General features: G+C 45.9%; 2 pseudogenes; both read left to right on the top strand.

Moving 5' to 3' along the window:
- The first annotated feature begins 37,197 nt into the window (after positions 1-37,197).
- On the top strand, positions 37,198-38,360 carry LOC120843906 (annotated as a pseudogene).
- Positions 38,361-41,432: 3,072 nt separating this feature from the next.
- LOC120843907 lies at positions 41,433-59,054 on the top strand (annotated as a pseudogene).
- Positions 59,055-72,089: the final 13,035 nt, after the last annotated feature.

The following is a 72,089-nucleotide window of genomic DNA, read 5'->3' as shown; positions in this document are numbered from 1 at the left end:
AAAGCTCAGAGTGCTGAGCATAGTTGTAAACCCGTGACTGGTGATACGGACAAGGGACAAACACAGAGCGACACGGACGACACTAGTCCGGCTAAGTAATTACCTCCAAGGTTCACAACACCATTTAGACAAAAAATGGCCACGCAAAGGCCCGAAAACAAAGCGTCTCCCAAGAATAACAGAGTTATTTTTACTATTCACTAAACCCCCCTAATTTTCCTCTTACTACAATCCGCTTACCATCAAACCAGAAGTCAGGGCGAAGAGAAACAGAGGAAGAGATAAACTTGAAATAAACTATACCAACGAGAGTGTCTCCCGTAGAGAGGGAGGCATACATAGAATCACGATTCAATATGTTTGGCAAGGCACTTTCGCAACGCGAACGTGTCTGTTTTGATCTCTACCCAAAATATCAGACCACTTTTCTTTATGAATCTATGGACACATTGAGTGATCTGAGAGATTCGTCTTTCCAGGCTGAGGGAAACATCACGCCGTCATATCGTTGGAAGGGAAACGGAAGGAGAAGTCTATGGCAGTGCTGAGGACCAACTAAACTGGTTATTGTCTGCGGTGCCAAAGGGTAGAAGAGGTTTGTTTAATTAAATGTTTGGAATATATGAATATATATATAAATATCTCCAGCAAAACGGGATTTGCGTACGATTTTGGACGACGATAAAATAACTTACACTTGGAAAGGTATACAGTTTATGGACAGCGATAAAGGATTGTGCTCCTCGTATGGAAATCATGCTAGGAAAATGTTATCTTGGCATTGCGTCCACTCTGGGCTCGTCAAAGTAGGTATCCGCCATGCGTAGGCAATTGCACTCGAACATCGTTGCATTCATTATGTCAGTGGTGTACATAGCAATCAAACAAGCGATTATAATGTCAGCTGCCTACAGTTTGAAGGTCAATTACAAAAATCTCCGAAGTGTTTCAAAATTAAATCTTGTGCTTCCTTGCTTCTTTGATTTCTCGCGTACATAAAAAAAAAAAAATTTGCTGCGACATTGTTTCTGGGCACTGCTCATATGACGGCCTTCTGGATGAGTTAGTTTACGCCTTTTTACTTCAAGCAAAAACAGGGATCGAACCAAAAATGTAAGGTTCCTTCATCGGACTGCGTTCTGGAGTTGTCTACACGATTCCTTTGATAGGCTGTGCTGTAACTGCTGTGAGGTCTCGACATGATCATGTGTTATGACCACCTCACGGAACAAAAACGGGAATGTTACAAATCAGACTCTTAGTTTCGAACTGTCTTATCAAGGTAATTTAAATTGCCCTTTTTGGAAATAAACTCTAACTTTCAGCAAGCCTTTCTTTTTTTTTTTTGCTCTGTGTTTTTATTGTTTTGAATTCCAGATTTAAAGGGGCCATGAAATGACTTTTGGGCTGGTATAAATGATTTTCCCATTGGGACTTTACTAATCGCATATCGTTTATGGGCAAGAAACAAAAGGGTGGGGGGTAGGAAGTCAAAAGCCAACTTTCCGGAACGAACATTTAAAGACATAGTGAACTTTGAAAGCACTCCCCATTTTCATTATGATACATCCGCTGTACCTAAAGCATGCCAGCGCTACCCACAGCACATGAACCGAGCCCAGCTCACGCATTAAACACGAAAACTGCGTCACTCAGACGTATGCGCTCGTCAACAATCAAACCGTCAGCAAATATCTGGCGACATCTTGTGGACCCTGAGATGGGGGGCAATAAAAAACGTGCGAAGACAACAAAATCTCAAACGCAGCCCATATGCCAGAGGTGTACATAGCGTTTGTAATTTTGTTGTCTTCGTCCGTTTCTTATTGTTCCCCATCTGAGGGTCCACAAGATGTCGCTTCATCACCAGCTCGCCTGCACTCTATCACTGCTTAAAATATTTGGACTCGCGTTCGTGTTATATGGTGTGCTTAAAAAAGCACGGTGAAAGATTGGAGCCATCGCACCGATGCCCAAGCAAGTCAAGATTACGTGATTTCTCAATTCTCTTTTGAGTTGAGGATTAAAGCTAAGAAGGAAGATGAAAAAGGTGGATGACCAACGAAGCTGTTTAGCACACGACAGAGACGTGACACAGAATTCTGTACAAATGTACGAAAACATTTATTGTCTTGATAGGTGTAGGGTTCGTCAATGACCTTCTGTTTAGAGTGGTGCCACTCTTTGTAGTACCCAATGCCGACAGCACGCGCTCACGGGGAAAATACAAAGAAATAGACGAAAACAAAATGTCGCCAAAGCACAGTCCGCGCCACCGACACGTGCAGGGACATGCTCTTTCACGCGCTTCTGAACAAAAAATAAATGTAAAAGTGGGAACAAAATGGCCAGATGTCTCCACCCTAAGCAAAGCGCACCTGAAGGCACCCCAGATAGGTTGTCATCGTGACGAAAGGTACGCACACACACGTGCCACACGCCGCCTTCAAGGAGAATGCAGGGAATGGTGCTCCCCGCGTCGCAAGCGCGCGCCTTCCCCGTAAAAAAGATTCGAAGTAAATAACCAAAACAAAGCGATAATGAAGGCGCGTGCGAGATGCCATTTGTTTTAGGCTTTTGCTTTTGAACAGTTCCTGCTGCAGACGCCGGCATGTGCGGCGCGTGGGTGCGTTGCGAGCGTAGTTTTTGGTCACGTACACACGAACAATCCACGGAACCCTATACTTCGTTTCAGCTTAAGTTTAGACGCAGGCGATGCTACGAGCGTGAGCACATGGCCACGAACAGTGCCTCCATGGCACGAACGCGCGTGCTTGGCAGGGATGCTGAAAGCCCGGAGCTCGCGCTTATAACATCGGCTGCGTCTGGGCCTCAGCTGAAACGAAGTATAGCCATAAACAGTTTCGCTGTAAAATCATTTCGTGACCCTTTTAAGCGGTCTCGTTCAGTTGACAGAAGTCTTCCGAAGTCGAAGATGTGGATAGTAAACGAACGAGTTGTTTTGTGTCCCAGTCGTAGCAATGCGGGATGCACTTAGCGGGGCAGGCCGCAGGACACGAGCTGCGGATACTAACCGCCGAATTCAGAAAGCTCACTCAAACTACACTCAAACTGAAGGGCCCCTCCACTTCCACGAGGAAGGCGCGAGGGCCGGCGCTGGCCAATCGCGAGGACGGATCCGCCGTCGCGATTGGCCAGCGCCGGCCCTCCCGCCTTCCTCGAGGAAGTGGAGGGGCCCTTCAGTTTGAGTGTAGTTTGAGTGATGTTTCTGAATTCGGCGGTAAGCTATCATGGAAATTGAGCGCGCTGGTTCAGATACGATGATAGACGACAATATCATAGACGACGAAAACTGGACGACACGTTTCTTCAACTGGCAGAGTACATTTATTTTGACATCCATCACCAGACGCGACAGTCACCGCGCAGAATTGGAAGGGTTGAGGATGATAGGGAAGGAAGGGAGGGTTTCAGATGGGTTTCTTGTCTGCGTTAGTTCCTATTTGGTTGCTGTATGTGTAGCTTTGGTTTTTTGTTTTTTTGTTTTCGTTTCCCGTGACATTTTGTGGCATGCATGGGCCGCTATGGGCTCCTCACCACTACGCGGCGCTAAGTCAGCGAAGATGCGCTGCACGCCATTTAGTTCACTCGGAAAATGACTCTGGACATGAACAAGTGGACGACGGATGATGTCTGCGCATGCTTGACCAGAAAACCGATTGGGATCTGCGTGTTCTGCCTTTCAAGGTAAATATTTTCCAGCATATGTGCGTATTGAAAGTATATTCTAAGTAATACTATGAGCATTACGGTGCTGGTCACTGAAATTTACATTTTTGTAAATCGGTGAGAGAAGGAGATGGCGCGTCATAGTGAGGCCATGAAGCGTAAGGCGTTGCTTTAGGACGCCTGGACTCCAGCACCTGCTCGTTGCCCTCCGCGGTGCTTATGGGTGCTCGCGCCAGCTTTTTAGGAACTCACCGGTTCCAGATTTTTGGGCAGAGAACGCGCGTGCACACAACGAGCGCTCTCGCGAAATCTCACTTGAAAGCATGCCATGGTCGCTTGTGAATCCAAGGAGCGCGAACATGTGTTTTCATACCAGAAAGTCTGGAACCATGATTTCTAAAGAGGTGGATTGTTGACGCCAGAAGCTGTGACTCTTTTTGTATTGGTTCTACTACTGAGACATTGAGTCATGGTAAAGAAACCGCAGCACTGGATCACAGCGGCCATCTCGGAAGCTTTTTTCACGTTTATTTTCAAGTTAATTAATATATTCCGCAAGAAGTCAATTTGCAAGCTTGTTTGTAATATTGCTGGGTAAATTATGACGAGACCGGATCCTCATGGCAATATATACGAGCAGGAAATACGAGGTTTTTAAAGAATTGCTTACCACTCGCAAGAGTTTTCTTCGCCCTCATATTCTCAATGCTACGAAATCTGGCGACTCCAAATTTAAAATTACAAATTGTTTTTTTCAACTTGTCTATTTAAATTTTTACTCTTACCATAAAAGAAAACTCAGAATGAAAGGTCTCAGAGAATTTACTAGCCTATGGCTGTGACAATATGAGGCGAAAAACGTTAATCCGTATTTCATAATCATAAAAAAGAATATTTCGCGGCGAGACATTATTGGCGGTTTTATTTTTGTTCACTTTATTTTGCTATCACTATCACATTGCATCGCATATTGCCACAAATATTAGAAACCTGCAGTGCTTGGAAGACGACTGCTCATGGCCATTTTCTCAATTGCTTAAAATAAAATGTTAAATAAAATAATTACGAATCATTAATAACGCAGCCATCTTCAATGCGAAGTTTTTACGCTTAATTTTAACGTAGAAAATCTTATCGGCGAGGATAACTTGGTAACAATTGTCACACGACCTGACAGCGTTAGGGGTCACGCCGAATGTCTGATATCCGGATACGCCGGATATCGAGCCTCCTTGGAGGGAAAGAGCGTATACTACGCAGAAGAATTTTTTGACGGATGTCTAAAACGATTTTGCATTTATTTTTTCTTTATTACAAATTTAGAAAAAAAAAGAGTCAGCAGTAACTCAAGAATTATACTTCATTTTTCGCCAGTAAATTTACACTAAGTTCAATAGTCGCAGCCAATCATTTTAGCAGAAAATTTGGTAATGAATGAATTACATCTTGCTAGTAATAAAGAAATGCGATTGAAATGTCCTCCTTACAATTTGCTGTATACAAGTCTTACTGAGATTACTCCAATATAGATTTATAAAAATAAATTCCTAAGTTAAAAAAATTATAAAATATAAAAATAAAATGGCAAAAAAGCGCTCGTACAGTATCAGCAGGTAACCTTGACCGCATGAAGAACGAACAGTAAATTTATAAAATAGAATTCTTGCGAGTAAGGAGCCATCTTTAAGGTTTTAATTTTCTAGTTAGATAATTTTGCTATGAGCATTGGATTTTGTTGAACCTTCCCACCAATATTATTAACATGCGTGGAAAACGACAGCTTTGTAAATTTTTACAAGCTGCATTAAAAAAAATGTAACAACTCTACATTCGAATTGCCCGATGTTAGAGCGCGGCCTCAAGAAAAGTGTGGTGTGGCTAATTGCGTTCATATGTTGGTTTAGAATTGGTATTATATACATATAAAGAGCATGTTTTGGGCTCTCCGTAGGCCTAAAAAAATATCAATGTAACCCAAGTAGATCGCCAGGAATTAATTGTCAAATTTCGTCAATTTTGACCGAGGGGGCGCTTTTGACATTTTTACAGAAAAAAAGCAAAACGCCTAAAATTATTTTATGGTAGTGGAGCCTTTCAAATGTGTCCACAGAGTGCTTGAAAAAAATATAAAATAATGTGGACTAAAATCCACGGCGGGAGATCAAGCGAAACATCCGACCCACGACGGGTGTGAAAAACAATGTTTTTCGCCGCGGCCACTTTAAAAATTCATAAGTCGAGAAAAAAAAAAACCCGACGAACTTGCGGTTTGTGGCGACTGCGTTTTTAGAAACGGCGCCATAACATATATTTTTTCATAAAAATTAAAAATTCGACCCTTTTTGCCTGCACGATTTGAGTTGAAACCACCCATATGTATAATCCAGTTACATGTGGCCCACATTATTTATGCACGTATGAAGTAAAATATTGAGAGTGATTGAATGTTATCTGTTTTGAATGTTGCAGAACGTAAGTGTGTTGACACCGATCATCCAAGTCAAGGAGGATGAATTTTGTGTCTTCGTTGATGGCCTGGAAGCCGTGACCGGCATCACCACAGAAATTGAAGCTGTTAGTACATTGTTTGCCGTTTACTACATCTTTGATGTGAAGTACCCATCAGACATCTCACACACGGTGAAATTTATCGCTCACTTTTTTTTTGTTCTCTTGGAGGGAACAACATGCCTGTCGCTGTTAAAAGATATGAAACCTTTTTGCCCAGTTAAGTGGTCGTTGTTTCAATAAAATGTTAAATGTTTAATTACTGTGTCCGTTAGCAATATTTTGATCAAAAGATGTCAGTAGTTTTGTATGTTCGCGTTGAATAATAGGTGTAAATAAAATATGTAATTTGAACAAGTGTCTTGTTTTTATATTTATTGGCTTTAGTCAATCAGACGCTTTTGGGAGCACTAAAGACTTTGTAGAGAATAGTAAAAAGAGATAACTCGCCATATCATTCACTTAGATGGTTTTATTAATCACCAAACAAGCCTCTATTAAGATATCAAAATCAGGTCCAGTAAAATTTTTATTTTAGAAGCCGTGAATCGGTTTACTTTATTGTCTAGTTGGTAAACACCCATTATGGTACCATTAAGATTTTATAATAAGGTGGCTAAAAAGCAATAATATATATAAAGCACCGATCAGGAGCTCAAAAGAAGATCCAAATAAGATTCAATAAAGATCCAATAAAATGGTTTTTTTAAAAAGCCATAAATGGTTTTAAAAAGATATTACTGTAAGGTGGCTAGAAAGAACCCTTAATGGCTCCATACAGTCCCGATCAAAGATTCAATAAAAGATCCTAATAACGCTCCATAAAGAACCAAAGAAGTCGTTCTTTGAAAGAGCGCTAAATGGTTTCATAAAGAACCTTACGAAAGGCGGCTAAAAAGAACTAAGGCGTTCTTGAAAGAACCCATAAAACGTTCTAAGAAGGATCCAATTATGGTTCAGACAAGAACCCATATAAATAGTTCTTTTAACGTACCATTATTGGAGCCATAAATAACCATGCATAGGGTTCCGCCAAGGAACCGAAAAAGGATTTATAAAGAACCCAAAAATTGGGTTCATCAGAAGAACCAATACTGTAGGCTCTTTCCGGAACCTTTAAAGGTGTCGTTCATCGGACAAGTGAAAGAACCCAAAATGGTTCTTTCGGGCACCTTTTTTTTTCTTAGAGTGTGAAGCATCCTGGAACACACGTCTTATCTTCTGTTACGGTTGAAAAAAAAAAAACGATACGGTGGTATCCCTGTTGTGAAGGTCCTTCCTGCCGACCCTCCGCCACAGACACATGGATTGCAGTCCTCAAGTTTCGCCTAGCATCACCCAAACAGAGACCTCGTGGATTGTGACCTGATATTGCCGGTACAGGTGCGAGCCCTCCGAGAAACAGCGCGCTTTTAGACGAGTCGCAAGTGTACGAAGTCTGGGTCGGCACGGCGAAGCCACGTCTGGCCTCCTTCCTAGGTTTCTTTAGGGTCACCAGAGCAGCGGGTCACGTTCACGTCGACTGATCACATACCCTTGAGCCGTGCAATATTACGGGCGCGGCCGCAGACGCATTCGTATAAGTGTTGAACTTCACTGCGTGAGTCATCCTACTACTATAAGTCAACCACCGTCAGGCGTGTACTGTAACGGACGGTGACTAAGCTTTGCCGGGTGGGTGTACTGTGTTCGCTAAGGGAAGAGAGACGCTTAGCCGCGGGCATTTGATGCCAGCAAAAAATGTCTTAAGAAATCCCTACCTAAGGACCTGCGGCAGAAGATGCTCTGACTCCACTCCTGGCACGCCACCTGGTTCGAGCCCCCGACTACGAGACACTTCTCAAAAGAGAGAAAAGGGCGCATAGAAAATAGTATGGAAATCGGAAGGAACCTTGGTCAGCATAGTAACAATGTCCCTTAACCCTCGTGCCCTCAAAAAAAAAAAAAAAAGCGTTTGGACTTTTTTTTTGAGGGGGGGGGGGGAGGAGAAGTATTTCTCAAGAAATGTAACGAAATACATTTCATCTTGATTGTATCGCGATACAAAGAAACATTCCAAATGTGTTCCGATACAGGACTACAGATACTAGTGAAAAAAATGTATCGCGATACAGAAATACAGATACAAAATGTATTTCTGAAATACTATCGCGATATATTTGTATCGCGATACTGCCCAACCCTGTTCACAGGCTAGTACAAAAACCAAACAAGCGTACATTTTGCGGCAACTTTTTTTTTGCGTATTTTGACGATTTTTTAAAATGTAATCTCAGCAACGAGGACCTTTAAAGGTAAATAAATTAATCGCCCTCTCCCCTCCTGCTCCTCCCACTCTTCCCACCTCGCCGTTGCACTGGTAATGTACACGGCACGAGCGAGTCCTTTCCGTAATATACAATCTTACATTGACACAGGACGCACTACTGTCAAAATTATCTATGTGGTGAAAAGTACTCATCTGCTGCACCAACCGGTGTGTCACAACATTGTATCCCTCGGTACACTGTCCTAGCAAGATGCAGAAACCGCCAATGATCGTATTCACACTAACAGTGTCGCGGTATATACAGTTTCCCACAGTGGCGCACCCATGGGGGGAGGGGGGGTTGAGTGTCCTAACGACCCCCCCCCCCCTTCCCTCCGCCCCCGTTGCATTGACGATGATGTACACGGCGTGGCAGAGTTAGTACGAAGGAGTCAGTTCCGAATTTTCTTACCGCAATTACTTATGGGGTAAAACGGGCTCAACTCAGGCCCGAGGTGCTAAAATTTTGCGTCCCTCGACACGCCGTTTGAGCAAAATGCAAAAACCGCTGGTGTCGCCGCGGTGTGTACGTTCGTATATTTTATTCCCCTGTTGGAAAAGTTCGATGATGGAAAGATGACGGAAAAGGCTCATACAAGCGTAACCGTAATATGGGACATCCTATACAAGCGAATCGGCAGATCCAGTATATTGGATTACGGCAGAACGATACATGTATCGGAACCATACAAGCGTGTCGTATTATGGGACATCCTATACCAGCGTAGTGGAATATGGCGGAACCATGTGGAACCACACATGCATAACGTAATATGGGACAACCTATACCAGCGAAAAGGCGATACCAGCACGGTGGAGCCATATGGCTCCAACATGCTGGTTTCGCCTTTTCACTGTTGTACAGGGCGATTTAGTTTTAAGCTTTACATATATGTTTAGAAAGGTCGTGAAAGCTAAATTAATGTGGTTTGTGCAGGCGAGTTACACGGCCAGGCGTACGTAGTATAGGGACCTAATCGTAACAATCAGCCAGATAATTAAATACAATTTGTTAATTAACTTTTTAATTAGTGAAAATGAAAATATGGTTTCAATTAGAAACTTGCTGAGTCATTGAAAACCACAAAATCAACTCTTTTTAGAAGGATATAATGCAGGGGTAGCCTTCTACGCGTTCCGTAAAAACGCTTTATTTGGACGAGTTTCTAGGTTTCAGTTTCTTATCAGAGCTCATCTCTGCGCCCAAGGTCCTGTTCCCCCTTAGACACGCAACGCACGTGCGCCTTGCTTCCCTCCATCCTACGAGGGAGGCGAGGGGGCGGCTTCGCACTGCGGCCACCGGGCAGCAGGACCGCAGGTGCAAAGATGCGCTCTGGTAAGAAACCAAAGTCTGGAAACGCGTCCAAATCGACCATTTATTTAGAACGCCATAAAAGTCTGCTCTTGTTTTATATCTTCACAAAGAAAGTTGATTTAGTGTGTTTTGATGATGCTTAGCAAGTTTCTGATTGGAACCATGGGTCTATTTTCACTGATTAAAAATTTCAGGAACATACTATACTTAGAGAGAGGCTGAAGCGGTTTTGTATTTGAGAAAACACTTTTAAATCTTCTTCATATGACCTCCAGAATCTCAAATATAAAAATTATTTGGTAATTTTATGAATCGAGGCTGCATAGAGTCATTTTTAAAGCGCTGTGAAAGCACTTCCCTGGAGAGCGACGTCACAAAAGCGGCTTTCGAAATCTTTGCTCATCCATCTTCAGCACCTATCAAAGCTATGCACGCACGTGCTATTTTTTAAAAGGGCAGAAAAATGTGTCACGACTGGTCCCAATGCGGGAGAATATACCTAGAAAACTTGAGATTGGACGCGTGGCCCTTAAGCGACATGCTTGGCGGCCGAAAGGTCTTCTTACAATGTCACTATTGGTAGGATGTTTTTTTTGTTTTCTCACGTTTAGTTATATCTTTGTGGAAAACGAACGGGATATTCAGATTCGCGAGATAAAACTATGCTAGAATGAACCTCCATCTAGTTTTCTGAAAGAAGACTGGCACATCTCTGTAATAAGCTGACTGATCATTACAAATTAGCCTTTTATACTATGCCGCCCTGGCCATATAACTCACGTGCACAGACCGCGTAAATGTAGCTTTTACGGCTTTTTTAAAAATGTTTGAAAAACATACAAAAATACACTCTCTAGAATGTCCCCCAATACGATACAATTGTATGGTTCCTTTCCCGCTTGCATTGTTCAAAAAAGACTTGTGGACATCCAGCGTTTGTTTGGAATGCTGGATGTCAGCGAGTCTCTACATCAGTGAGTGGTTTCAAACAAGCATGATGTTTGCACACCAGTAAGCTCTTATCCGAGGCTCACCAGGAGCACTAAGAGCAGAGGCGAAATGTCTTGACGTGGTAAATTTGGTTGTAGGTATTTATTTTTAGAAGACCTGCATGCAGCAAAGCTTAACTTTGCTCAAAAGAAGATAATTAAAAATTCAATACTGAACAATGGTGTCCATTGAGCTGTCAGACCAAACTCCCACTCTTGCCACTTAGGAGTTCCTAACTTGTGCGTAGAGGATCAGCACAACCCAGATTTGTGCTCCAAGCGCACCTGCAATATAAAAGTTGAATAAACATGAGATGAAATATGAGACGTTTACAATTCTCTGTAATGTGAAATTAGACCACAGATCTTGAAAAGGAGGATGGGAGGGTATGACCCCCCACCCCCTAACCCTCCTACGCTTCTGCTCCCTCCCATTTAGCGGGAAATTTCCCTGAATTTAGCGGGAAAATTTGCCCACTAAATTTAGCGGGTTAAGTTTTCCACTAAATTTAGCACGGAAATTGATGTCACATGACCTCAACACAAATGCAGTTTTCCCGCTAAAAGTAGCGGGGAAAATGACGTCGCATGACTGTGTCATGTCATCCATAAAAAATTCTGTTTCTCAGCTAGACTTAGCGGAAATATTAACGTCACATGACCGCAACATCAATTCAATTTCCTGCCAAGTTTAGTTGGGCGGTTACGCCGACAGCGACGCCGCGAAACGCGGAAACGGGTGCTAAGAGCTGCGCTAAAAAACTAAATGCATCAGGTGAAATAAAGTGAAAATTAGAGATAAGAAAAAGAAAACAGAATCTAAGATACCGTTCTCAGATCCTTCCTTTTGTCTGTTCTCAAATGTTTTTATTTTAAGAAATGTTTATATCTTTATTCATACCCAGAGAACCACTCCCAGTTTCAGCATGAATGCAATAAATCAATGCAGACTAGATCCTGTAAAATATAATGCACATGAAAATGAATGTTTGCCACATAGTCATGCATGAGTCAGTGGCTCAGATCTCTAAATACATTTGTATTGAGAAACATTCTTGAATAAAACTTCTGGGCTTTGAATTTGTCAGTTTGTACTTCCATAAGGAACACTGTATGGCACTTTTTTTTTTTGTGACACATCAGAAACAGCACAGCAGTGTCATCCTTGCCTACCTAACAAGAATTTGTATTTTTTTTTTAGCATGGCATGTGCTATTCTAATGCTTATACAGCCTCCTTTAACAAAATTTGCTTTGTAGAGCTTTTTATTGGTTCTTATTTAACTCGCACGACAGATTCGGTACCTTGAATTCTCACTCGGCATCAACAGTTTTATATATTAATGTAATAGGGAAAGACAAGATGTATGGTCTTGAGTACGGCTCAACAAGCACAGATGTTGAGAAAAGTACTGAAGAAAACTCAAATATCAAAATAAAAATAAGCTGGAATGTGGATACAATTAAGGACATGGTCATGAATACAGTAGCAGATTCAATATGAAGAATACGTGTTAGACGCACACTCAAAGAAACCTGTTGCATCTATATTCATTCAAATTACTTTGCAGAACTTAGCGCTGCAGTCTCGGGTGAGAGTTCGCTGAATGAGTCACTTGAAATAAGTGCAGACGGAAAAAGCAGTTTGATCTGCGAAAATGAGCATTACATAGGCAAGTGACATGTCATTGTTACTCTTACAGTGCCTAATGTTTCAAACTGCCAGTCGCATCATTCTGCGAGTCCCATCCGTATATTACGGGGTTTGGCTCTCTCGAATGCTTTGCGAGAAAAATGATGAACTGGAAATGTCTAGCGTAGTTCTAGAAAAACTACTTCCAGAATCCTAACTCAGCATCGTAATGAATATAAAAAGTTTCTAGAGATAAGGTTAGTGCAGGAGTTGAATAAACTAAATACTAAGTTTTGCGAAACCATCTTGAGGTAGTAAACGTATAAAGTTCCCCTAGGTAGAGCTAGTCATTACGGATGATTGTGCTCATTGCATACCATAAAAATTTAATTTGCGACCTACAATATTTACAGACTCAACCAACTCTGAATAAGTGGAACATTTGGCACTAAAGATTGGTTTCACCATGACTGTCTGCAAACATCCACATAATAATTTCCATAAACCTATGCATTTCAAGAAAATATTTGGAGCGAGCTGTTTAAACTGCCATAACACTTTTTAACACTAATAGAAAGCCTGTAGTGGGCCACAACTTAAGCAGTTTTTACTTCATTATGAAGGGCAATAACAAGCTTAAAACTAGGCCTGCACTGAATTGCTTTCTTAAGTTGAACGTGCTATGCTCAGTTCAATATATTATCTTTGCAGAGCTGACAATGTGCAAGTTCCCATTTTTTTTATATTTCACATCTCCCGACTGCTGAGTGGGGTAGGTACATAAGATTGATGACACCAACGTAACACAATGATTATTTTAAGAATTTGTTTGGGTATAGCACTAGCGAAGCCATCTGCGGGAAGTTATTTCTGTGACTCCGTCGAACCTACATCCGTGGGCTTTAAGCTCACATGTGAATCATGTCTGCAGACGCCTTTTTGTAATTGGAGCTCCATCCAACCCGAGATTTGAACGTTTTTTTCATTTTAGGCTTAGCAATGCTTTTGCTGTTTCACTTCAAGAATAGGTAAGAATGCCTATTTCGAGTAACATACCTAACACTTGGTGGCATGAGGACTCCCTTGTCGTGATGCTAATCGAAAGTCACAAGCAGGGAGATACTGTGATGCTCTTGTTGCTGGGATTACCTCCCCCATGGTCCTGGCTGGACCACAGAAGAAGATTGAGTCCAAGCTTGTGGCCACTAGGATCCCCAGATCTTGAGGCAACCAAGTAGCTGGAAATAAAAACAAATCATAATCAAGTACTTGGCAGAGCTACATTAGAATGGCTAGCATATTCTTTCGTGATCAGCACATAGATCCTTTTGTTTTTATACTTTGTACTTGTACCTATTAAAAAACTGCTCCTTCACAGCCACAGTCATAGACACACCTCAGGACAAGGCCACACAGGCCTTGAAATGATGGGTACTGAATTAAGGCGAATGATCAAATGCATTCATTTAACCCTCTTTCACCCCAACCTGGGAGATTTCTGTCGAATATTCACATTTAACTCTAAAGACTATAAAAAAAGTGAAAGCCGTTTACCACTCCCTGTAACGCCGAATTGGAGCGCAGCTCTTGAGGAGGAGGAGGGGAGGGTACTGAGGGCCACGTGTTCTCGGGGGGGGGGGGGTCACGTGACCTCGGGGGTCACGTGCCCCCTCAGAGGTCACGTGACCTCGGGAGGGGGTCACGTGACTCCCCAGGTCACGTGACCCCCGGGTCACGTGACCAAAATTTTTCCGCTAGATTTAGCGGGGAAATTTTTTCCGCTAGATTTGGCGGGGAAAGTTTTCCGCTAGATTTAGCGGGGAAATTTTTTCCGCTAGATTTAGCGGGGAAATTTTTTCCGCTAGATTTAGCGGGGAAATTTTCCCGCTAGATTTAGCGGGGAAATTTTTTCCGCCAGATTTAGCGGGGAAAGTTTTCCGCTAGATTTAGCGGGGAAATTTTTTCCGCTACATTTAGCGGGGAAATTTTTTCCGCTAGGATTTAGCGGGGAAAGCTTTCCGCTAGATTTAGCGGGAAAATTTTTTCCGCTAGATTTGACGGGGAAATTTTCCCGCTAGATTTAGCGGGGACATTTTTCCGCTAGATTTAGCGGGGAAATGTTTTCCGCTAGATTTAGCGGGGAAAGTTTTCCGCTAGATTTAGCGGGAAAATTTTTTCCGCTAGATTTGACGGGGAAATTTTTCCGCTAGATTTAGCGGGGAAATTTTTTCCGCTAGATTTAGCGGGGAACTTTTTCCGCTAGATTTAGCGGGGAACTTTTTCCGCTAGATTTAGCGGGGAAATTTTTTCCGCTAGATTTAGCGGGGAAATTTACCCATAATGCGCCGCGCGGTTACGCCGACGGCGACGGCGACGCCGACGGCGACGGCGACGGCGACGCCGACGGCGACGGCGACGGCGACGGCGACGGCGACGGCGACGCCGCTCAAGCCGGGAACGGGCCCCTAAGAGCTGCGCTCTAAAAAAACTAGTACTGCAATGCAGAGCCGTATAGTGGGAGAGTTTAGCCAGTGGGTGGTGGTGACAAAGGTGCCGGAAAGGAGGAAAGGGAGGAGAGCGCCGAAGGAGAAAGAGAGAAGGCAGCAAAAAGGAGACGACCGCTATTTTGACGCAACGCTGTTGGCGCGGAGCACTGTTGAGGCTATGTGTCGTCTGCTACTAACTTAATTCATTTGTGCCTTTATAAAACTTTGCGTTTAAACATGGAGAAACTTCTTTCTTTAGGTTTTTAAGCCACCGAGGAATAACACTATATTAATTTATTGCCAGAGCCTACCAAATAAAAGCAAAGGGCAGGTGTCTGGACAGAAAGAGTTTAGTTGGCGCACCAAGAGGCTAACCAATAAAAATGGGTACCACTCTGCGCAAAATGCCTAAAAAGCGTGCATCTCTACTTGACACTAACAGCGGCACACACTATCTATTTTACTGACTAAAGGGTACTAGATCATTATTTTCAGCTAACTAGTCAAACTAGATATTCTTGCCAACTTGCTTTTTAGGAAAATTTTTAAATTTACAAGAACTATTAAGACAACGGCTGAAAAAAAAAAGCAATGGCAAAACCAACAATCGAATTCGCCTGCTCTCCAGTAGCACGACATCTATAGAAGGCAGACCTGCAGAATGAGCAAGCAGTCTAAAAAAGAGTATGTCCCATGCTTAATTTGTTTCCATGCTGCAAAGCAAGTGCTGGAAAGAGGTTTCACGACATTAACAAAATTTCTTGCAATCAGTTGAGAACAAGTTAGAGCAGTGAACTTGTCCTTGCCCTTGGCATAACGTTTTAGTGTTGCCCATGGAAACTCAAATTTGTAAATAAAAACAAAAAAGACTAACCTTTATAAAAAAATCTAACTTTCGCAAAGAAAAGTTATCTTGAACAAAATATGCGGGATACAGTTGTACAGCATCCATTTGTGTGCTCAACCAATTTTGAGGCAAATCTGCGACAATGAAAAGAAAACGCCCGAGTACATTAGAGAAAGACAGAAAGGATGCATACCTACAACAAAAAAATTTAGAACGACCACGGGCAGGAACCTCTGGTGAGGCTCTCGGAATGACTCCCTGCAATGGGCCTGCGCAGACCAGAGAACAAGATCGGTCAGAGCTTGCAGCCATAAGGTGCTTCATACCATGAAGTTTATGGCGCACCGTGAATTCACGAGGGCGCCCATCAAACCATTCGGCCAATCTTGGCCGCGACACGATCACATGGTCGTGTTGCCGCGGGGTCGATCGGGATCTCGAATTCGGCTCCCGACGCGCCGCTTTCTCTCCTAGCCACTGGAGGGCGCTGCAGGCGCCCCCGTGGCAGGCGAGGAGAAACCTCCTCGCCCATCGAGAGATATATACTCGGTGAGGCATGGGGAGACCACTTTCCAGTTGGCTTGTGGGTCGACGACTTCGAGGGGAGCAGTGCGTCTCGTGGTACGTTGGAATCAACGCGCGCAGAGACAGCGGTTCGTCCATTTGGCCGGGCTGACAGTGCCCATCATTCTGGGACGGGATTTCCTGGCCCACACTGGCATCTTCATTGACGTGGCAAGTGGCGGGTACCGAGAGGGGGCACATGCACCCCTTTCAAGTTTCCGAGAGCGCTCCATGGGGGCCATGGCGGCAGCGCTGGGAAAAGCGACAGAACAGGAAAGAACCGACCGCGACGACGCCATGCCCATGAGTCACCCAACTCCGAGCTCCGCCGAGCACTGCGACGAGATGGGCCACCCGTTGGCCAATGCCGATGGACTGTCCGGACCAGAGCGAGAGAGGTTGGCGGCTTTGCTGCACAACTTTGACGAAATGTTCACCGAACAGCCGGGCTGCACTAAGCAGGTGCAACATCGCATTGAAACTGGGGACGCACGCCCTTGGAAGTCCAATCCGCGTCCTGTGAGCCTGGCGAAGCGAAAAGCGATAGATGCCGCAGTCGATGAGCTCCTGAAGTCGGGAATCATTCGCCGGTCATCTGGACCCTGGGGATTCCCGGTGGTTTTGGTGCCCAAGAAGAACGGAACATCGAGACTCTGCGTCGATTATCGGCGCTTGAACGCGGTGACCGTAAAAGATGCGTATCCATTTCCGAGCATCGAAGAAATCATCTCGAATCTGGGGAAGGCGAAGTATTTCACTACCCTCGACGCAAGCAAAGGCTACCTCCAAGTGGAGATGAGCCCGGGCGACGAAAGCAAAACTGCATTCGTGTGTCACCGAGGCTTGTTCGAGTTCACTCGGATGCCGTTCGGATTAACAGGTGCACCGATGACATTTCAGCGGTTGATCGACGGAGTGCTCGGAGATGCCAAGTGGCAGCACGCGCTCGCGTACCTGGACGACATCATTGTGTACTCGGAAACTTTCGAGGACCACCTTCGTCACCTCGAGGACGTGTTGCGCAAACTACGAATCGCCGGCCTCACACTAAACCCGACTAAAGCTCAAATTGGAGCTTCTGAGATCAGCTTGTTGGGATTCCGGATCGAGAGAGGAAAAGTTTCCCCCGACGCGGACAAGTTGCGGGCGATCTTGGAGTTCCCAGTCCCTACCGATGTCGGGGGAGTGCGCCGCTTTCTCGGCATGATAGGATACTACCGAGCCTACATCCCGAACTGCGCCGCCATGCAGGCACCCCTCACGCAGTTGCTGAGGAAAGCTGCTCCCTGGAGCTGGGAGGCGCCGCAGGAGGAGGCGTTCCTCCAGCTGACCGAGGCCTTGGCGCGTACAGCATCCCTCAAACTGCCAGACCTGAATAGGCCCTTCACGATCCAGACGGACGCCAGCGACCAGGGACTCGGCGCGGTGCTCCTGCAGGAGACAGAGGGAGAGATCCGCCCGGTGGCATTTGCCAGCCGGGCGCTGAACCCGGCGGAGAAGAACTACACGGTGAGTGAGCGCGAATGCCTCGCCATCATTTTTGCTCTTAAGAAGTTCGATCATTATGTCGAGGGGACGGAATTCACGATCGAGACGGACCATATGGCCCTCGCGTGGCTCTCCCGAATCAAGGAACCCGCCGGAAGACTGGCGCGCTGGGCCTTGACACTGCAGAAGTACGAGTACCGAATTCGGTACCGGAAGGGCACCACAAATGTGGTGGCCGACGCGCTCTCCCGCGCACCCGTGGATCCCCCACCGCGCGAGGCAGCAGACTACCGAGGCGGGGCCATCCCCCAGGAGACGGGAAATCCCGCATCTCGCTCCGCTCCCCACTGTGGCGGCGTCGCGCAGCTGGCTGAGGCGATTACCTCACTGGGACCGGCGTTCAACCGTACGGAACTGTACGAAGCACAGCAGAGCGATTCGTTTTGTCGCGCTATCTTCGACCGGCTCAGGCAAGAGATGGATCCTGACCAGACGGGCAAAAAGACGCTCCGGCACTCCGGAACACCGAGAGGGCCAAGTGCCACCGCCCAGGAGTCAGACATTGAAGCAGGTGAGCTGGAGTCTTACCTGATCGATGGGGACGGCGTCCTGCTGCGCTACTTCCCGGAAGAGAGCGATTCAAGTGAGTCGTTCAAGACCGTGATTCCCCGCGATCTCAGAGTGGCAGCGCTGCGTCACTACCACGATGCGGACGGTCATGGCAGTGCACCGAAGTCGTGGCATAAGCTGCGCCGTTTCGCTACCTGGCCGGGCATGAAGGGGCAGCTGTGCCGTTATGTCCGTAGCTGCGCAGTGTGCCAAGAGCGCAAGCCCAGGGGCGGCAGACCACCCGGCCTGCTCGAGCCCATCGTGAGTACGCGGCCATGGGAGATCGCGGCCTGCGACTTGATGGGACCCCTGCCGCGGTCAAGTGGAGGCTATCAACATGTGTTGGTAGTCACTTGCCACTTCACCGGATTCGTCGAGATGTTTCCAATGCGGAAGGTGACAGCCAAGGGAGTCCTGAGCAGGCTGTCCGAGGTCTGGTGTCGCTACGGGTTCCCCGAGAGACTGGTGAGTGACAACGCCTCGATATTTTGCTCGAAAGTCTTCGCGGCAACCTGCCAGGCCCTCGGGATTAAGCATTGTAAGACTTCGTGTTACCATCCACAAGCAAATGTGACCGAGCGGCGGAACCGCGACATCAAGCCGCTGCTCGGGGCGTATGTTCGAAAGCAGCGGGACTGGGATCTGCATTTGGATTCGATTTCGTTTGCATTGCGGTCCAACCTCAACCGCAGCACTGGGTTCACGCCTGCGCTTTTGAACTTCGGCAGAGAACTCTCTACGCCGACCGATGCGGTTCTTCGCCCGCGACAGAGCGCGGCCAGAGCGGTGCCCTCGTACGAGGACTTCGCGACGCGCACAAGAGAGCGACTGTCGCGGGCGCTGGACGCCGCCCGCGGAAACAGGGCTCGCGCGCGGGCGGAGCAGAAGAACACCTATGACAAAGCGCACCGCGATGCGCAGTTCGAGGTGGGCGACACCGTTCTGCGGCGAAGTCACGTGCAGAGCGATGCGAGTAAGTTCTTCTCGGCGGCGTTCGCCCCCAAGTGGGTTGGCCCCTTTGTCATCGATTCCAAGAAGTCTCGACTGACATACACGCTGAGGGACCAGAATTCTGATCTCGTCCGCGGGACAGTTCACATCGGCGAACTGAAACCCTTTTTCCCCAGGGAAGGGGATGAGCCGGTCAAGCGGCCGCAAAGGGGCATTCGCGGGCGCCAACGATCTCAGGAGTTCCTGGGACCACCGCGGCACAGCTACAACACGCGTAGCCGGAGGCAACCCGATGGGATCGGAACTTCGTAGAGTGCGTGGCCCGGGAAAGGGAAGAAGAGGGGGGAGCGATCCGAAATCGGCGTTCCCGGCATTTTTTTATTGTTTTTCTTTGTGGGTGGGGGGAGGGTGCCTCGGAACCCTCAGTGTTTGTTTTTCTTGTTTGTGCTTTGAATGTTTTTTTTTTGTTTTTTGTTTTTTCTTGTGCGTCATCGCCCCTGCGGCTGCTGCTTCGAGACGCAACTTGGTGTGCATCGAATGGTCCTCTCTGGGAGGGATGAAAGGAGGAGTCGCCGTTTGGACAAACACCAGCTTGGGCTGAGCTCCTCGTCTTCTGGCAGCGTATTCCCCGGCAGGAACCACAGCTCGGGGAGCCTTGTGGGACGTCTGCGACGCCACGCAGGACGCCGGGGTGCAGTTCTCAGTGACACTGGACTTCCAGCCCCGCATCGTTCCGGGAGGGCGGTCGCAGCTGGGTCGCAACCACAGTCCCTCTCCGGTGCACCACTCTGTGGAGGGGCCAGTCTCATGGTGGCCAGGCACACTGCTCAAGGACCCCGTTGCCCCGGAGGCCGCCGCCAAGCCGAAGTCGACACAGTCTACTGCGAGGTGTGTGGTGGCCGCGCACCCCAGGTCTCGGGCGAACTGATGGACCTCAGTGAGGACGACCCATGGGACCAGCGGTGTGTGTGTGCGTGTGGGGGGTCTCCAGGCCAAACCAAGCGACGGTGTTCCCAGCAGCCTAGCCGTACGTCTGAATTCCGGCGTACTTCGATTTTTAGGAGAGGGGAGTATGGCGCACCGTGAATTCACGAGGGCGCCCATCAAACCATTCGGCCAATCTTGGCCGCGACACGATCACATGGTCGTGTTGCCGCGGGGTCGATCGGGATCTCGAATTCGGCTCCCGACGCGCCGCTTTCTCTCCTAGCCACTGGAGGGCGCTGCAGGCGCCCCCGTGGCAGGCGAGGAGAAACCTCCTCGCCCATCGAGAGATATATACTCGGTGGGGCAGGGGGCAAGAGGCCTCTAAGAACTCCGGACGCGACCGAGACGCAGGCACTGGCAGGCAAGTGGGTGGCGACCGGATCTAGGATATCGCGGGACGCGAGGCCTAAGGGCCTCCTTTGTGTTTAGATTTAGCCTGAACGTGCATTTTGTAAATAATTGTGTAATGTAGCTTGTATTTGTAGTTTAGATTGAGTGTTTTGTAGTGTTGTGTTTTATTGTACGAATAAACGGGGAGCGGAATCCCGCTCCCGTGAAAGAACCAGGCTGGACTCGGTTTGTTGACGGACCACGTGGGAAATGGCGAATCGGCGGCGGTACGCGATTTCCTACAAGTTCCAGAAGTAGCTGCAATTGGAAGCAAAGTGCATTTCATTTCTCTGCAGAATGGAGAGTTTAATTGCTAGTATGCATTCATAAGGTGATACAGTCACGAATGCAGATTTTTCAATGCAGCACTATATCACCAAATTGTTAACCGTGCCGGGCAACACTAAAAATCGAGAGCATTATTCCAAACTATCTTAGTTTAAAGTTAACCACGGCAGAAGCTGCAAGCCATGTGACCTTTTAGTTGGATGCCATGGTACGTCGAGCTTATAATCATGTGTCACACTGTTTTTGCAGCAATGGCTTGTAGTGTCAAAAGTGGTCCAGCTTAAAGAGGTGCAAAGTATAGACGTTTGTGAGTGGGGCGCTGACCTAGTCTTGAGCTACATTGTGAGGAAGGACGTTTCAACCGGGATGTTTGCTCCATGTATCCACATGACCAGCTTGTGGACAGCGATTGCTCGAGCCGAGTACATGTCCTCGACAGTGCCATTATTTGACAAGCAGTTTTATGAATGTTAAACATGACTGACTTACGGAGAGACTGCATCTCAACGACTAATGACTTGGGATACCTAACTGAATACTGATATATGAACTGAATGCAGAACAAATTACCTGGCAGGCATTAAATTTATCAACAAGGTGGGTCGACTCCGCATCAAGTTGGAGTCGATGCGTCAGGCACGTAGCCAGGATTTTGTTTCAGGGGGGGCCCACTCATAACAAAATGCTGTATGAGGGGGAGGGGGGAGAGGAGGACCCATGCAAAATGGAAGATATCGGGGGGAGGGGGGGGCCGGGCCTCATAAGCCTCCCCCTGGCTACGTGCCTGCGATGCGTAATAGGACAATACAAACAAAGATATGCCTTACAATTCCTTTTGCACCCCCAAAATGATGTGTTTTTGAAGGTAAGATACACAATGTTCTTGATTCAGAAAGTGCCTCAGCTGTACAAATGCATATGCAGTAAGGGCACTCGCCAAGGGCACTCGCCAAGCCTATTCTCCTCAGCTCTGTGCAGGTTAAGCTAAGTTAGAGTATAGAGGTACACGCTCACTGACAGCATTAGAAAGGCAGGGAGAAGTCTCCGTTGTTCCACCACCAGCCCGTCTGCTACCTTCGATGTCGTTTCAGCGCCTCATGAGCCTGGAGCAAGCGCATCTGTCCAAAGTGCGGTGAAAAGCACAAGCACGTGCTGGAGGACGCCCAGCCATTCTCTTTTTGTCATCGGCTATTCTACATATTTTAGTATGACATATTTTTAAGTGAGAAAAAGTATTGCAAATATGCAGTCCAACTTTGACTATAATACAGAAGTCTGATAAAGATAACAGTTGCCATTCACCATTTTCCAAATAAGTGCTCCCACCTATCGGAACATCTACACATGTGGTGCGTGAGTGGGTTCAGGACTGAGACGCTAGAAAACGAAGCACTCACAAGGCTTGTCTGGCCCTTCCAACCATGCGGGTACATTCGTTGCAAGTTCCCGATTTGTAGACAAAATGATTTAGAATGAGCAAATCTTGTCTACGCCCGAGGTAGAACATTGAATTGCGATTCCCCCATATTGTGCGAACCATCCTTCAAACTGCGGTACCACCTGCAAATGAACTATGTTGTGCTGCTGCACGCGTCCATGCTGCCTGCTTCTGAGGAAAACCACTGCTCGTGTTGAAGACGCCATCCCGCAATGTACAGGAAACAATGTTTAACGAACTAAAACAAAATTGATATCATTCAATAGACACAGATAGGCTCACAAAGTGTCGACACCATGATTGTTGCTGTTGGTTTTACTCTTGCATACAAACAAAAGTGACTTCCTCTCTCCTCCGATGTACAGTTAAACCCCTTATCTTGGTGGCCCCTGTTTCTTCTCGCATCGGTCACAGAGGACATAATCGCAGCCACTGAATTCCGCAAAATTAAAGGCCGCGAAAATTAAAGGTTCGCCAACATTAAAGAGTTTACTGTTCTTCCGTGTGTCACATGATGTTAAGATTTCAAGGAGGCTGAAGGTATTGGTTTAAGAAAAAATTGACCTATAAAAAAAATGCCCTTCTCCAGGTTAGGCACGCGAGGTTCTTTTGCACTACCTATAAGGCGGCAAGTTTGTTTCGGCAGAGCTTTTGGTTAAACGGAGTCACAAAAGTAGCTATACTTGGAGTCAACTATTTTGTGCTGCATTATAAAGCTAGAGTAAATTCCACTGTGCTTCTGCACAGCTCTGTTTGTTGCGAGAGCATATGTGGTTTAGTGTTGCATCCCATTTGCATGATCTAGAGAAACTAGCGCTAACAGAGCTGGAGCACTAAAAAAAAAAAAAAAAAAAAAACAGCCGACTGTGGAAACATTGAGAGATGCACACATGGGAACTGTGCATTTCTTAAAAGTGGATTCGAGCAAAGGTAAAGAAAACATGTATACTTACGGCGGCCATACTTGCCTTTCCCAAGCATGACCACTTTTCCCTCGGTAGCACCATCCAGTAAGCACCAGCAACGCGCCCATGAGACGCCGCCGACTCATGGATTGAATGACGACCCGCCTGAGGTCTTGGAAGGAGATCCGGAACACTGCTTTAGGCCAGATGTTGTATCTGGAGGGGGCGGGGACTAAAAGTAAAAATTAACAAATTAATCTGAAGCGCTACATTCCTATAGCATAAACTCTAGGATAGCAGTATTTTTTTTTTTTAGGTCAGTGATGCATTTTAATTAAACACAAATGGTTGGTTTATATGATGAACCAGCAGCCCCTATTTTCTTTAAGTGTAACGGAGTGTCTAACGTTACGTCCGACGGAACCCGAAATAAAAATTAAAGTTACGCCCAACGTAACTGTCAAGCATTCGAGTTGCGTCCGACGTAACCCAAAATAAAAATTAAAGTTACCGTATTTACTCGAAAATAGGTCGAACCCCATTTATTGGATCCACCGAGAATAAAAAAAAAATAATTCAAATATAGGTCAACCTTTTTTTTATTTTTAAGAACAGGGGAAATTTCGGGCAAAAGAAACAAACCTTTATTACATCACTCTTCGCTATATCACGGGGCGATGCCAAAAACTTCATCACCGTCAGAACTTCTGGACATGTCATCGTCGTCCGAAGCTTCTTCAGCTGGGTAGACATCCTCGCAAATTCGCAGCAATACTTCACTGACACCGTTGTAAAATGACGACAAGAAAGGAAAGAAGGTGCGAAGTGACGGAAGACAAACTACAAAGACGCAAGCAAAGCCGCCGTGTCGCCATGAGCAACACGCGAGCCGAGCCGCCTCAAGCAATTAACAAAAGCAACTTTTTTTTTTTTTTTTTTGTGCGCGTTTGCAAGGATGGAGGGTAAAGTGCATGGCGCATCGCGTTCCTCTCCTTCCCCGTTGCCGAGCAAGGGGAACGAGGCGCGATGTCGAAATCCGACGCCCGAGGAGCGGCACCGGCCACCGCGGGCGGTGAGCCATTTCGGTTACCAAAAGCTTTTTGAAACAAGAAGCGGCGCGGCTCTACGGCAACGCCGGCTCGGTGACTCGATAGCTTCATGCCTCCGGTACGGTCGCAAAATTTGGTCGCGAATGTAGGTGTCGAAATTCTTTGGTCACAATTTCCGAAAAAAAAAATAGAAAAAAAAATGTCGACGTATATTCGAATAAACACGGTAGTCAGCCGCGCGACGATACACACCTTATGAAAGCGATGGGTGCGAGCGACCAAGGCGATGAGCGACGTTTTCTAGAAGCCCAAGAACCGAGCGGCGCAAGCAGCGAGACTGAGAAATCTTCGTCGCTCGGCGCCGGCACTCGTAGCTTCTTGCCGTCGCTCGTCTCGTTGATCGCTATATTGTTTACATGCCGTTCAGAAAGGCGCTCTAAGTGCTTAACATTGCATTGGGACCAGCCTTGCATCCAACCGTAACCAGTCTTGACTTTCTTTAAAGCCGCACAGGTAGAAGTTAACATCGTACATACATCGTTTTCAAGCATGGCTCCTCGTTCATTGCTCGATTTACATTTTCGGTAAATGACAAACCGCAATGAAGCACAATTATTCTAGTTCAAAATTGTCACGAACACGTGGCACGCATGCTTACACTGTAGCGCACCAAACGTAATTTAAAAGTAGAACGAAAACGGGACGAGATTCGCTTACCGCTTCACGGAGACAGACGCCTTCGGATCCCAGGCCTAAAGAACTCGGAAGTCGCCGGCGGTCCGGAGACCGGACGAGGCAAGCCGACCGCGCTGACCCAGGCCGACCACACCTGGTTGAACTATGAGAGGCGCCGTCGAGTTTAGAACCAGAGATGCAGCAGAAACGGACTGCAAAACATCTGTCCCGTAACCGTAAACGAACCAACGAACCACACCGCTCTATCTTCCTATCTTCGCCATTGTTCGCCATCTCCGCGACGACCGGAAGTGGAAGCCGCGAAGTTAGAAAAGCCGCGGCAGCGGAAGCCACTGGGCGGAAGCTTTACGTTTCGGTTTCGGTTTTCTCCAACGCCGGCTACGGTCGCTACGGTTGCGGGCTAGTGAGTTTGTGGCTGGTTGCGTGGACGCCAGGGGCCACGAAAAGACGCCGAGTTTGCCGAATACGAGCAACGGGCCGTTTGCCGCTGTCGACCGGCGATGCGGTATCCGCGGCTTGGTGTTACGATCGGTTTGTTGCCGTGCACGTTAACTCAAAGCTCGAAGTTACGCAGTTCCGTTCCGGCACCAGCCGCACCACGTTTTCCGGTGCATCGCACGTGGAGGCCTTTCGACGCATTCAGTGAAAGTAAAGATCGTGTCCGCTGTCTTCGGTGCTGTGGAAGAAGTTGCGAGACGGAAGAAGCATCAAAACCAAGGCGTTTAGGACTCCAGGCCGGGCCGCCGGTTCACTTTGAACGAGAGGCGACGTGTGTGCGCACGCTTTGAGGAAGCCTCCGCGTTTCGCCGCGCCAGACCTCGCCGATCGCGACCGGACCAACCGGACCCCGAGTCCGAAAGGCTCTTGCGCAGCCAGGAACGGCACCGAAGTAGGAGCTGCTTGTTCTGCGCTAACATGCAGTGCTCTACAGTGCTCGGAGCTCTCGGTGTCATTCGTGCTTGCACTGAAGCCATTGGGCGGGTTCAGTAGCGGCCCCGGAGTCAAGGAGTCACTGACTCCTTCCACTGGACGGCCAAAAGTCACTTCCGGTGCACGTAACTCCGGGGCTTCGGAGTCAAGCTCCGAAGCACCGAGTCCGGAGACGGTGCACGTAGAGTCAAAGGAGCTAAAATGACGTAATTTCCTGAGTGGTGACGATTTCCGGCGCTAAAAAAGGAAAAAACAAACAATATGGCGGGATAAGCTGCTTCGGTTCTTTCGCTGGTGCCCGGTTTGCTCGCTTTTGTTAATGAAAAGTGCTCAAGGTAAGACGAATAACGCGTTCGAATGTCTTTTTCAGGTGAGGCTCTTTCGGAAAATGCATTGGGCCGTATTTTGTTTGGTTTGAATATGCTAATAAACAACGCAAACGTTTATTTGACGCCGTGTCTTCATCGCCGTTGCACGGAAACTCGGTAATATTGACGATAGTCCTGTCCGCGCTCAACAGAGCAAAACAGGGTATGAACGCGACTTTGGAAGCCGGTTGGACACTCGCGCAGAGCATGATACCGTTTAATGTTTTGTTTGCGTAGCTAAATCGGGGTGCACGCTGGCTGAGGCTCGCTTCGGCCGACAAAACCTCGATCGCCGAGCGCGGCCGAACTTCCCGTGTGTATACGAATACATTTTATAGGAAGTTCGTTACGAAGGGCAGAACAAACTTATGGCCGTATAAAGGTATCGCAACCGGCGGGGTAGATTCGCTGAGCTCCGTATTTTGCGTGTGCTGACCAGACGACGATTTTCGTCGGCTTTTACAACAGTAGCTGCCTTTGCACCGCCAAGCGAAGGGCTCGATCGCGTTGCATCGCTTCGAACAGCAGCGCTGTTGTGTACGATCACCCGCTTTTTTTTCAACGACTTTGTAAAGACTTCTTCAACCGGCGTCAAATAAAAGCGATCGTGCTCGCCATCGTCTGCTTCCAGTTTATTCGGAGACCGTCTGGCACTGGGGAGGAAGCGGAAGTTGTGTAGAAGCAGGTTTGGAGCTGCGGGGTTTTTTTGCCGTTCAGTAGGCGCTCCGATGACTCCGACTCGAGGCACTTCGTTCGGAGGCAAGGGAGGCGCTACTGAACGCGCCCATTGTGACCCCTTCGGACGCGCAAGTCGTACTTCGCAAAGGTTTGGACGGGGCCGCCCTCACCGAGCAGCTCCGCTATACTCCGCTTACTTATGATCGCAACAAAAGCTTGCGTTTGTTCTCGGGAAAAAAAATTGCGGGACCGCTCTCCGCGCCGCCGACGAGGTTGGCCGCCGCCATGTTCTCACATACCTCGGCAAACCTCACTCATGAGGGCCCTCACTCACCCTCACTCACCCTCATCTTCACAGGTGAGGTGAGGGTGAGTGAGTTTCTAAACCAGGAAAATTCATGAGTGTGAGGGTGAGTGAGGGCTGTGAGGGCGGTGAGGGCCATGAGGGCTGTGAGGGCGGTGAGGGCCGTGAGGGCGGTGAGGGCCGTGAGGGCCGTGAGGGCGGTGAGGGTCATGAGTGCGTGAGGGGCGTGAGGGCGGTGAGTGGCGTGAGGGCCATGAGTGCGTGAGTGGTGTGAGGGCGGTGAGTGCGTGAGGGGTGTGAGGGCCATGCGTGCGTGAGGGCAGTGAGTGGCATGAGAGGCGTGAGGGCCGTGAGGGCCGTGAGGGCGGTGAGTGCATGAGGTGTGTGAGGGCGGTGAGTGCGTGAGGCCCCCTTCAGATCGAGCATCTTTCTCAGCAATTTTGGTGTTAATGGCGGGTTGTTCTCTAGCTTTCCCTAGATCGACACGAATTGCTGAGATCGGGTCCGGCTAGAAATAAGCAAGCAAATCGGAGCAATTCGAATATGTTTGAAGCGGCTGCATCCAATCAGGGACGCAAAATTTTCACGTGATACCTCGTGCCGGTGGTGATGACACCGAATGACTTGGTTCTGGTTTGAAATCGATCGTTTTTTGGAAATAAACTGTTTCAGAAAGGTGCATTAGTATTCTTAACGAGGTTTAAATGCATAAAAACACGTTTATAACGCGTAATTCTGTCTAAATAGTGCAAGAAACATAAAATTGTATGATGACGATGGCAAATTGCAGCAATTGGTTGCTGCGTGTGATCGCGGGCGGCCCGTGTTGCTGGTGTTGCGACGTAATGTTTCTGGGCGAAATTGCCCCATCTGAAGCTGGCCTGAGTGGCGTGAGGGCCATGAGTGCGTGAGGGGCGTGAGGGGTGTGAGGGCCGCACGGGCGGTGAGGGGCGTGAGGGCGATGAGTGGCGTGAGGGCGGTGAGTGGCGTGAGGGCGGTGAGTGGCGTGAGGGCGGTGAGTGGCGTGAGGGCGGTGAGTGCGTGAGGGCCGTGAGGGCGGTGAGGGCGGTGAGGGCGGTGAGTGGCGTGAGGGCTGTGAGTGCGTGAGGGCCGTGAGGGCGGTGAGGGCGGTGAGGGCCGTGAGGGCGGTGAGGGCGATGAGGGCCTTGAGGGCGGTGAGGGCCGTGAGGGCGGTGAGGGCGGTGAGGGTCGTGAGGGCCGTGAGGGCCGTGAGGGCGGTGAGGGCGGTGAGGGCCGTGAGGGCGGTGAGTGGCGTGAGGGCGGTGAGTGGCGTGAGGGCCATGAGTGAGTGAGGGGCATGAGGGCCGTGAGGGGCGTGAGGGCAGTGAGGGTGGTGAGTGCGTGAGGGCCGTGAGGTTCAGTGAGGGTGAGTGAAGGGCTGAAGGTGAGTGTGACTGTGAGGGTGAGGGTGAGTGAGGGGCTGAAGGTGAGTGTAGCTGTGAGGGTGAGGGTGAATGGGGGGCTTAGGTGAGTGTGGCTGTGAGGGTGAGGGTGAGTGAGGGCGACCTAAAATGCCGACCTCTGTGTTCTCAGCTGTTCACTCGCTCCAGCAGCGAGCGCCTTGCGATTATCCTCCCCGTTCCAAAATGCGATGCGCTTTGCGCATTATGCCGTTTACATGACCGTATATTCAATGCGGCAACTGGATTCAATGCGACTAAGTCACGTTCATGTAAACGCGGCTTATGTTCTTTTTCGACATACGTATGTACGATACCGGTGGTGAACGATGGACGTTTTAGTTGGAAGATGGCGGTCGTCTTTCTGCATGTATGATTTAGTTATAACGGTGGTCCTGTGGCATAAGCGTTTTTGGTGGAAAGATGGTGCTCGCCTACGCCATCGGACGCAAAATCATACCAGCCACACGGAATCATATCGGCAAGCAAACTGGCTGCCAGTATAGACAGACCCGGAGCCATAGCGGTGCCGGTATCTCCAGTTATGCAGAACGCCAAACCAAACTAGCTGCATACTTAATACCAAGAAATTATTGTGGTGTCATACCAGAACTGTACAAGCGGCAGGTTTGTTACTTGTACGTTTTTCCAATAGGGTCCCCTCGAATTTCTCTGTCTACTGTACTAGATATAATATCATTATTAATTTTATGTTTGGACTTGTTTTGTATTTGAAGAAATAAACACCCCCAAAAGACGAAGCGGTTCCAGTAGTTAACCTTTGGGTCGTTTTTGAATTGTTTTCTGCCCCCAACTGTTAGAGAAAAAGCCTCTACACTTTAGGTTATTTTAACGCCTTGTCATTTTTGTGTTGCGCGGGTAGTCTGGAATGTTGAATAAGAAAAGCTGAGATATGCGTTACACACGAAATTTCAGATTGGTTTCCAAAAAGGTTTTCAGAAAGATTCCATATGAATTGACTGCATGGACTGCGTGCGCCTTCGCATTTCGAACCATTTAGGACCGAGGTATACATTTACTATGTATTTTAGCGAGAAATATTCTTGAAGGTGGTAAGTTCAGTTCAGCACGCTGATAAGAGTGTTTTTTTCCCTTGGATTTTGAGATTAAATAAAAAAGTGAAAGCCGTTTACATCTCCCTGTATTGCCGAATTGGAGCGCAGCTCTTGAGGAGGAGGGAAGGGTATTGAGGGGAGGGTAGACCCCTCCTCCTCCTCCCTCCGGGGGGGTCACATGACCTCGGGGGGAGGAGGTCACGTGACCTCGGGGGGGGGGGGGGGTGTCACGTGACTTCGGGGGGGCGGGGTCACGTGGCGGTCACCTTGGGGGTCACGTGACCTTGCGGTGACTTTGGGGGTCACGTGGCGGTCACGTGACCTTGAGGTGACCTTGGGAGGGATCACGTGACCTTGAGGTAACCTTGGGAGGGGTCACGTGAGCTCGGGGCGTCTCGTGCCCTTGGGGTGACCTGGGGGGGTCCCGTGACCTTGGGGGGTCGCGTGACCTTGGGGTGACCTTGGTTACGCCGACGGCGACGCCGCTCAAGCCGGAAACGGGCGCTTAAGAGCTGCGCTCTAAAATAAAATAACGGACAGTATGACACAACCTTAGTTGATACGTCGTGCTGTGCGATATTTCATTCCTTCTTTTGTCTCAGAGACTCAGACAATGCCGCTTCGAATAATGAACTCGTCACGGTCGGCTCCACGGAAAGGTGAGGCGGCAAGAAACTTTTAGTTTCTGCAGCGACTCACCCAAATGACTTAGGGTCTACGTTAGAAAGTCGGTGTGACTAGATTTTTTTTTTGAATCCTGAATATTTTGTTTTATACATACATAACATCCGAAATTGTATGCTGCATCTAACAAATCAAATGACCTGAAAGTTGATATCAGCAATGTTAAGTTGGGGATTCATTTATTCTAACTTTAGCGAATTGTAGAAATGACCTCGCTTTCTAAATGTCTTTCTTGCTTACCTTTTCTCTCTTTTTTTTGTAAAGGTTTGGCAGGGATTGGACTGTCCGCAAAGTCAGTTTGTTTTGTTCATTTTGGAGAGGGGGCGCGTGTGGCCTTCGCCGACTTACGCGCGTCTCGTACGTGGGGGTCATGCTCCGTCCTCTAAAACCAAACAGGATCCCAGATTCCCACGCTATTTTCTTTCTGGTAGACGGTCGGTCATAATAGCATACGAGCAGAACACCAACACGCTCTCTTAAACGGACAACCAAAGTAAAACACAAACGACCCCACGCTCTCCTCGAGGGAATCAGAAGAAAGCGCCGTCAAGATGCACGGCGCTTCCACAAACCCCGACCGCGCATACAATGAACGCAGAGCCGATATGTTGGGCACGGTTTACGACTCGAGACCACATCCGGCAGCTTCCCATGGGACGAATGCGTCCCGTGCTCCGCAATTAGGCTCGAGACGCCCCGGAGGGCGACATTTTCCTTGACACTTCCCGCCTGGGCCGATCCTTCCGACGATACAGCGGCGCTTCAACACAAGCCGACAAAAAAAAAAAGAATAATATGTTTTAACTGTCAGTTTGCCACTAATGGCAAATATATGGTTGTGCTACTCGAAAAAAAGAAGTGGCAGGGTATACTGACGTTTCGGGCGGACGCGCTTCTTCATTTTTTTTTTTTTTTTTTTGCAATTCTAATTCGTTCTAATAAGCTTGTAGACCGACCCCCAATCGACCATTGGACAGGGGCCCTCCTGTAGGCTGACTCTGTTGGGTGTTTTAAAATGATTGGTTGGCCGCCCCCAGAGAGGGAGGAGGCGTGAAGCTATCCTTCCGTGTTCTTTTTACGTTTCTCTCTCTCTTTCTCTCTCCCTTGTTGTGCATTTTCCTCCTCCTTCTCTTTTCTATCTCGTTCTTTTTCTTTTTATTTATTTCCTCTTTTCCGTCAGGCCGTCTTTTCGTGCACTTCACAGAAGCGATAAACTTCGGTGCGCTACCTCCCGGCAGCGACATCCGGGCTTCGAGCTGTAGAAGATAAGGCTAGGTGAGCTTGTTTTTTTTTGTATATTTTTTTTTTATTCACATGACCGTCGCAGAACTTTACTTTCCTTCAGATGTGATAAGGTTGTTCAATGATAAAACAAACAAACCACTTTCTGTTTTTCACTTAAAGGAGCCATGAAACGCTTTTTCAACTTTTTCCTGTTTAGCTTTCCTCCTCAAGTCATAAATCGCGCATTGTACCAAACAGTTCAAGAAGTCGGAAAGGGGGGAGTCCCCTCTTGCTCAGAATCTCGCTTGTGTAGCCGGACACAGCCATTGTCCCCCTAGAAGATTAGCCCGTCGCACAAAATTCCGACTAGTTGATTTCCCCACCCCGTTCACCCCTAAGCTGACAGTGCTGTGGAAGCTACGTGCTCGTTGGGCCAGCCACACATTTTCCACGTGATCACGCTCTCTCGCGGATACCGACCCGCAGAGAATGAGGTCAGGTGATGAAAGGGAGGTGGCTGATTAGTCCGGCAAGTGCGTAGCTTCCACCGCAATGTCAGCTTAGGGGTAAAGGGATTAAGTGAGGTCCGGTATCGTGTGACGTGCGCTTGGGCCTGGTGACGCGCTGCGGGGGCCAGGTTATGGTGGCTAGTAGCCCGGTGACACGCTGCGGGGTCCGCGGATGTATCACAGTGAAAAGGCGGAGAGTTTACGAAGGGAAGGAGGTACGAAATAGTCCGCTATGTTTTGCAAATTTTCGTAGCGAAAGTCAGGCTTCTGACTTTCTACCTTTGTTCTTTTGGCCCACTGAACGATGTGCTATTAGTAAAATCTCAATATAAATTGATTTACTCCAGCCCAAAATTCGTTTCCTGTGTCCTTTAAATGTCAGGTCGGCGGGAAATAAAAGTGATGATTGGTTGGCCGCCCCCAGAGAGGGAGGAGGCGTGAAGCTATCCCTCCGTGTTCTTTTTACGTTTCTCTCTCTTTTCCTCTCTCCCTTGTTGTGCATTTTCCTCCTCTTTCTCTTTTCTATCTCGTTCTTTTTCTTTCTATTTATTTCCTCCTTTCCGTCAGGCCGTCTTTTCGTGCACTTCACGGAAGCGATAAACTTCGGTGCGCTACCTCCCGGCAGCGACATCCTTCTTGATGATTTTGGATTTTCTTTTGATGTAATCATGCTAAGCGAGACATGGTACAATCAAAAATCTGGTATTTTGCGCTTCGAGAATTATCACATATTTTATTTGAAACGTACTTCTCGGCGCGGTGGTGGAATAGCTATGTACATTAAAAAAAATATTCAGTGGAAACTCATAACAGATTATTCTATAATGACTGATAATTATGAAGCTCTATGTGTGAAGTTCGGTAACATCGTGTTTGCCTTAATGTATAGACCACCAAGTGGTGATTTATTAGCTTTTTTTAGTTTTATTGAAACTATATTTCAATTTGTTGGTGAGAACGATTATAAAATAATTTTAGGCGGTGATTTCAATATTGATATGAATTCTGTTTCTGCTCGTCAAGTTTAATTTTCTACTTTGTTTCAGTCGTTTGGTCCCTTTAATGTAATCACTTGTCCTATTCGTGTTACTTCATTCAGTGAAACGTTACTGGACTTATTTATCACAAACAGAACTGGCACTCTGCTCTCTGCTGGTGTAGTGTGTTCTGATATCAGTGACCATCTTTCAATTTATCTTATTGCTGATTTAGATAATTTAAGGAAAGCCCCTAGTTATGATACCACATACTATACTCAAGTTGTTAACGTTCAAACGCTAGAAACGTTCAGGCAGTCCGTGGCGTCTAAAAACTGCAATGTGGTGCTCTCAAGGAACTCGGCTGATGAAGCGTACGATTTCATAGATCAATTTGATGCTATATATAAAGAATGTTTTAAGCATAAAAAAGTAACTAATCTAAAAAGTACAAAAACCCATGGGTCACCAAAGTAATATTAAGAATGATAACTAAAAGAAACAAGCTCTATGCACGTTTTTTTAGCACTAGAGACCTAGATGTGCTTCAAAAGTTTAAGAAGTGTCGAAACGAGATAACCAGCATGCTAAGAAAAGCAAAATATTCATATTATTACAAAATGTTTCACAGTGAAAATAGAAGTGACGTAATTTGGAAAAAGTTAATATTTTATTAGACCGGAATGTTCACGATAACGTTATAAGGAAACTTATAATAGAAGGTAATAAGTTGAGTGGAGTTGAACTAGCAAATAAATTTAATGATTATTTCACAAATTTGTTCTCCCCTGCGCAAACAAGCGGCTCCCCGTGTTCAACTCCAAGTAATTTCACAAAACTGTTTTCTGTTTCCTACCGACGAGATCGAGGTAAGCTCGGCATTTCTGAACCTCAAAAACAGTAAATGTACCGATTTTAATGGAATGCAAGTGCAGCCAATAAAATACGTGCTTGACATCATCTCGCCTTGCCTTACACATATCTTTAATTTGTCGCTCTTGACTGGTATTTTTCCTAAAGCTATGCAGATAGCTAAGGTGTCTGTCTTATACGAGTCCGGAGACAAAAATAATATGTCCAACTACAGACCGATCTCAATGTTGCCTGTTTTTTCCAAGGGTTTAGAGAAAGTTATTCATGTTAGGCTTAATAATTTTTGTGAAAAAATATGCTACTTATAGATTCTCAGTATGGTTTTCGGAAAGGTCGCTCTACTGAACTGGCTCTTTTACAGAAGAAATTATCTTACACAATTTTGAAAACAAGTGTCTAACTTTAGGATTATTTATTGATTTTTCTAAAGCCTTTGACCGGCTGAGTCATTAAGTTCTGTTAGAAAAACTATATTCTTATGGAATTCGAGGGCATTCCCTGGCTCTTATGGAAAGTTACTTGAGTTTCCGGCATCAAACTGTTGAAATAAACGGATATTCCTCAATGCTGGAAGCAGTTCGGACAGGAGTACCTCAAGGTAGTGTCTTGGGGCCATTGCTGTTTAACCTTTTTATAAATGATATAGTTACTATCACAAAAACGTCCTCATTTGTCATTTATGCAGATGATACCAGTATATTTTTTTCAGGAAAAGACATTGATAGTTCAATTACCGATGCCAATATATGCCTTGAAAAACTTAGTCGGTGGACTGTCTCTAATTCCCTGAAAATTAATGCAGGTAAAACAAATGCAATTATCTTCAAACCGAAAGGCACAGTGTGTAAGGCCACCACAAAATTAATCATGAACTGCTCGGTAATTAAGTTTGTAACTGTTAAAACATTAGGCGTGATTTTTCACGAACATATGTTATGGGACACGCATATTCAAAATTTTACTCTCAAACTTTCAAGCATCATAGATATTTTATGTAAGAATCGCTATATATTGCCATCTCGTGTAATGATTTTAATTTACAATGCATTATTTAATCCTCGTATATCGTACTGTCATCTAGTTTGGGGAACTACGACAAGTACTAACGTTAATAAATTGTTCTTGCTGCAGAAAAAAGCAATTAGCATCGTAACTAATGAGTCTTATTGCGCACATACTGAACGTCTTTTTTCTAAACATAAAGTAATGAAAATCAAAGAATGTTTTAAATATAACATAGCAACTATGTACATGGCATCACTTAAATTTCCTAATCATCCATTACGGCAAATTTCCAGATTGACTAACAAAAATATTGTATACGATATGCGTACCGCCGGAACCTTGAGAGTACCACGTCCAAGAACTAATTATGGTCTTCAGATGATTCAGCACACTTCCAACAGTATTGAACTTTTTCAAACAAAGAGGTGTCTGCATTGAAAATGTAAACAAGAATAGATTGCGTGAAATATTATTCTCCTACTAACATTTTCTTCGGTGTAATGCATAAATGTTCTTTTTTTTCAAATTATGTAATTGTATCCCGCTGACCGATCTGCCTGTAGGGGGCAGTGGCTTCGTCAAGCTGCATTTCTGCAGCTTTTTCTCCTGCCCCCATCGCCCATTTTGTGTTATGGAAGTAAATAAATGAATTAAATTGAATTGAAATTGAGCTACCAAGCAAACTGCCGGTTTTCATCTTAAAGCATCTACTCTACTAGTACTGCTAATTGCGCACCCATGCCACGATGTAAGTCTAACAAATAATTTCTAAGACTGATCGGTGCACGAATTCAAGAGTCCGCGATGAGCTATATAACCAAATAAGCCTCATTGAAGCGCCAAGCAAATGCTGTGCTTATGCTACTACTTCCCTAAAAAAATTCGCGATTTCGAGCCAACGGATGCATCACCATCGGAATGTATGACTCCCAGCATCGAGAAGTCGATCATTCAACAGACGCCATCATCCTCACCGGTTTCCTCTGTGCGATCTGTCTCTGCCCAGCATCTTCCAGTTTCTGCTGCGACTCACCCAAATGACTAGGGGATCTACGTTGGAAAGTCGGTAAGTGTGACCAGATTTTTTTTTCCTTCGAATCTTTTTCATTCTGTTTTTTTCATACGTAAGGTCGAAAATTGTATGCTGCATTTAACTAATAAAATGAACTTAAAGTTGCAATCAACAATGCTGAGTTTGGGATTGATTTATTCTAACATTTAGCGAATTTTAGAAATGACCTTGCTTTTTGGATGTCTTTCTTGCTTGCTTTTTCTTTCTTGTTCAAGTTATGTAAGAGTTTCTATGTTTCACGTTTTTAAGAAAACGTGACTGCACGAGTAAAAGAAAAGTCGCAATGTGTTCAATCGCAACGAGCATCCTTTTTTTTTTCTTCAACATCCGGGGATTTAATCATTCCTTCGCGAGTTGACTAACAAAAAGACCAAAGCCGTAATCGTTTTATGACTCTTCCTTGAGACTATTTAAGCGAATAGGGTTTGCATATTTTACTTAATTGGATTGCCGGAACCTATTATTTCTTAGATCTACGTGTATTTACTCAGACTAGTGCTGAGATTCACTATATTACGTTTGTTAAAATTGGCACATTAAATGAAACGACCAGCCGTAGTAATCACGTTACACAAAGAGAAAATGAAAATTAATGGTTTCTTTTGGATCGACGTTCAATTATATTTAATGTCAAGTGATCAAATAATTTAATGAGTACATTTAGAGTGGAAGTGGTTGTAGTCGTAAATATTGTTTCCGTAGTTTTCGTAACTCGCACGTAATAATGGATTTAGGCTAGGTTCCATGCCACGAGTTCGGCCACGTTTTTTCCTCCCGTTGTCCCGTGACTGGTCCCTGTGCGTTGCCGCTGTTGTTCGGATGGCTTGCACGCAGGTCGGGCCTTATTTGCACGACAAGTAACCTCGTTCCACTGGTGCAACGTTCAACAACAAAGTTTTACAGACGGGACATCCTTCATGGTGACACTCGCCTGACATGTGCGCAAGCAGGGGTTCTTGTTCGTTCGCTTGGTGGGATGACCCGTGCAAACCTAGCCGTTTTCCTCTACCTGCAACGGTGATGGTTAACCAGAATAGCTGATTAAGGCCCGAAGGTATCGTTACAAGGTTAAACCCTACTTATAAATGTCATTTCTATTTTGTGCAGGTTACGGACGTCAAGAAAAAAGAGTTGCTGACAAGTGCCTGGACGCCGAGCCCCACCTTCCCCTTCAAGCCAACGGAAAAAAGGAACCTCAAGTTTCAGTATAAGTGGTTGCACCGATGGAACTGGCTTGTCTATTCCAACGCGGAGAACGGCGCCTTTTGTAAGTACTGCGTCCTTTTTGCTTCATCTGGGGTGGGCGAGAGAGGATTGCCCGCTGGCAAGCTTGTGCTGTCGAAATTCGACAAATGGAAAAATGCATCTGAGGATTTTAAGGACCATGAAACAACAACATTTCATAAGAACTGCGTCCTTGGTGCCGCCCAGTTTCTGGAAATATCAGAGGGGAGAAAGAATCCAATTGACCAGGACATTGACTCCAGGTTAAAGGATCAAATAGCTAAAAACAGGAAATGTCTGACTCCTGTCATCACTACGGTAGTCTGGTGCGGAAGACAAGGAATTGCTCTGCGTGGCCATAGAGACGCCGGGAAAATGGATCTATCCAATGAGCCGGGAGAAAACTAAGGGAATTTCAAGGCGCTTCTAAGGTTGCTTGCGTCTAACGGCGATGAGCCTGTCAAAAAGCATTTAGAGGGATGCAGTGCGAATGCGACCTACACCAAGTGGAGGACCCAAAATGAGATTATATCGGCATGCAATAGCATTGTTTTGCAAAAGCTTGTCTCGAAGGCGAATGCTGCAAAGTGCTTTGCAGTCATGGCTGATGAAACAACGGACAACGCGGGTGTAGAACAGCTCTCGCTGTGTGCGCGCTATGTGGACATGGAGCGGATAGTCATGAAAGAAGAGTTCCTGCAGTTTGTTCCTGTGACTGACATGACAGGGAAAGGTCTGGCCAGCACGATAGTGAAACGTTTGAGCGACATTCGTGTTGCAACGGAGTACTTGAGAGCTCAAGCGTATGGCGGTGTGGCCTCAATGAGTGGGGCTTACAATGGTGTTCAGGCACTCATCCGGCAACAGTTTCCTAATGCTATTTACGTTCACTGTGGATCACACAGCCTTAACTTGAGCCTGTTGAGTGCATGTTCGGTAACGCAGAGTAGAAACTGCATGGGAACAACAGCTATGGTCTGCGAGTTCTTTCACACTCCGAAACGCCAAGCTGCTCTCGGCGACCAGATTGAGAAGCTGGTGCTCAAGCCTCGCGTAACGCGCTTAAAGTCGCTTTGTCCAACCCGATGGGTTCAGAGACATGACGCTCTCAATGTTTTTGTAGAACTCCTGGAACCTGTTTTGGTAACTCTTCAGGATATCGCCACTAACTGGAACGACAGGGAATCATCGTCAAATGCTCAACTCTTACTGAGCGCACTCCAGACGAGCGAATTTTCGGTCTCTCTTTTTGTGGCAGAGAAGGTTTTCAGTTTCATCCTACCACTGAGCAAGTACTTGCAAACGGTAAACCTTGATCTTTCCTCCGCTGTTGAGTTGGCTGAGGATATCTTGGGAAATGTGCGAAGTATACGGTGCAGAGCTCAATAAGAATTTCAAAAGCTCTTTGATCACATTTCTTCAAACTGTGCAAATCTTGGCTTAAGCATAGAAGTGCCGAGGGTCGTTGGTCGACAAACGACGCGCTCAAATGTGGAGTCTGCAAATCCAGAAGAGTACTTCTGCCGTTGCATATTTATTCCATTCCTGGAAGCTTTCGCAGAGCAAAAGGACGAACGATTTGTGAAGCACAAGAGCATTCTTGCTCAATTTCAAGTGCTTCTTCCTTCGTTGTCAATCCCACTACCGAATTCTAATGACGAAGGCGCGGTACGCCTCTTGTGTGAGCGCTACCATACCGATGTGGCGGACGGACTCTTCTCGGTTGTCGGAGAGCTACACCTCTGGTATAAGAGGCTCCAAAGGCTAGGCAAATATCCCACGGGTCCACTAGAGGCACTTGAAACATGCCCGTCTCTCATGTTTCCCGTAATCCAAAAGCTGCTTCAAATTATGGCTACTCTTCCAGTAACGACATCGATAAGTGAGATGTCTTTTTCAACCCTGAGACGCTTGAAAACCTACCTCCGCAATACGACTGGGGCGCTAAGATTAAACGGGCTAGCATTGCTAAATGTTCACCTCGAAGTTTCCGTATCTGCGGATGAGATTCTAGACAAATTGGCAACAAAGCCACGGCGGTTGGACTTCAAGCTGTAGTAGTGTCTGAAGTCCAACGGCTTCTTCTGAATTCGTAATTTTGTTCTTTTTTCGAAAACGATGAACTGTCTTTGATTGCCTTATGGAGTCACGGTGATAGTTTCAGGGTTCAGAGGAAAAGGAATTTAGGTAGCAAGGGATAGATGGTGCAAGCTAATGCCCGTAAAAAACGATGCACCCACTATCTCTCTTGAGAATGGCAGGGAATGCCCATGCTAAAGGCAAGAGGGGCTTCCCTTGTCATTCTCCAGCGTGTGAGGGTAGCATACTTTAGCTGTTCGAATTTATAGCACCTGCTAGCCCAAGTTACCGCTCTATTGATATTGTTCAACGTATTCGTACATCGACACAATGAAAATAGGAGTGTGTAAGACAAAAATATATAGACAGGAAAGTTGCACATGTTATTAAAATAGTTCGAAAAGGGGGACACAAGACGAAGAAAAACACTTAACAAGTGCTAACTTGTAACTAAGTATTCTATTTAAATTCAAGCACATATCTTATCATAAAAAGTGTCACAATGCCAAAGTGCAAAGTCATAGTGGCAGGAAAGTTGTCTCCATAAATAAACACTATATCATGCAGAAATCAAACGGCATACATTTTCGAAGCGGTAATCTCTACAAATTTCTAGAAATATTTAGATTCATGTTGGCGTCTGTCCTGCGCCTTTCTTCGTCTTGTGTCTCGTCGTTGTGAACTTTTACAATAGCATGTTCAACAACCATATAGCTCAGCAATCCACTCTTTCACGAAAATGTGTAAAGTGCGTGGGGTATGCAGAGATGGGTAGACGGCTGAGCGAGCAGTTTGATACTTTATTGTAAAGTGCCTCACCTTGCAGTTTTCAATGACATGACTGATTCAGTGAACGCGCTGGTGTGGAAAGACAGCAAAGAAAAAGAAAAACCTGAGGCTCGAGCAAACTTACTTTGATAAGCCCGAATGAAAACCCTGTCGACGTTGTTTGCCTGGAGACATAACTAAAAGTATGATAATTATTCTTTTTTTTCTCCCTGGTTGATTCGTAGAGGAAGATGCGCGTACTCGGTTGTGGAGTTACCTTTGTCACACGGATTTCAATGTTAGGGAGAAGTAAGGTCAAAACGTCTGACGCTCATTCGTTAAATGAAAAGAGAGGCAGGCATTAAGAAAGAGAGAGAAAGAAAGAAAGGGGGAACGAAAGATACATATCAGTTATATAAAAAAAACTAGTGAAGGGCGCGAACCGTCGCTCGATTCAAAGTGCTGTGTATAGTAATCCACATCTATCCACCAAAAGGACACCACTACCGGCAATTAGGGCAATTTTTCTGAGCTGGTTTTGCCCGAAACAAAATCAGTCGGTGATATGCAGGACAGGTTAAAAAAAAAAGCATGACGAGGCTATAGGCCGGGGTGCTCCTCGCCCTAGCTGTCAGTATTGGTTTATACAATATTAACACAAACAGCATAGAGGAATTCGGGTGGTACTGGAAATAAAATAAATAGTACGAATAATACCGTTTTACATGAAGCTTCCTTATTTTGTTTTGAGCAAGCTGGTCCTGGACTTACTGGGATTTAGCTTCGGTTATACCTATGATTTTACTAGTTTTATCTCGATTTGTCAGTTAGTTATATTAAATCTCATTTCTCGTTCGCTGAGACGACGACTTTGCATTCAAGAGCATTCTACCACAATTGCGCCCAACATGGCTTTTCCACCCTTCTATTGGCGATTGCGCTCCCTTGACTGATAAATCGTGTCTTTTCCCCTTCGTTTCGGCTTACTTTGTGCTGCGCCCATGACGTTCTTTTTATGAGTTATCGTCTTTTGGGGGGCTTGGTTTTTCGTTGCTTTGTTGGGTGTCCGGCGTGGTGTTATTTTGTTTATGCTTGCAGACATGGAGTCCACGACATGGTTGGAAACCGCAGCGGAAACATCAACGGTTGATAAGGACGTTGTAGTCACTCTGCTGAACCTGATGCACATGGTCATCGCCAGAGTCTTGATGGCAGCAGCCCGATATTCGGTCACGCATGACCGTTTCAGCATCCACCGGCTGACAACCATCGTCTGGCTGACTTTCTGGGTGCAGATCCGCTATTCAAGATAATATGCGTATCAACCGCATCTATGAGACTCCAGAAAAGCCAGACCGTACGGTGCCAGCGTTTTCCGAGCAAAACTACAAAACGTCTGCCACAACAAGCTACGGGAAAAAGGACGGCGATCGGACCCAGTAACCTCATGCCGCAAGAATTCCCCTGACTTTTCGTCACGTCAAGTCACCTTGTATACCAGCATCTTGAAGCAATCCACATCTCCACTACTGAGCTGGGGAGCGCCCGGCGGCGCCACATCTGTGCCAATTGCCAGGTGCACACCCGAGACGCGCAATCGTTTAAAGACTGTACCGACGACCGTCTCTGGTCTTACTAGTGCTAGCTAAAGGCTATGCCCAGCATTGGGTTACTTGTACTATCGGGGAAAAATGAAATGCGAACAGAGGAGCGCGTGGCTCGCGGTACAGGCTGCGCCGCCTGGAAGTGAGCCTAGGGGCGAGGGTGCGTGGCCTACTTCGATGTGTTCACGCCCCTCCCTCTGCGCTCCCCAAGCTTCAGCAGTGCGCCACTAAGTGCGCTGAAAGCTATCACCGCTATCTTTGCTGGCTCAGCGTGTGCGGTGCAAAGAAGCTCGCCGCACTCGCCGAGCAGGCAAAGATAGCGGTGACAGCTTTCAGCGCACTGAGAGGCGCACTACCGAAGCTGGGGGAGCGCCAATCGAGGGGCGTGAACACATCGAAGTAGGCCCCGCACCCTCGCCCCTAGGTTCACTTCCACGCGGCGCAGCCTGTACCGGGAGCCACGCGCTCCTCTGTTCGCATTTCATTTTTCCCCGATAGTACGTTGACGTTTTAATAAATACAGTTATTCATTCATTGAAACAGAGACTTTGTAGTGCTTTCAGGTGGCGCATGCTGCAAGGAAAGCCTACGACAGGATGTCAGAGTTCTCTTCAGCACAGTGGTTTTTGAAACTTTGAAAATAAATTGTTTAAACACATAAAATGACCTTTAAAACGCCTAACCCTTTAAGTGCCGCACCTGATTATACGCGGGTTCGATGGTGAAGAAATTCAAATTTTACTGCACTCTGTGAATATAAAACGTCTGTTTTTGATAAATAAATGTACATACCAAGAAATGCGATCGTGTCGATGGGATTGAAATGAATTCGCGCAGTAGAAATAAAATCTCGAAATAACGCGTACAAAAAAAAAAACAATTTACCCCCTTCCCTTCGTCTTTATATTTCCCCCCTCCAGGCCCCCTCTCCTCCGATCGGTTGTCAAAATTTCACAACCCCCCCCCCCCCCCCCCCTCCGGACAAAAATTCTGGGTGCGCTAATGGACCGATCTCCTTGGCAATCGAGGTCCAGGCGTTGCTGCGCATCGTGTTCTTCTAGCAGTTGCCGCTGTGTTTGTTGTACAGCCACGGGTACCTTACGACTCGCTAGATGAGGTCAAAAACCTTCGCTGACGTGTTGAAACAGGTGTTGACGAGCTCCGTCAGTTGCTGGCTTGTCAGCTCCCTTGGACTTCTCTTGTTCCGTTTGTGCTGCTTTTGAGGACTCCGCTTCTTCGGGGACCTGGTGGCTTGATCCCTCGAGTCATCATATTCCGTTATTTGCGACATCCCACCATAGGTAGCAATTGCGTCCATCCTTCTAAAGAAATCGGGAGCAACTGCGCGTCCTTCGTTCTGCTTTCTTTGGTTCGCGTTCGCCTCACGCGGAAAGCCTTCGCCTCCTCACCTTCGTGTCATTCCCTTTTCCGTTTTCGGGACTTGAAAAACGGCGGAGGCCTTGAGCGATTGACCGACAGCCAACAGAGCGTCTGAGTGGCTCTCCGGACCCACGTGATGAGCAGAACAAAGCCGCCGTGGAGGAAGTGAGGGGGAGATTTGACGGGGGAAAATTTCCCCCCGGCAGGTTTGACGGGGGAAATTTCCCGCTGACGGCCGGAAGCGGAGCGCTGCACGATTTGCCGGAGTCGTGAGTTTTGTAGCATCCTGTTTGGACAGGCCTTAATCGTTTCACGGCGTAAATAGTGCCTATTGCCAGAACAACGCGGAAAATATATTCCGAGCTTAGCGGTTCAAACCGGCTCGAACCGGTTCGAACCGTTAGTATTTACTTCCCAGAACTGAACCGGAACTGAACTGAAAGTCCTGAACCCGAACCCAAACCCGAACCCGAACCCGAACCCGAACCGATAACAATTTCGGTTCAACACTCTGCTGTTCAGTCCTTTCCCCAGAGCGCAATTGCTCTCGGAGAGGAGACAACCGACAGTCACATTTGCCACTGTAGGACAGGAGGGGTCCATATCACAAGAGCGAATGACATTTTAGCGAACGGCGACATTTGAGCGAATGGTCGTTTTAGCGAATAACGGGGGCGCGCGTTAACCCATCCGTCGCGCTACGCTTTACGCCGCTTCGCGGCGACAGTCTACGGCAACTCATTACAAAAATATGAACCCACTTGGCCCACCCGAAAACGCCGCTTCGCGGCGTCCGACTATTCGCTAAAGTGTCGTTCGATGAAACGTGGGCGTTCGCTAAAACGTCATTCGATCAAGTGAGTGCCTCCCAGGACAGGAGCTTACGGTTCAGACCAGTGTTCCAATATGACTCTTCGCACGTCGATCGATTGCATCTAATTCCTCAAGGGGTCTTAAACTCTTTAACGTAAAGCAGAATGTCAACCTACGACAGCCCGCCCCCTCCGATCGCGGCCCGACCAGCGGCCATCAATGCCCGACAGTTTACGTCCTCTCATCTTGTTGTTACACCCCTCATACGCGAACACACGGTCACATCGGCGATAATTCCAGTCTTCTGTTCACAACGAACAACACTGCCATCACGATGTTGCGGCAATGTTGCTGACACGCAGAAATACAAAACCACGTTGACACTCGGCATCGGAGAACAAAACCGAACTCAGCACGGAAGGCACCCAGGCAGCCGGCAGCAAAACCAGCCTGTCTTGGACGCAGTTCCTGCGATTTCCATTACGTCGAAAACGTCGACACAGTTGCGTGTGGTTCCGCGTGGGTCCCGCAACCCGGAGACAGATATCTTACGCGGTGTACGTAGCACTGGTGGCACTTCTCCGGCACTTCGCTGTTTCTAGCGGCTTCGTTTGCTCGTTTGATAAAATTAGTGGTAAAACATCAATGCAACCAAAATGTTCTGCACGTTTCGACTAGAAAACGAAATTACAGGCGGCCTTCGCTGCCCCTGACGCTCAATCAACCCAACAACATTTATTAAACAACGTGCGCGACGTGCTCGAAAAACGAAAGCGAAAGAAGATGAGTCGGGAGTGCGAAAGCTTTCTCCCGTCCGCCTGGAGAAGGAGAAACCACGTCTCGTTTCTCCCTTCTTCTCGTGTCCGCTTGGGGCCGCGTCAGTAAAAGGGAGGAAGACGCGCCGCTGCTACCTTTTTCCTCCATTTTTTCTTAGAGTGAAGCGTTGCACAAAATGCCCAAAAAACAAATATATATATATATATGACTGTTCCACTTACGTGCACAGCTCCCAAACTGTGGTAAGGGACACTATCCATATGATTCGACGAAGGCTGGGCTAAAACGTTTATTTTTGCGTAAAAACCTCTCTCTCTCTCTCTCTCTCTATGTATGTATATATATATATATATATATATATATATCAGGGGTGGAACTCATGGAATTTACTTGGGAGCAGCCACGGGAGCAGCTGAAACAGCTGTTTTGGAGCAGGTTGGGAGCAGCTAAAACTACGTTCTGGAGCAGGCTAGGAGCAGCTCAAATCAGTTTTCATTGCACTTCAGCTTGTGTCTTAGGCAAGCACGGGGAGCAATTTCAATTGTGCTCAGCAGCACAGATGAATATGAGTGGTTAGGAACCTAGGTAGATCGGATAAAAGTGTAAGAGATGCAAAAACTCGAAACTTTGTAAGCCTTAATGAGAACCAAGAAGCAAGTACCATATATTTCTGACGATAGTGTCGTTGATGTTTTCTGAGTGACTTTCAGCTGCTCAAAATGAAAACCAGCACTGCTTATCGCACAACCCACACGTGTTCAACATAGTAATTACATGTGCGAACCAGGTGACGTGCGTAAGCAACGGACGTGCAGTTGCGCGGAGGAACAGGGCAACAAATTTCGAGTTTATCCTATATTGCAACTCAATATCGAAGTAGCAGACTACGATTACGGAGTTATCTTATTCGAAGCGATAAGCAGGATCAAGGTTAAATAAAGTACGTCGATGAGATCTACCGCTTGCGTTGGAGCGGCTGGCCGGCAAGGTTTCGGATCGGACCGCGTTTCAGTTCTATCAAATCCCGATTTATCTTTGCGCAAATGCGGTTCCAACTTCTAACGATGAAGTACTAAAAGGAATCTTTTGCTCATTCGTTTTCAACTGGCTGACGTCTAGATCCCGGGCTGCAGAGCCTCAGGCAATCTGACGCTTAACGACTCGACCTCACCTCGGGTGACTTGCTTATTAACCGCTTATGGCTGAAGAATAAAAATCCAGTCGCAGGTGGTATAGTGCTTGGAATCCGACCCCCGAGTTTTTTCGCGCGCTTCCGACTCGGGGTACACAGGGAGGATAAACAGAACAAATGACTGCAAGACCGACTAAGCTAAACACGCTCATTGTTGCCAATCGAGTCGATAGAAACCGAAACCAAGACACAATAGTATTTTTTGGCGCACGTTTTGCGATTTGGCGCATAATGGCGCGAGGTATTGGCTGTGGCGCAGTTTCCGCAACATGGCGCAGGATGGTGCAGACAAATGCGTCTGGCGCAAAATGGCGCAAATGGCGCAGCCGTTCCACCCCGGTATATATATAAATCTCTCTCTCTCTCTCTCTCTATATATATATATATATATATATATATAGGGAGAGAGAGAGAGCGAGAGAGATTTACGCAAAAAATAAACGTTTTGTTTTACGCTCAGCCTTCGTCGAAACGTATGCCACAGTTTGGGGGCTTGCAGGCAATCAGAATCACACGTTATAAGTGATTTTCGAAAAATTTAAATTCAAGAGATGGCGCCTGCAAAGCACACGAATGCGTGGAGATGATAGCGACGGTTCCCAGAAATGAGCTTCATTGGTTTTATTAAAAATTTCCGCAAAACGTTAATGACTTTCAATTTGGAAGCTAGATGTAAAGCACTAACAAATTGTTTGGGCCGCTGGGGCTACACTTGGGAGCAGGCAGAGCGCTTGGTGATGCGTAGGTTTGTTTGCAGTGTAAGAGAACAACAGTGTAAGTTTCTTCTATCCTTTAAAGGACAATCAGTCCACAATAACTTTAAAACGCCGCTTTATATATACAGAACTATAAAATATGTGAACCAAATATCTCAAATTTCGAGGTGAATATTTTTTTGTTTGTTAACAATGTTTAAGATAGTATGTGGACATATTATCGCCATCCAAATTTCAATTCGACCTTAACAAAAGTATATTTACCTTTGATCTCACAGTGTACACGATGAAGAGCCCATCAATATATCGCGCAAATTTCAAATAGAGTTAATTATTTCTAATAGAAATATTTATGGCAACATATACATCACGCACCCTATTATATATCATTAATTAACGTGCCATCATTAAGACACGCAAGCATTGGCCCGTGTGAGGAGAGACAGGTGCGTGCCATCAGCAATACCTGCTTCTAGATTGATTTTCCTTCTACTCCTGCGCAGGTCGACATCGCTCGCGACAAGGCTAACAGTCATCGGCACTAGGCGAACGGCATTTCACAATTAATGGGACGCATTTTCGCAGCTGCCCGTCCAAGCTGCTTTACTGTACCCCGTTTCCCCCTCAGACAACAGTGCGTATGTTACGACACTGTCGGGCCAGTCAGACTTCTATCTTCGGACACGTGATCACGCCCCTTTCCATAGGTCAGGTGCTGCAAGGAAGGCGGTTGATTGGTCTGCCTAATGCGTAGTTCTCACAGCAGTCAGCTAAGCGGTAGACCAATCCGAAGGTATCGCGTGAGGCAAACATATCTCGGAAAGAACTTGACCTTTTTTCTGGTGAGGGCTCCTCAACTGAAAGACGCGGCTGGTCCCAGCAATGTCGGCGTTGACGCTCGGGTTTCTCCTGATTGCTGTCGCTGAAGTCTGCTCCGCTTTTAGGTCCCCAAATATGAGCATGTGTGGGAAACCAATGAGTAAGTTCCAATGTTTTTAATTAGTGTGAAAAGGTATAAGAACGCGACGGCTGCCGCTTTGCACTGCGCCGTTTTTCTTGTTTTTTGTTTTTTGTTTTTCTTTCTGCATTTGGGTGAGTAGTTTGTATTACAAAATGCATTATATTCTCATTTATTAAATTCGCACGTTTCGCACTTCGCCGTACAGTGGTCACCGATGGTATAAGAAACACGATAACTTTGTCTTAACTCGAGCGACCGCCATCCTGGCGGCAGCCGAAAAACGGCATTCTGACGTTGTGTTCAAAGGGAACAGCTCAATCCAGGGAGGCCGTTTATTTACCTGGATACTGAAATGAAATTTGAAATATGCCTATCTCTCTCAGAAATAAATTTAACACGGTTAACTATATGTGCTAATGACAATCGCACGTTTGTAGTTTGAACCGATGGCCACATGTTTTACTCCAAAGTGTTGATCCCAGCGAGCGCTCCAAGAGCAGCCATCGGAGAGCGCGATGCGTCTCGGGAGATCTTGCGTCTCCAGCGCGCTCGTGACGTCTAGTTCCACTTCACGCGCAAGGCTACAGGAAGGCTTGCGTGGTTCTCAACTTGTTGAAACGTAACTTAGAGATACAGAGGAACTATCGTATAATCTGGACTATATATGGGAAAGATGTAGTGGAACCGGTGAGAGTAGGGAAAGGGGGGGGGGGGGATGAGCCCTTAAGGGTAGGCGTTGGGAAAACAAGCATTACTCTGTTTTATATGCTTATGAACAGAAGCGAATGGTAAAGAAGAAAAAAAGAGGATATTATAATGCAGACTATAGAGATAAAATTGAGTTAGGGAAAGAGCTTGAAATAATTATAGCGCGACACATGAATGCTCACACAGCAGACCTAGACCTAGATGGATATACGGACTTGACAAGAAGCATGCTATTGTTCATGTGCGAAAGAAGTGGTCTAATCTTATGCTATACTAGCGAGGAGCGCGAGGGCATTAATAGATGGGAATAAGGAGGATCGCACTCTTTCATCGCACTCTTCCATAGATTTCACCCTAATATCAAACAGGATTTATAGCAAACAAGCTGGTGATGAAAGTACACGAAAAAGACCAAAGGAACTGGGGTAGTGACCATTAACGTATTTAGTTAAACTTCTCAATACAGTCGAATTTAAAAAAAAAATGGGGCATAAGCAGTATTATGGTTTTTGCGCAGAAAAACAGTTGTAATTAGTGACCGTGCCAATAAAAAGAGGTAATTTCGGTAGACAAGACAACATAATCGAATCATACGAATCTAACCAGATTATTTAAGCGGAAGCTAGCTAAAGTACAAAAAAAAAAAAAGTAAAGCGAGGACAGAACCCCAAGAGCTGGTGGGATGGCGAAGTAAAGGCAACAATAGAGTGACATTAAGAGGCTTCTAGAGAAAATGGAAATTCTATGCTTAGGGGTGAGGCAAAGGGTGAAGTGAAAATAACATGGGACGGAATTCTAAGGCATGGAAAGGAGGCGTGTTGTTTTACCAAGAAAATATAAAAAGAAAGGGGGCGCAATGGTGCTCTGAATTGAGCAAATAGGGAGGATAAGAAGCGAAAGAGTCTTTGGAGGCACCAAAACTCACTAAGCAACAAAACAAATATGAAGCAGCTTTACGTGGCCACACCAAAAGGTAAACAATTTAAAGGAGATGAGGTGATGCAACACATAGCAACGGTAATGGCGGAAAAATTTGACAATCAGAGCTTTATATGGGACTTTGGGAGTAAAGAAAGAAGACCGTCTAATTAGTGAACTGGAAGCTACAGTACAAGAAGAATAGAAAGGGCGGAGCAGAGAGTTGAGAAGGGTATATCAACAGGTCCTGGTGGAATTCCGAATTCAGACGCCAATCGCGAAGTTGACAGTGCGGCATGAGCGTTTCGGATGCTGAGTCATGGCACATAAAATTAACCAGCTCGTAACAATGCTACGGTAATATCACGATTTGCATACAAATGTGTGACTGATCAAATATTATGATTATGTGTCGTCACGGGGTATTCGAAATGACTCTGCTGCATTGCCAACATGCCTAAGGCTCGGCGAATAGCACCGCATGTTGTGTTTGAAGCAAAAAAAGACGCAAATTCTAGCCTCACTGAACGGGAAGGCCACTTGGCACCGTCAATACTATAGCGACGCGTACCAACAGCTCCGCGAGAGCTACTTCTGATAACCGTTGAGTGGCGCGACGAGCGCAAAAAGTTGTCGCTTCGTTACTTCGTCGTTCGAGTTTCTTTCGTTCGGGATCATCGCATTTCGCACTTCACTGTAGGAACTATTGGATATTCTCACCATTGACGAAAATGTCTACTTTATTATTGGCCATTGACGACTGGAACTCACTGCCTGACGTAATTGTTTCCTTATCTGATACTAAGAAATATTCTGCAGCCATTAGCTTATTTTTTCTAACCCATAACTTGATTACATCGTGTGTTTGTAGATAAATAGTTTTGTTACTTGTTTTTTTTTTAAGTGTTCACTCCCTTGTATAATGCCTCCTGGGCCTTCAAGGAATAATAAATGATGATGATGATTAGTTCTATCATTATCATTAGCTTATGCATTGCGCTAATGTGCTGAAGTTTGCATTCGCTTCGGCTTGTGCCTGGTGAGTTGTCTTTGCCAACACGTCAGCGTTACTAAAATACTCTAGTTTGAAATTTAGTTCAGAAAGATTCCATATGAATTGACTGCATGGACTGCGTGCGCCTTCGCATTTCGAACCATTTAGGACCGAGGTATACATTTACTATGTATTTTAGCGAGAAATATTCTTGAAGGTGGTAAGTTCAGTTCAGCACGCTGATAAGAGTGTTTTTTTCCCTTGGATTTTGAGATTAAATAAAAAAGTGAAAGCCGTTTACATCTCCCTGTATTGCCGAATTGGAGCACAGCTCTTGAGGAGGAGGGAAGGGTATTGAGGGGAGGGTAGACCCCTCCTCCTCCTCCCTCCGGGGGGGTCACATGACCTCGGGGGGAGGAGGTCACGTGACCTCGGGGGGGGGGGTGTCACGTGACTTCGGGGGGGCGGGGTCACGTGGCGGTCACCTTGGGGGTCACGTGACCTTGCGGTGACTTTGGGGGTCACGTGGCGGTCACGTGACCTTGAGGTGACCTTGGGAGGGATCACGTGACCTTGAGGTAACCTTGGGAGGGGTCACGTGAGCTCGGGGCGTCTCGTGCCCTTGGGGTGACCTGGGGGGGTCCCGTGACCTTGGGGGGTCGCGTGACCTTGGGGTGACCTTGGTTACGCCGACGGCGACGCCGCTCAAGCCGGAAACGGGCGCTTAAGAGCTGCGCTCTAAAATAAAATAACGGACAGTATGACACAACCTTAGTTGATACGTCGTGCTGTGCGATATTTCATTCCTTCTTTTGTCTCAGAGACTCAGACAATGCCGCTTCGAATAATGAACTCGTCACGGTCGGCTCCACGGAAAGGTGAGGCGGCAAGAAACTTTTAGTTTCTGCAGCGACTCACCCAAATGACTTAGGGTCTACGTTAGAAAGTCGGTGTGACTAGATTTTTTTTTTGAATCCTGAATATTTTGTTTTATACATACATAACATCCGAAATTGTATGCTGCATCTAACAAATCAAATGACCTGAAAGTTGATATCAGCAATGTTAAGTTGGGGATTCATTTATTCTAACTTTAGCGAATTGTAGAAATGACCTCGCTTTCTAAATGTCTTTATTGCTTACCTTTTCTCTCTTTTTTTTGTAAAGGTTTGGCAGGGATTGGACTGTCCGCAAAGTCAGTTTGTTTTGTTCATTTTGGAGAGGGGGCGCGTGTGGCCTTCGCCGACTTACGCGCGTCTCGTACGTGGGGGTCATGCTCCGTCCTCTAAAACCAAACAGGATCCCAGATTCCCACGCTATTTTCTTTCTGGTAGACGGTCGGTCATAATAGCATACGAGCAGAACACCAACACGCTCTCTTAAACGGACAACCAAAGTAAAACACAAACGACCCCACGCTCTCCTCGAGGGAATCAGAAGAAAGCGCCGTCAAGATGCACGGCGCTTCCACAAACCCCGACCGCGCATACAATGAACGCAGAGCCGATATGTTGGGCACGGTTTACGACTCGAGACCACATCCGGCAGCTTCCCATGGGACGAATGCGTCCCGTGCTCCGCAATTAGGCTCGAGACGCCCCGGAGGGCGACATTTTCCTTGACACTTCCCGCCTGGGCCGATCCTTCCGACGATACAGCGGCGCTTCAACACAAGCCGACAAAAAAAAAAGAATAATATGTTTTAACTGTCAGTTTGCCACTAATGGCAAATATATGGTTGTGCTACTCGAAAAAAAGAAGTGGCAGGGTATACTGACGTTTCGGGCGGACGCGCTTCTTCATTTTTTTTTTTTTTTTTGCAATTCTAATTCGTTCTAATAAGCTTGTAGACCGACCCCCAATCGACCATTGGACAGGGGCCCTCCTGTAGGCTGACTCTGTTGGGTGTTTTAAAATGATTGGTTGGCCGCCCCCAGAGAGGGAGGAGGCGTGAAGCTATCCTTCCGTGTTCTTTTTACGTTTCTCTCTCTCTTTCTCTCTCCCTTGTTGTGCATTTTCCTCCTCCTTCTCTTTTCTATCTCGTTCTTTTTCTTTTTATTTATTTCCTCTTTTCCGTCAGGCCGTCTTTTCGTGCACTTCACAGAAGCGATAAACTTCGGTGCGCTACCTCCCGGCAGCGACATCCGGGCTTCGAGCTGTAGAAGATAAGGCTAGGTGAGCTTGTTTTTTTTTGTATATTTTTTTTTTATTCACATGACCGTCGCAGAACTTTACTTTCCTTCAGATGTGATAAGGTTGTTCAATGATAAAACAAACAAACCACTTTCTGTTTTTCACTTAAAGGAGCCATGAAACGCTTTTTCAACTTTTTCCTGTTTAGCTTTCCTCCTCAAGTCATAAATCGCGCATTGTACCAAACAGTTCAAGAAGTCGGAAAGGGGGGAGTCCCCTCTTGCTCAGAATCTCGCTTGTGTAGCCGGACACAGCCATTGTCCCCCTAGAAGATTAGCCCGTCGCACAAAATTCCGACTAGTTGATTTCCCCACCCCGTTCACCCCTAAGCTGACAGTGCTGTGGAAGCTACGTGCTCGTTGGGCCAGCCACACATTTTCCACGTGATCACGCTCTCTCGCGGATACCGACCCGCAGAGAATGAGGTCAGGTGATGAAAGGGAGGTGGCTGATTAGTCCGGCAAGTGCGTAGCTTCCACCGCAATGTCAGCTTAGGGGTAAAGGGATTAAGTGAGGTCCGGTATCGTGTGACGTGCGCTTGGGCCTGGTGACGCGCTGCGGGGGCCAGGTTATGGTGGCTAGTAGCCCGGTGACACGCTGCGGGGTCCGCGGATGTATCACAGTGAAAAGGCGGAGAGTTTACGAAGGGAAGGAGGTACGAAATAGTCCGCTATGTTTTGCAAATTTTCGTAGCGAAAGTCAGGCTTCTGACTTTCTACCTTTGTTCTTTTGGCCCACTGAACGATGTGCTATTAGTAAAATCTCAATATAAATTGATTTACTCCAGCCCAAAATTCGTTTCCTGTGTCCTTTAAATGTCAGGTCGGCGGGAAATAAAAGTGATGATTGGTTGGCCGCCCCCAGAGAGGGAGGAGGCGTGAAGCTATCCCTCCGTGTTCTTTTTACGTTTCTCTCTCTTTTCCTCTCTCCCTTGTTGTGCATTTTCCTCCTCTTTCTCTTTTCTATCTCGTTCTTTTTCTTTCTATTTATTTCCTCCTTTCCGTCAGGCCGTCTTTTCGTGCACTTCACGGAAGCGATAAACTTCGGTGCGCTACCTCCCGGCAGCGACATCCTTCTTGATGATTTTGGATTTTCTTTTGATGTAATCATGCTAAGCGAGACATGGTACAATCAAAAATCTGGTATTTTGCGCTTCGAGAATTATCACATATTTTATTTGAAACGTACTTCTCGGCGCGGTGGTGGAATAGCTATGTACATTAAAAAAAATATTCAGTGGAAACTCATAACAGATTATTCTATAATGACTGATAATTATGAAGCTCTATGTGTGAAGTTCGGTAACATCGTGTTTGCCTTAATGTATAGACCACCAAGTGGTGATTTATTAGCTTTTTTTAGTTTTATTGAAACTATATTTCAATTTGTTGGTGAGAACGATTATAAAATAATTTTAGGCGGTGATTTCAATATTGATATGAATTCTGTTTCTGCTCGTCAAGTTTAATTTTCTACTTTGTTTCAGTCGTTTGGTCCCTTTAATGTAATCACTTGTCCTATTCGTGTTACTTCATTCAGTGAAACGTTACTGGACTTATTTATCACAAACAGAACTGGCACTCTGCTCTCTGCTGGTGTAGTGTGTTCTGATATCAGTGACCATCTTTCAATTTATCTTATTGCTGATTTAGATAATTTAAGGAAAGCCCCTAGTTATGATACCACATACTATACTCAAGTTGTTAACGTTCAAACGCTAGAAACGTTCAGGCAGTCCGTGGCGTCTAAAAACTGCAATGTGGTGCTCTCAAGGAACTCGGCTGATGAAGCGTACGATTTCATAGATCAATTTGATGCTATATATAAAGAATGTTTTAAGCATAAAAAAGTAACTAATCTAAAAAGTACAAAAACCCATGGGTCACCAAAGTAATATTAAGAATGATAACTAAAAGAAACAAGCTCTATGCACGTTTTTTTAGCACTAGAGACCTAGATGTGCTTCAAAAGTTTAAGAAGTGTCGAAACGAGATAACCAGCATGCTAAGAAAAGCAAAATATTCATATTATTACAAAATGTTTCACAGTGAAAATAGAAGTGACGTAATTTGGAAAAAGTTAATATTTTATTAGACCGGAATGTTCACGATAACGTTATAAGGAAACTTATAATAGAAGGTAATAAGTTGAGTGGAGTTGAACTAGCAAATAAATTTAATGATTATTTCACAAATTTGTTCTCCCCTGCGCAAACAAGCGGCTCCCCGTGTTCAACTCCAAGTAATTTCACAAAACTGTTTTCTGTTTCCTACCGACGAGATCGAGGTAAGCTCGGCATTTCTGAACCTCAAAAACAGTAAATGTACCGATTTTAATGGAATGCAAGTGCAGCCAATAAAATACGTGCTTGACATCATCTCGCCTTGCCTTACACATATCTTTAATTTGTCGCTCTTGACTGGTATTTTTCCTAAAGCTATGCAGATAGCTAAGGTGTCTGTCTTATACGAGTCCGGAGACAAAAATAATATGTCCAACTACAGACCGATCTCAATGTTGCCTGTTTTTTCCAAGGGTTTAGAGAAAGTTATTCATGTTAGGCTTAATAATTTTTGTGAAAAAATATGCTACTTATAGATTCTGAGTATGGTTTTCGGAAAGGTCGCTCTACTGAACTGGCTCTTTTACAGAAGAAATTATCTTACACAATTTTGAAAACAAGTGTCTAACTTTAGGATTATTTATTGATTTTTCTAAAGCCTTTGACCGGCTGAGTCATTAAGTTCTGTTAGAAAAACTATATTCTTATGGAATTCGAGGGCATTCCCTGGCTCTTATGGAAAGTTACTTGAGTTTCCGGCATCAAACTGTTGAAATAAACGGATATTCCTCAATGCTGGAAGCAGTTCGGACAGGAGTACCTCAAGGTAGTGTCTTGGGGCCATTGCTGTTTAACCTTTTTATAAATGATATAGTTACTATCACAAAAACGTCCTCATTTGTCATTTATGCAGATGATACCAGTATATTTTTTTCAGGAAAAGACATTGATAGTTCAATTACCGATGCCAATATATGCCTTGAAAAACTTAGTCGGTGGACTGTCTCTAATTCCCTGAAAATTAATGCAGGTAAAACAAATGCAATTATCTTCAAACCGAAAGGCACAGTGTGTAAGGCCACCACAAAATTAATCATGAACTGCTCGGTAATTAAGTTTGTAACTGTTAAAACATTAGGCGTGATTTTTCACGAACATATGTTATGGGACACGCATATTCAAAATTTTACTCTCAAACTTTCAAGCATCATAGATATTTTATGTAAGAATCGCTATATATTGCCATCTCGTGTAATGATTTTAATTTACAATGCATTATTTAATCCTCGTATATCGTACTGTCATCTAGTTTGGGGAACTACGACAAGTACTAACGTTAATAAATTGTTCTTGCTGCAGAAAAAAGCAATTAGCATCGTAACTAATGAGTCTTATTGCGCACATACTGAACGTCTTTTTTCTAAACATAAAGTAATGAAAATCAAAGAATGTTTTAAATATAACATAGCAACTATGTACATGGCATCACTTAAATTTCCTAATCATCCATTACGGCAAATTTCCAGATTGACTAACAAAAATATTGTATACGATATGCGTACCGCCGGAACCTTGAGAGTACCACGTCCAAGAACTAATTATGGTCTTCAGATGATTCAGCACACTTCCAACAGTATTGAACTTTTTCAAACAAAGAGGTGTCTGCATTGAAAATGTAAACAAGAATAGATTGCGTGAAATATTATTCTCCTACTAACATTTTCTTCGGTGTAATGCATAAATGTTCTTTTTTTTCAAATTATGTAATTGTATCCCGCTGACCGATCTGCCTGTAGGGGGCAGTGGCTTCGTCAAGCTGCATTTCTGCAGCTTTTTCTCCTGCCCCCATCGCCCATTTTGTGTTATGGAAGTAAATAAATGAATTAAATTGAATTGAAATTGAGCTACCAAGCAAACTGCCGGTTTTCATCTTAAAGCATCTACTCTACTAGTACTGCTAATTGCGCACCCATGCCACGATGTAAGTCTAACAAATAATTTCTAAGACTGATCGGTGCACGAATTCAAGAGTCCGCGATGAGCTATATAACCAAATAAGCCTCATTGAAGCGCCAAGCAAATGCTGTGCTTATGCTACTACTTCCCTAAAAAAATTCGCGATTTCGAGCCAACGGATGCATCACCATCGGAATGTATGACTCCCAGCATCGAGAAGTCGATCATTCAACAGACGCCATCATCCTCACCGGTTTCCTCTGTGCGATCTGTCTCTGCCCAGCATCTTCCAGTTTCTGCTGCGACTCACCCAAATGACTAGGGGATCTACGTTGGAAAGTCGGTAAGTGTGACCAGATTTTTTTTTCCTTCGAATCTTTTTCATTCTGTTTTTTTCATACGTAAGGTCGAAAATTGTATGCTGCATTTAACTAATAAAATGAACTTAAAGTTGCAATCAACAATGCTGAGTTTGGGATTGATTTATTCTAACATTTAGCGAATTTTAGAAATGACCTTGCTTTTTGGATGTCTTTCTTGCTTGCTTTTTCTTTCTTGTTCAAGTTATGTAAGAGTTTCTATGTTTCACGTTTTTAAGAAAACGTGACTGCACGAGTAAAAGAAAAGTCGCAATGTGTTCAATCGCAACGAGCATCCTTTTTTTTTTCTTCAACATCCGGGGATTTAATCATTCCTTCGCGAGTTGACTAACAAAAAGACCAAAGCCGTAATCGTTTTATGACTCTTCCTTGAGACTATTTAAGCGAATAGGGTTTGCATATTTTACTTAATTGGATTGCCGGAACCTATTATTTCTTAGATCTACGTGTATTTACTCAGACTAGTGCTGAGATTCACTATATTACGTTTGTTAAAATTGGCACATTAAATGAAACGACCAGCCGTAGTAATCACGTTACACAAAGAGAAAATGAAAATTAATGGTTTCTTTTGGATCGACGTTCAATTATATTTAATGTCAAGTGATCAAATAATTTAATGAGTACATTTAGAGTGGAAGTGGTTGTAGTCGTAAATATTGTTTCCGTAGTTTTCGTAACTCGCACGTAATAATGGATTTAGGCTAGGTTCCATGCCACGAGTTCGGCCACGTTTTTTCCTCCCGTTGTCCCGTGACTGGTCCCTGTGCGTTGCCGCTGTTGTTCGGATGGCTTGCACGCAGGTCGGGCCTTATTTGCACGACAAGTAACCTCGTTCCACTGGTGCAACGTTCAACAACAAAGTTTTACAGACGGGACATCCTTCATGGTGACACTCGCCTGACATGTGCGCAAGCAGGGGTTCTTGTTCGTTCGCTTGGTGGGATGACCCGTGCAAACCTAGCCGTTTTCCTCTACCTGCAACGGTGATGGTTAACCAGAATAGCTGATTAAGGCCCGAAGGTATCGTTACAAGGTTAAACCCTACTTATAAATGTCATTTCTATTTTGTGCAGGTTACGGACGTCAAGAAAAAAGAGTTGCTGACAAGTGCCTGGACGCCGAGCCCCACCTTCCCCTTCAAGCCAACGGAAAAAAGGAACCTCAAGTTTCAGTATAAGTGGTTGCACCGATGGAACTGGCTTGTCTATTCCAACGCGGAGAACGGCGCCTTTTGTAAGTACTGCGTCCTTTTTGCTTCATCTGGGGTGGGCGAGAGAGGATTGCCCGCTGGCAAGCTTGTGCTGTCGAAATTCGACAAATGGAAAAATGCATCTGAGGATTTTAAGGACCATGAAACAACAACATTTCATAAGAACTGCGTCCTTGGTGCCGCCCAGTTTCTGGAAATATCAGAGGGGAGAAAGAATCCAATTGACCAGGACATTGACTCCAGGTTAAAGGATCAAATAGCTAAAAACAGGAAATGTCTGACTCCTGTCATCACTACGGTAGTCTGGTGCGGAAGACAAGGAATTGCTCTGCGTGGCCATAGAGACGCCGGGAAAATGGATCTATCCAATGAGCCGGGAGAAAACTAAGGGAATTTCAAGGCGCTTCTAAGGTTGCTTGCGTCTAACGGCGATGAGCCTGTCAAAAAGCATTTAGAGGGATGCAGTGCGAATGCGACCTACACCAAGTGGAGGACCCAAAATGAGATTATATCGGCATGCAATAGCATTGTTTTGCAAAAGCTTGTCTCGAAGGCGAATGCTGCAAAGTGCTTTGCAGTCATGGCTGATGAAACAACGGACAACGCGGGTGTAGAACAGCTCTCGCTGTGTGCGCGCTATGTGGACATGGAGCGGATAGTCATGAAAGAAGAGTTCCTGCAGTTTGTTCCTGTGACTGACATGACAGGGAAAGGTCTGGCCAGCACGATAGTGAAACGTTTGAGCGACATTGGTGTTGCAACGGAGTACTTGAGAGCTCAAGCGTATGGCGGTGTGGCCTCAATGAGTGGGGCTTACAATGGTGTTCAGGCACTCATCCGGCAACAGTTTCCTAATGCTATTTACGTTCACTGTGGATCACACAGCCTTAACTTGAGCCTGTTGAGTGCATGTTCGGTAACGCAGAGTAGAAACTGCATGGGAACAACAGCTATGGTCTGCGAGTTCTTTCACACTCCGAAACGCCAAGCTGCTCTCGGCGACCAGATTGAGAAGCTGGTGCTCAAGCCTCGCGTAACGCGCTTAAAGTCGCTTTGTCCAACCCGATGGGTTCAGAGACATGACGCTCTCAATGTTTTTGTAGAACTCCTGGAACCTGTTTTGGTAACTCTTCAGGATATCGCCACTAACTGGAACGACAGGGAATCATCGTCAAATGCTCAACTCTTACTGAGCGCACTCCAGACGAGCGAATTTTCGGTCTCTCTTTTTGTGGCAGAGAAGGTTTTCAGTTTCATCCTACCACTGAGCAAGTACTTGCAAACGGTAAACCTTGATCTTTCCTCCGCTGTTGAGTTGGCTGAGGATATCTTGGGAAATGTGCGAAGTATACGGTGCAGAGCTCAATAAGAATTTCAAAAGCTCTTTGATCACATTTCTTCAAACTGTGCAAATCTTGGCTTAAGCATAGAAGTGCCGAGGGTCGTTGGTCGACAAACGACGCGCTCAAATGTGGAGTCTGCAAATCCAGAAGAGTACTTCTGCCGTTGCATATTTATTCCATTCCTGGAAGCTTTCGCAGAGCAAAAGGACGAACGATTTGTGAAGCACAAGAGCATTCTTGCTCAATTTCAAGTGCTTCTTCCTTCGTTGTCAATCCCACTACCGAATTCTAATGACGAAGGCGCGGTACGCCTCTTGTGTGAGCGCTACCATACCGATGTGGCGGACGGACTCTTCTCGGTTGTCGGAGAGCTACACCTCTGGTATAAGAGGCTCCAAAGGCTAGGCAAATATCCCACGGGTCCACTAGAGGCACTTGAAACATGCCCGTCTCTCATGTTTCCCGTAATCCAAAAGCTGCTTCAAATTATGGCTACTCTTCCAGTAACGACATCGATAAGTGAGATGTCTTTTTCAACCCTGAGACGCTTGAAAACCTACCTCCGCAATACGACTGGGGCGCTAAGATTAAACGGGCTAGCATTGCTAAATGTTCACCTCGAAGTTTCCGTATCTGCGGATGAGATTCTAGACAAATTGGCAACAAAGCCACGGCGGTTGGACTTCAAGCTGTAGTAGTGTCTGAAGTCCAACGGCTTCTTCTGAATTCGTAATTTTGTTCTTTTTTCGAAAACGATGAACTGTCTTTGATTGCCTTATGGAGTCACGGTGATAGTTTCAGGGTTCAGAGGAAAAGGAATTTAGGTAGCAAGGGATAGATGGTGCAAGCTAATGCCCGTAAAAAACGATGCACCCACTATCTCTCTTGAGAATGGCAGGGAATGCCCATGCTAAAGGCAAGAGGGGCTTCCCTTGTCATTCTCCAGCGTGTGAGGGTAGCATACTTTAGCTGTTCGAATTTATAGCACCTGCTAGCCCAAGTTACCGCTCTATTGATATTGTTCAACGTATTCGTACATCGACACAATGAAAATAGGAGTGTGTAAGACAAAAATATATAGACAGGAAAGTTGCACATGTTATTAAAATAGTTCGAAAAGGGGGACACAAGACGAAGAAAAACACTTAACAAGTGCTAACTTGTAACTAAGTATTCTATTTAAATTCAAGCACATATCTTATCATAAAAAGTGTCACAATGCCAAAGTGCAAAGTCATAGTGGCAGGAAAGTTGTCTCCATAAATAAACACTATATCATGCAGAAATCAAACGGCATACATTTTCGAAGCGGTAATCTCTACAAATTTCTAGAAATATTTAGATTCATGTTGGCGTCTGTCCTGCGCCTTTCTTCGTCTTGTGTCTCGTCGTTGTGAACTTTTACAATAGCATGTTCAACAACCATATAGCTCAGCAATCCACTCTTTCACGAAAATGTGTAAAGTGCGTGGGGTATGCAGAGATGGGTAGACGGCTGAGCGAGCAGTTTGATACTTTATTGTAAAGTGCCTCACCTTGCAGTTTTCAATGACATGACTGATTCAGTGAACGCGCTGGTGTGGAAAGACAGCAAAGAAAAAGAAAAACCTGAGGCTCGAGCAAACTTACTTTGATAAGCCCGAATGAAAACCCTGTCGACGTTGTTTGCCTGGAGACATAACTAAAAGTATGATAATTATTTTTTTTTTTCTCCCTGGTTGATTCGTAGAGGAAGATGCGCGTACTCGGTTGTGGAGTTACCTTTGTCACACGGATTTCAATGTTAGGGAGAAGTAAGGTCAAAACGTCTGACGCTCATTCGTTAAATGAAAAGAGAGGCAGGCATTAAGAAAGAGAGAGAAAGAAAGAAAGGGGGAACGAAAGATACATATCAGTTATATAAAAAAAACTAGTGAAGGGCGCGAACCGTCGCTCGATTCAAAGTGCTGTGTATAGTAATCCACATCTATCCACCAAAAGGACACCACTACCGGCAATTAGGGCAATTTTTCTGAGCTGGTTTTGCCCGAAACAAAATCAGTCGGTGATATGCAGGACAGGTTAAAAAAAAAAGCATGACGAGGCTATAGGCCGGGGTGCTCCTCGCCCTAGCTGTCAGTATTGGTTTATACAATATTAACACAAACAGCATAGAGGAATTCGGGTGGTACTGGAAATAAAATAAATAGTACGAATAATACCGTTTTACATGAAGCTTCCTTATTTTGTTTTGAGCAAGCTGGTCCTGGACTTACTGGGATTTAGCTTCGGTTATACCTATGATTTTACTAGTTTTATCTCGATTTGTCAGTTAGTTATATTAAATCTCATTTCTCGTTCGCTGAGACGACGACTTTGCATTCAAGAGCATTCTACCACAATTGCGCCCAACATGGCTTTTCCACCCTTCTATTGGCGATTGCGCTCCCTTGACTGATAAATCGTGTCTTTTCCCCTTCGTTTCGGCTTACTTTGTGCTGCGCCCATGACGTTCTTTTTATGAGTTATCGTCTTTTGGGGGGCTTGGTTTTTCGTTGCTTTGTTGGGTGTCCGGCGTGGTGTTATTTTGTTTATGCTTGCAGACATGGAGTCCACGACATGGTTGGAAACCGCAGCGGAAACATCAACGGTTGATAAGGACGTTGTAGTCACTCTGCTGAACCTGATGCACATGGTCATCGCCAGAGTCTTGATGGCAGCAGCCCGATATTCGGTCACGCATGACCGTTTCAGCATCCACCGGCTGACAACCATCGTCTGGCTGACTTTCTGGGTGCAGATCCGCTATTCAAGATAATATGCGTATCAACCGCATCTATGAGACTCCAGAAAAGCCAGACCGTACGGTGCCAGCGTTTTCCGAGCAAAACTACAAAACGTCTGCCACAACAAGCTACGGGAAAAAGGACGGCGATCGGACCCAGTAACCTCATGCCGCAAGAATTCCCCTGACTTTTCGTCACGTCAAGTCACCTTGTATACCAGCATCTTGAAGCAATCCACATCTCCACTACTGAGCTGGGGAGCGCCCGGCGGCGCCACATCTGTGCCAATTGCCAGGTGCACACCCGAGACGCGCAATCGTTTAAAGACTGTACCGACGACCGTCTCTGGTCTTACTAGTGCTAGCTAAAGGCTATGCCCAGCATTGGGTTACTTGTACTATCGGGGAAAAATGAAATGCGAACAGAGGAGCGCGTGGCTCGCGGTACAGGCTGCGCCGCCTGGAAGTGAGCCTAGGGGCGAGGGTGCGTGGCCTACTTCGATGTGTTCACGCCCCTCCCTCTGCGCTCCCCAAGCTTCAGCAGTGCGCCACTAAGTGCGCTGAAAGCTATCACCGCTATCTTTGCTGGCTCAGCGTGTGCGGTGCAAAGAAGCTCGCCGCACTCGCCGAGCAGGCAAAGATAGCGGTGACAGCTTTCAGCGCACTGAGAGGCGCACTACCGAAGCTGGGGGAGCGCCAATCGAGGGGCGTGAACACATCGAAGTAGGCCCCGCACCCTCGCCCCTAGGTTCACTTCCACGCGGCGCAGCCTGTACCGGGAGCCACGCGCTCCTCTGTTCGCATTTCATTTTTCCCCGATAGTACGTTGACGTTTTAATAAATACAGTTATTCATTCATTGAAACAGAGACTTTGTAGTGCTTTCAGGTGGCGCATGCTGCAAGGAAAGCCTACGACAGGATGTCAGAGTTCTCTTCAGCACAGTGGTTTTTGAAACTTTGAAAATAAATTGTTTAAACACATAAAATGACCTTTAAAACGCCTAACCCTTTAAGTGCCGCACCTGATTATACGCGGGTTCGATGGTGAAGAAATTCAAATTTTACTGCACTCTGTGAATATAAAACGTCTGTTTTTGATAAATAAATGTACATACCAAGAAATGCGATCGTGTCGATGGGATTGAAATGAATTCGCGCAGTAGAAATAAAATCTCGAAATAACGCGTACAAAAAAAAAAACAATTTACCCCCTTCCCTTCGTCTTTATATTTCCCCCCTCCAGGCCCCCTCTCCTCCGATCGGTTGTCAAAATTTCACAACCCCCCCCCCCCCCCCCCCCCTCCGGACAAAAATTCTGGGTGCGCTAATGGACCGATCTCCTTGGCAATCGAGGTCCAGGCGTTGCTGCGCATCGTGTTCTTCTAGCAGTTGCCGCTGTGTTTGTTGTACAGCCACGGGTACCTTACGACTCGCTAGATGAGGTCAAAAACCTTCGCTGACGTGTTGAAACAGGTGTTGACGAGCTCCGTCAGTTGCTGGCTTGTCAGCTCCCTTGGACTTCTCTTGTTCCGTTTGTGCTGCTTTTGAGGACTCCGCTTCTTCGGGGACCTGGTGGCTTGATCCCTCGAGTCATCATATTCCGTTATTTGCGACATCCCACCATAGGTAGCAATTGCGTCCATCCTTCTAAAGAAATCGGGAGCAACTGCGCGTCCTTCGTTCTGCTTTCTTTGGTTCGCGTTCGCCTCACGCGGAAAGCCTTCGCCTCCTCACCTTCGTGTCATTCCCTTTTCCGTTTTCGGGACTTGAAAAACGGCGGAGGCCTTGAGCGATTGACCGACAGCCAACAGAGCGTCTGAGTGGCTCTCCGGACCCACGTGATGAGCAGAACAAAGCCGCCGTGGAGGAAGTGAGGGGGAGATTTGACGGGGGAAAATTTCCCCCCGGCAGGTTTGACGGGGGAAATTTCCCGCTGACGGCCGGAAGCGGAGCGCTGCACGATTTGCCGGAGTCGTGAGTTTTGTAGCATCCTGTTTGGACAGGCCTTAATCGTTTCACGGCGTAAATAGTGCCTATTGCCAGAACAACGCGGAAAATATATTCCGAGCTTAGCGGTTCAAACCGGCTCGAACCGGTTCGAACCGTTAGTATTTACTTCCCAGAACTGAACCGGAACTGAACTGAAAGTCCTGAACCCGAACCCAAACCCGAACCCGAACCCGAACCCGAACCGATAACAATTTCGGTTCAACACTCTGCTGTTCAGTCCTTTCCCCAGAGCGCAATTGCTCTCGGAGAGGAGACAACCGACAGTCACATTTGCCACTGTAGGACAGGAGGGGTCCATATCACAAGAGCGAATGACATTTTAGCGAACGGCGACATTTGAGCGAATGGTCGTTTTAGCGAATAACGGGGGCGCGCGTTAACCCATCCGTCGCGCTACGCTTTACGCCGCTTCGCGGCGACAGTCTACGGCAACTCATTACAAAAATATGAACCCACTTGGCCCACCCGAAAACGCCGCTTCGCGGCGTCCGACTATTCGCTAAAGTGTCGTTCGATGAAACGTGGGCGTTCGCTAAAACGTCATTCGATCAAGTGAGTGCCTCCCAGGACAGGAGCTTACGGTTCAGACCAGTGTTCCAATATGACTCTTCGCACGTCGATCGATTGCATCTAATTCCTCAAGGGGTCTTAAACTCTTTAACGTAAAGCAGAATGTCAACCTACGACAGCCCGCCCCCTCCGATCGCGGCCCGACCAGCGGCCATCAATGCCCGACAGTTTACGTCCTCTCATCTTGTTGTTACACCCCTCATACGCGAACACACGGTCACATCGGCGATAATTCCAGTCTTCTGTTCACAACGAACAACACTGCCATCACGATGTTGCGGCAATGTTGCTGACACGCAGAAATACAAAACCACGTTGACACTCGGCATCGGAGAACAAAACCGAACTCAGCACGGAAGGCACCCAGGCAGCCGGCAGCAAAACCAGCCTGTCTTGGACGCAGTTCCTGCGATTTCCATTACGTCGAAAACGTCGACACAGTTGCGTGTGGTTCCGCGTGGGTCCCGCAACCCGGAGACAGATATCTTACGCGGTGTACGTAGCACTGGTGGCACTTCTCCGGCACTTCGCTGTTTCTAGCGGCTTCGTTTGCTCGTTTGATAAAATTAGTGGTAAAACATCAATGCAACCAAAATGTTCTGCACGTTTCGACTAGAAAACGAAATTACAGGCGGCCTTCGCTGCCCCTGACGCTCAATCAACCCAACAACATTTATTAAACAACGTGCGCGACGTGCTCGAAAAACGAAAGCGAAAGAAGATGAGTCGGGAGTGCGAAAGCTTTCTCCCGTCCGCCTGGAGAAGGAGAAACCACGTCTCGTTTCTCCCTTCTTCTCGTGTCCGCTTGGGGCCGCGTCAGTAAAAGGGAGGAAGACGCGCCGCTGCTACCTTTTTCCTCCATTTTTTCTTAGAGTGAAGCGTTGCACAAAATGCCCAAAAAACAAATATATATATATATATGACTGTTCCACTTACGTGCACAGCTCCCAAACTGTGGTAAGGGACACTATCCATATGATTCGACGAAGGCTGGGCTAAAACGTTTATTTTTGCGTAAAAACCTCTCTCTCTCTCTCTCTCTCTATGTATGTATATATATATATATATATATATATATATCAGGGGTGGAACTCATGGAATTTACTTGGGAGCAGCCACGGGAGCAGCTGAAACAGCTGTTTTGGAGCAGGTTGGGAGCAGCTAAAACTACGTTCTGGAGCAGGCTAGGAGCAGCTCAAATCAGTTTTCATTGCACTTCAGCTTGTGTCTTAGGCAAGCACGGGGAGCAATTTCAATTGTGCTCAGCAGCACAGATGAATATGAGTGGTTAGGAACCTAGGTAGATCGGATAAAAGTGTAAGAGATGCAAAAACTCGAAACTTTGTAAGCCTTAATGAGAACCAAGAAGCAAGTACCATATATTTCTGACGATAGTGTCGTTGATGTTTTCTGAGTGACTTTCAGCTGCTCAAAATGAAAACCAGCACTGCTTATCGCACAACCCACACGTGTTCAACATAGTAATTACATGTGCGAACCAGGTGACGTGCGTAAGCAACGGACGTGCAGTTGCGCGGAGGAACAGGGCAACAAATTTCGAGTTTATCCTATATTGCAACTCAATATCGAAGTAGCAGACTACGATTACGGAGTTATCTTATTCGAAGCGATAAGCAGGATCAAGGTTAAATAAAGTACGTCGATGAGATCTACCGCTTGCGTTGGAGCGGCTGGCCGGCAAGGTTTCGGATCGGACCGCGTTTCAGTTCTATCAAATCCCGATTTATCTTTGCGCAAATGCGGTTCCAACTTCTAACGATGAAGTACTAAAAGGAATCTTTTGCTCATTCGTTTTCAACTGGCTGACGTCTAGATCCCGGGCTGCAGAGCCTCAGGCAATCTGACGCTTAACGACTCGACCTCACCTCGGGTGACTTGCTTATTAACCGCTTATGGCTGAAGAATAAAAATCCAGTCGCAGGTGGTATAGTGCTTGGAATCCGACCCCCGAGTTTTTTCGCGCGCTTCCGACTCGGGGTACACAGGGAGGATAAACAGAACAAATGACTGCAAGACCGACTAAGCTAAACACGCTCATTGTTGCCAATCGAGTCGATAGAAACCGAAACCAAGACACAATAGTATTTTTTGGCGCACGTTTTGCGATTTGGCGCATAATGGCGCGAGGTATTGGCTGTGGCGCAGTTTCCGCAACATGGCGCAGGATGGTGCAGACAAATGCGTCTGGCGCAAAATGGCGCAAATGGCGCAGCCGTTCCACCCCGGTATATATATAAATCTCTCTCTCTCTCTCTCTCTATATATATATATATATATATATATATAGGGAGAGAGAGAGAGCGAGAGAGATTTACGCAAAAAATAAACGTTTTGTTTTACGCTCAGCCTTCGTCGAAACGTATGCCACAGTTTGGGGGCTTGCAGGCAATCAGAATCACACGTTATAAGTGATTTTCGAAAAATTTAAATTCAAGAGATGGCGCCTGCAAAGCACACGAATGCGTGGAGATGATAGCGACGGTTCCCAGAAATGAGCTTCATTGGTTTTATTAAAAATTTCCGCAAAACGTTAATGACTTTCAATTTGGAAGCTAGATGTAAAGCACTAACAAATTGTTTGGGCCGCTGGGGCTACACTTGGGAGCAGGCAGAGCGCTTGGTGATGCGTAGGTTTGTTTGCAGTGTAAGAGAACAACAGTGTAAGTTTCTTCTATCCTTTAAAGGACAATCAGTCCACAATAACTTTAAAACGCCGCTTTATATATACAGAACTATAAAATATGTGAACCAAATATCTCAAATTTCGAGGTGAATATTTTTTTGTTTGTTAACAATGTTTAAGATAGTATGTGGACATATTATCGCCATCCAAATTTCAATTCGACCTTAACAAAAGTATATTTACCTTTGATCTCACAGTGTACACGATGAAGAGCCCATCAATATATCGCGCAAATTTCAAATAGAGTTAATTATTTCTAATAGAAATATTTATGGCAACATATACATCACGCACCCTATTATATATCATTAATTAACGTGCCATCATTAAGACACGCAAGCATTGGCCCGTGTGAGGAGAGACAGGTGCGTGCCATCAGCAATACCTGCTTCTAGATTGATTTTCCTTCTACTCCTGCGCAGGTCGACATCGCTCGCGACAAGGCTAACAGTCATCGGCACTAGGCGAACGGCATTTCACAATTAATGGGACGCATTTTCGCAGCTGCCCGTCCAAGCTGCTTTACTGTACCCCGTTTCCCCCTCAGACAACAGTGCGTATGTTACGACACTGTCGGGCCAGTCAGACTTCTATCTTCGGACACGTGATCACGCCCCTTTCCATAGGTCAGGTGCTGCAAGGAAGGCGGTTGATTGGTCTGCCTAATGCGTAGTTCTCACAGCAGTCAGCTAAGCGGTAGACCAATCCGAAGGTATCGCGTGAGGCAAACATATCTCGGAAAGAACTTGACCTTTTTTCTGGTGAGGGCTCCTCAACTGAAAGACGCGGCTGGTCCCAGCAATGTCGGCGTTGACGCTCGGGTTTCTCCTGATTGCTGTCGCTGAAGTCTGCTCCGCTTTTAGGTCCCCAAATATGAGCATGTGTGGGAAACCAATGAGTAAGTTCCAATGTTTTTAATTAGTGTGAAAAGGTATAAGAACGCGACGGCTGCCGCTTTGCACTGCGCCGTTTTTCTTGTTTTTTGTTTTTTGTTTTTCTTTCTGCATTTGGGTGAGTAGTTTGTATTACAAAATGCATTATATTCTCATTTATTAAATTCGCACGTTTCGCACTTCGCCGTACAGTGGTCACCGATGGTATAAGAAACACGATAACTTTGTCTTAACTCGAGCGACCGCCATCCTGGCGGCAGCCGAAAAACGGCATTCTGACGTTGTGTTCAAAGGGAACAGCTCAATCCAGGGAGGCCGTTTATTTACCTGGATACTGAAATGAAATTTGAAATATGCCTATCTCTCTCAGAAATAAATTTAACACGGTTAACTATATGTGCTAATGACAATCGCACGTTTGTAGTTTGAACCGATGGCCACATGTTTTACTCCAAAGTGCTGATCCCAGCGAGCGCTCCAAGAGCAGCCATCGGAGAGCGCGATGCGTCTCGGGAGATCTTGCGTCTCCAGCGCGCTCGTGACGTCTAGTTCCACTTCACGCGCAAGGCTACAGGAAGGCTTGCGTGGTTCTCAACTTGTTGAAACGTAACTTAGAGATACAGAGGAACTATCGTATAATCTGGACTATATATGGGAAAGATGTAGTGGAACCGGTGAGAGTAGGGAAAGGGGGGGGGGGGGGATGAGCCCTTAAGGGTAGGCGTTGGGAAAACAAGCATTACTCTGTTTTATATGCTTATGAACAGAAGCGAATGGTAAAGAAGAAAAAAAGAGGATATTATAATGCAGACTATAGAGATAAAATTGAGTTAGGGAAAGAGCTTGAAATAATTATAGCGCGACACATGAATGCTCACACAGCAGACCTAGACCTAGATGGATATACGGACTTGACAAGAAGCATGCTATTGTTCATGTGCGAAAGAAGTGGTCTAATCTTATGCTATACTAGCGAGGAGCGCGAGGGCATTAATAGATGGGAATAAGGAGGATCGCACTCTTTCATCGCACTCTTCCATAGATTTCACCCTAATATCAAACAGGATTTATAGCAAACAAGCTGGTGATGAAAGTACACGAAAAAGACCAAAGGAACTGGGGTAGTGACCATTAACGTATTTAGTTAAACTTCTCAATACAGTCGAATTTAAAAAAAAATGGGGCATAAGCAGTATTATGGTTTTTGCGCAGAAAAACAGTTGTAATTAGTGACCGTGCCAATAAAAAGAGGTAATTTCGGTAGACAAGACAACATAATCGAATCATACGAATCTAACCAGATTATTTAAGCGGAAGCTAGCTAAAGTACAAAAAAAAAAAAGTAAAGCGAGGACAGAACCCCAAGAGCTGGTGGGATGGCGAAGTAAAGGCAACAATAGAGTGACATTAAGAGGCTTCTAGAGAAAATGGAAATTCTATGCTTAGGGGTGAGGCAAAGGGTGAAGTGAAAATAACATGGGACGGAATTCTAAGGCATGGAAAGGAGGCGTGTTGTTTTACCAAGAAAATATAAAAAGAAAGGGGGCGCAATGGTGCTCTGAATTGAGCAAATAGGGAGGATAAGAAGCGAAAGAGTCTTTGGAGGCACCAAAACTCACTAAGCAACAAAACAAATATGAAGCAGCTTTACGTGGCCACACCAAAAGGTAAACAATTTAAAGGAGATGAGGTGATGCAACACATAGCAACGGTAATGGCGGAAAAATTTGACAATCAGAGCTTTATATGGGACTTTGGGAGTAAAGAAAGAAGACCGTCTAATTAGTGAACTGGAAGCTACAGTACAAGAAGAATAGAAAGGGCGGAGCAGAGAGTTGAGAAGGGTATATCAACAGGTCCTGGTGGAATTCCGAATTCAGACGCCAATCGCGAAGTTGACAGTGCGGCATGAGCGTTTCGGATGCTGAGTCATGGCACATAAAATTAACCAGCTCGTAACAATGCTACGGTAATATCACGATTTGCATACAAATGTGTGACTGATCAAATATTATGATTATGTGTCGTCACGGGGTATTCGAAATGACTCTGCTGCATTGCCAACATGCCTAAGGCTCGGCGAATAGCACCGCATGTTGTGTTTGAAGCAAAAAAAGACGCAAATTCTAGCCTCACTGAACGGGAAGGCCACTTGGCACCGTCAATACTATAGCGACGCGTACCAACAGCTCCGCGAGAGCTACTTCTGATAACCGTTGAGTGGCGCGACGAGCGCAAAAAGTTGTCGCTTCGTTACTTCGTCGTTCGAGTTTCTTTCGTTCGGGATCATCGCATTTCGCACTTCACTGTAGGAACTATTGGATATTCTCACCATTGACGAAAATGTCTACTTTATTATTGGCCATTGACGACTGGAACTCACTGCCTGACGTAATTGTTTCCTTATCTGATACTAAGAAATATTCTGCAGCCATTAGCTTATTTTTTCTAACCCATAACTTGATTACATCGTGTGTTTGTAGATAAATAGTTTTGTTACTTGTTTTTTTTTTAAGTGTTCACTCCCTTGTATAATGCCTCCTGGGCCTTCAAGGAATAATAAATGATGATGATGATTAGTTCTATCATTATCATTAGCTTATGCATTGCGCTAATGTGCTGAAGTTTGCATTCGCTTCGGCTTGTGCCTGGTGAGTTGTCTTTGCCAACACGTCAGCGTTACTAAAATACTCTAGTTTGGGAACTCTATCCTTTAAACCTGGGTCGCTTGCGTCCACTGAGACCGAGCTAAATACGATGACAGCGCCACTCTTTAGCGAGGCACTGACAGTTCCCGGAGCACCGAAACCTCCAGGCTCGAGGTGCCACGATGGCGGCTCAATGTTTTTCTTTACTGTGGCCACCATGTGCTTTTAGAAAGCATGTTTTTGCGTAAAAACAAACGGAAAAAGCTATTTCTTAGGACCTTTTAGTGGAGATTAGTACAAAACGAGAGGCGCGATATGTTTTCTAAATTCTTTAGTTAACAATGCTTTGCGACACAATTATTATTGTTTTTATACGACCATGTCTCACCGGTGATTTCAGGTAGCGCGTTCCAACCAGGGCGCGCCCTAACTTTGGCAGTAATTCGTGGCGCCTCAGCTTGGGAGACTGGACTTGGCCAGAGCCTGGTCAATGCATGAGGCGCGGCCAGAGCCAGGGCGTGCAAGAGACGCAGAAAGTGGGCTAAACATTCTCTTTTGGCCAACCCGAAGCCTAAAAGAATCCTTTTGCGGTGGTAGCAGGAAATTGTTTTAATCATGCTGGTATATGTTGGTATATGGTCTTATAAAGCGCGTAAGAGTGAGATGTAGTAACCCTTCATGGTTGAAAATAGGGCGCACGTAATGTTTCGATCATGATCACGCAGAAATATGTAAGAAATGAATGTGCTGCTCAACTCTGCTTTGCTCGGACAGCGTGTGACCACTTGGACGGCAGATTCTTGGCCCTCAGCGCTAGGCGTACGGATTATGTCGATCTTCACGCTAGTCACACTTCTCCACCATGATTTTGGATGACCGTGATTGATACATCACGTGCACCATGTTTTCAGTTAGCGAGAATTACTCCGACGCACTTATTAAGTTGGTTTCTGGCGG

This window comes from Ixodes scapularis, unplaced genomic scaffold (assembly GCF_016920785.2).
Source record: "Ixodes scapularis isolate PalLabHiFi unplaced genomic scaffold, ASM1692078v2 PGA_scaffold1__304_contigs__length_218370807, whole genome shotgun sequence".
In the NCBI taxonomy this organism is placed as follows: Eukaryota; Metazoa; Arthropoda; class Arachnida; order Ixodida; family Ixodidae; genus Ixodes; species Ixodes scapularis.
The sequence above is the reverse complement of the archived record's forward strand: the minus strand, read 5'-3'. Positions and strand labels throughout refer to the sequence as shown.